The sequence below is a fragment of the Cynocephalus volans genome, chromosome 3 (assembly GCF_027409185.1).
Source record: "Cynocephalus volans isolate mCynVol1 chromosome 3, mCynVol1.pri, whole genome shotgun sequence".
Taxonomy (NCBI): Eukaryota; Metazoa; Chordata; class Mammalia; order Dermoptera; family Cynocephalidae; genus Cynocephalus; species Cynocephalus volans.
Window position 1 is genome coordinate 37,703,624 of NC_084462.1, and position 72,089 is coordinate 37,775,712.

The 72,089-nt window shown below is 39.7% G+C and overlaps 1 pseudogene; it reads left to right on the forward strand.

The window, feature by feature from the left end:
- The first annotated feature begins 504 nt into the window (after positions 1-504).
- LOC134372525 (ankyrin repeat domain-containing protein 26-like) lies at positions 505-33,970 on the forward strand (annotated as a pseudogene).
- Positions 33,971-72,089: the final 38,119 nt, after the last annotated feature.

The following is a 72,089-nucleotide window of genomic DNA, read 5'->3' on the forward strand; positions in this document are numbered from 1 at the left end:
CCTCACGAAACAGCACGGGTTATGCCGGAGTCCTCCTCTGCTCGCTCCCTCCTCCTCCCCTCTTTGTCCCCTAGCCCTTCCTCTTCCTTCTCCCTCCCCACCCACCCTCCCCGCCGCTCGCTCCACGCCTCGCGTCCCAGCGCTCGCTCGCCGCAGCCAAGGGGAAGCCGCGGCAGAAGGGAAAAAGTTGCAGTTGGGATTGCGAGGGTAGGGACTGGGGAGGAGGGAGTTGGCAAGCTGGCTGCGCGGCATGGAAAGGCGCTCTCCTTTCCACTTTTTGGCCGTCGTGCTGCCCGGTTTTGCTGCAATCCGGATCGCGGGAGGAAGTGAAATGAACGCGGCCGAGGCGATCGGGAGCGCTCCCGAGCCTGGGTGGGGGGCCCAGGCGCGCGGACGGCGACTGGGAGCCGAGAGCGCACAGAAACTCCTGAGAGGCTCCCGAGAACCCCTGAGAGGCGCCGGAAGCCGGGGACTGGGGCCGCAGACGCGCGGTCCTCGGTCTGAATGACACTGATAACCGTAATCGAGAGTCCGGGGAGCCGGACTCGGCTGGGCGGTGACTGCGGGGCATGGCAAGCTTCGTGCCCCCGCGCCCACTGCGCCGTCTTGGCGGTGGGTTTTGCGTTCGACTTTGGGCGAGCAGGGAGCCGGGAAGGAAGGAACAGGCGCGGAAAGGGCTGGCTGGAGAGCCGAGGTGGCCCTGAGCGAGCCGCGAGTGCGAGAGCAACAGCCGAGAAATTGAGAAACAAGGGGCATTTTTTGGCGAGCGCCACGCCAGCACCGTCAGAGGCCAGCTTCTTGGGCTCGGCTCTCGGGTGCACCGAGCTGTCTGCTGGGTGAGCGGGCCGGAGAGCTCCTTTCTCCGGATTGGGGGCTCAGAACCTCCCTCCTTCCCTCCCACACAAGCATACCTTCCTGGTAGGGGCGCTAAGCAGGTGCAGTCTTCCAGGCGAGCTCAGATCCTGTCAGGGAAAGGAGGAGGATGTTGCTTTGCCTCACACGGATTTGTCACCTCTCTTCCCTTGGTGACGGAGACGCAAAGGATTACTCAAAGCCCATCTCTTCTGAGCAGTGAGACAGTTAACTTCCCGGAACCCTCAAGAGAGTGACATTCCTCCTTTCGGAAATTAACACTGAACTGGTGTTCCATCTCAGTATTTATTCTTCAGGTCAGAAAGTTACAGAAAAAGAGCATAGGTGGAGTTATGGTTAAGTACAGTTTAACAACAGAGGCTGGTAACATCAGTGAGATAACAAAGTGACATTCCATAATGCAGTTTGCAAAAGGTTAAGTCGATCCACTAACAAAAGCTTGATTTTAGCAAACATTCTCTTCTTACAGCAATTTCCCAGTATCTTTACATATCAATCAGTAACCTGTCTTTGAGCCAGCAAGCTTGCTGTGTTACAATTCTTTATCTTACAACAGAGACTATATAGCCTGCAGAAAATTTCCTGTCCTTTGCAAGGTCAATATTTGAAACTGCAAGGCTTTGGAAAACCAGGCCCTGTGAACTACATGTGTTTTAGGCGTACTTCACAGCCTACGTGACATCTCTCTTTGGTTAGCAATTGGGTATAACAAACATAATAGGTCCAGAACTGAGCTACTGATATTCTTTTTCATACATGCCCCTCATGTAGTCTTTCTACTTGAGTTAATGGCAGCTCTTCCTGTTTCTCTGCAAAAACCTTGGTGTCATCCTTGTCTCATCCCTCCTTCCTACACCTCACATCTAATCTATTTGTCAGCAAACCTTCAAAACATATCCAGAAGGCAGTCACAGCTTCCATGTGCAAGCCAGCATCATCTGCTGTCTAGAGGGGCATAACAGACTTCTAACTGGTTGTCCTGTGTCTTTTTTTAATCTCTTTCCATCAATTCTTTATGTAGCAGTACTAAAATGTAAGTCAGGTGCTGTCATTTCTCTGCTCAAACTCTTCTTATTGCCTCCCATCTCACCCAGAGTACCTGCCAGAGTCTTCCTAATACCTACAGGGTAATACATGATCTGACCTCTGTTCTCTCTCTGTCTGAAGCTTCTCTTTTCCTATCCCTTTCGCTCTGTTCCAGTCACACTGAATTTGTTACTACTTTTTAAACACCCCAGGCATACCTCAGTACTGGGCAGTTCACTCTACCTGGAATGCTTTTTGCTCACATCTCCTCCTGGCTTGCCCCTTCCATTCCTTCAGTTTTTTACTTAAAAGCCTCTTTCTCAGCAAGACCTTTTGTGGCCTTTCTAAGATTCTACCGCCCCTCCCCTACAACACATGCAAATGTTCTCTCCCTGCTTCCTCTTTTCTCCCCTCACATACTGTGTATCTTACCTCCCTGTGGTATTCATTGCTATTGTGTGCTCACTTCACTCAGGAGTAGGGTTTTCCATTGTTACTGCTGTGTCCTTGGTGCCTAGAAAAAGGCCTTGCATAGAAGCAGCAGCTACTCAATAAGTGTTTATTGAGTGAATGGAGTTTACCCTGGGTGTGTTGTTTTGAACATTAGACTCGATTGTACTTAAAAAAAAAGTTTGACGTGGGTTCATTCTGACCATTCTGTACCTAGCAATTACATGCATTTTTAAGATTCCTTTGGTTCTTTCTAATAAGCTATATTCTCTATATTAATGTTTTTTCATTTTAGGTGAAAAGCCCGATATTTGGGTTACTCACTATTTATTCCTTTACTGGTATTTATGATAGTTTTAGTTCTGATAAAATGGTTCAAAGGAATTGCCAACTTAATTTACTTTTATTAAGAAAAATAAAATATAAGGATGGTAAATTAATGAACTTAAAAATTCTTGCCAAAGCATTATGAGCCTTCAGTGTCTGAAAGAAAAAGACAGAATTGGAATTTATTGCTTTTTCTAGTAAGAGACAGCTATGGTGGTCAGGCACCGGCTCTTCAGACAGAGCAGCCTGCTGATCTCCTATGGGGTTTTGGGAAGAGTGGAGTGGAAGGATTGGCAGACTTACAGATGCATAAGTGGGTTGACATTACCTGTAGCAACAGGGTTATTGGAGTGAGTGAGACTGTTGCTTGCTTGATTGGTTGGCACTGGGAGGCACGCCTATTATAGTGAGTTTGTCTCTGATTGGCTGTCTTACAGAAAGATGAGGCTGATGTTGGTAGGTTGATGAGTGAGGCCAGAGGTCATTGATCGATTGGATAGATTACCATGGCTACAGGGCAGTTCTTTCCTAAGTCTGTGGCAACTTTAAAAAGTTTTTTGTTTAAAAGTTGCCTCCCATCAACTATGTTCAAAATGAAAATTATTTTATATGCTAGACTTGTAGATGTACTTTTGAAGATTGGGTCAAGCGGAATTGTTCACTAATTGCTTGCTTGCAGGAAGATCTCCCCATTTTTAGGTGCTTCGTCTTAACTAGAAGAGTTATGTGGATGTTTGTTTTAGTTAATAATTGCTGGTTTTGTTTTTGTTTCTGGTACTTTTGGGAGCTTATGCTCAAATCCTAACATAATAATCTCCAGTGGGAAATTTCAGTCTCTTTGTAAGTTTTTGTGGGTATATGATAATGATATTTTATGATTGTGTTTATTCCATAAAAAAGTAATTACAATTTTCTGTTGGTAAATCCAGCTTTTTATATTAGGATTAGATACTCGGCTAAAATTGTACAAGAGTTACCAAATCATTTTATTTTCAAACAAAATCATAACTAATCAGAATAATGCTGCTTTTGAAAAATATATATTTGGAGATAGGTGTTCTGAAAGTAAGGTTCCCCACCCCCCAAGATACTTCCCTGATTTCTTCTTTCATGTGATATGCGCCACATACTATTTTTAAAACTTAATTTAAATTAAACATTATTTAGAAACAAAACCAAAAATGTGGCACAAATCTAATTATTTCTCCTATGTGTTGTAGTCATTGCTTTTAGGCAGATAGCTCCTGACTGTTAGTGCAGCATTCAAGTTTAGTGGAGCATTCATCTCTCAATACTTACTTCCATATATTTTACACTTTCCCTCTCAAGTTCCTAGGAAACACCTAGAGTCCATGTGTCTGCTCACATTTTATTCCCTAAGTAGAATGGTTTTCTCCTGCTTTTTGTGTGGTAAACTCCTCTTTTATATTTTACCTCTTCTGTAAAGCCATCCTTCTCCTCACATAACTTTATGTATATCAACTCACATATCACATTGTATCGTAATTATATATTTGCCTATTTTTTGAAGCAGGGACTATACATTGCCTATAGGTAGTTGGTATTTCGTGACTGTTTTGTGAATTAATAAATGAATTATGATGGCAAAGAGTTGGAATTTTACCAAAAAGTGTTTTTTATTCTTGGTCAGTAGAATTATTAGAAAACTTTGGCTTTTTTATGGATTTTTTTAAAAGTAGCAGTCCTGCCTTGCATGTGATGGAAGGAAAGAGAAATGAAAATGACAAATGGACCTCAAAAGAATCTGTGATTACACCAACATTTGAGAAGGCCGATTCCCTAACTGGTGGTCCACTACAAGTGAATGGTAACAGCTGTTTAGGTAAAATAGATTAGGATGATGGAAGGTAAATTCTATACCTTATTTATTTTTCTGTGAAGGAATGTTAACAGTGATTACTTTTTTTGGAAATAAACCAGGATATTGTAATCTGCAGGCCAAAGCAAGAGAATAGTGAGTTCTATCACTGCTGGTGAAAGGTTGATAAAGATGAGGATAAGTGACTTTAAGAAGGAGCATTTCCAATAAATGGTCACCATGGATACCTGACTTTATTGGATAAGTGTAGACAGCTCATTAGAGAATGTTTACTGTTAAAGGCAGTAGAGAAAGAGGTGATAACTGAAGAATAATGTGGGGATCGAGGGAGTTTTCTTTCTTCTTTTAATTTTAAAAGGGAAGTTTTAGAGTATGTTTGTATGTCATTAGAAATGATCTAGTACAGAAAGACATGTTTATTAAATTTGATTTTGTTTGCATTTCTAAGTATCAGAAAGCTTGATACATTTTCTTTTAAATATGTATCGTAAACTAATTGTCCTTAGATCTACTATTCATGTATAATTTTATGGGTAAGATGTTGTTCATTCAGAACTGGCTCAGAAATGGAATATTCTAATGTAATTGAGCATGCTCATAGTAACCTAAAAGTTAAACTATCATACATAGATTATTAAAATTATGAAATAATAAAGATATAAACACAGTCCATACTGAATAGAATTTAATCCTTTCTCGATGACTATATTATTACAGTGACTTTGACAGGATCATCATGAATATCTGTCATTTTGTGAGGAACTCTCAAATATCAAGTGTATTAACTTAGCCATTGTTTAGATTCTGGGGAAAATGGGCGGATTTTGTTTATATACAATAGAAAGATAAACTATTGATAATTACAGATTATTACTGTTGGATTATAAAGTTCTAAAGTATAAACTCATGTTTCTTTGTATCAACAGTGTCATTGAAATGCATGGTGTGCCCGAGAAGTTTTTGTTGAGTGCATGAATAAATAGCTGAATAGATAAATTGCTTAAGTAATGTTTCCAAATAGGTTTTAGTGGCAGTAGAAGCTTATTTTTATTGAAAATGACAATAATCAAAAAATAAAAAGTAAAAAACCTGGCATTTTTCTTTCTGTCAAATAATGCAAGTAACATTATCCTTTTGTTTTGACTGACAGAAAGCTGGATCTAAATTTAATTTTTTGTTATGATATTATGAGTAGTTTATTTTCTTTCTCCTTTGATGTTACTCTTTCTATATTTTAGTTTAATCCTCTTTGTAGAAAATAATTGTATTTTACATTACCTGTTAACTTTATAAATGGGAGAAATAAATTACAATAGCAGAGATTTTGTATAAAAATCAATATTTTTAGCTTTTTCTTGTACTATACTATTTAATTTGTGCCTGAAAGGCATTGTATGTTTTTTTAGGCCTGCAAAGAGAATGTGGAATGAAAAGAACAAGGTATGATAAAAAATCAATTATTAAAAAAATTTTTTTTGTTGAAAAAACGTTATAGAAGTTAAAGTGAGAAAATAGAGAATTTTTTGTTGTAAAGACATTACTTTGAAAAAGTGATTAAGAAACTGTAGCCATTGATAGAGGTATTTTTTTTTTTTTGTGACAAAAATCAGTTCTTTTAAAAAGTAGTTGTATTTTGCACATATAAAAAGCCAGATAATTACTACTTCCATACATTTAGTATATGCTGTAAATGTTTTGAGGACATTTTGAAGTAGTACATTTATTTTATAGGTCAACGAACAAATTCTGTAGATGACCTTGATACATTAACTCATTCATCTGAAACAGACTCAGAGCACTGTGAGTTGCCTTACTTTAATTCCAAGAAGTCTAAATTGCTAATCGAAACACTTGGAATGGATTGTAAAGGTAGGATGATTGCATAAATATAAGGCCTTGTAAATTACACTGCAGTAATCTATATACACGGTGTTTAGCAGTGCACCATAGAGCTGATGTATTATAGTGTATTACAGTGCTGTTCATCTCAGAAATATGCTCTATATTAAAATAGAATGAGAACTGTTGTATATTGTACACTCTCAGCCAAAGAGCTATGACCATTCCCACTGTCCATTTGTCAGTGTAAATGGTTCTCACACTCTTACTGGGGATTTTGCTTCTCTCCAATGCCTTTACCCAAGGTTGGGTTACCATTATCTCCCACCTGGAATACTGCAGTAACCATAGAACTGTTTTCTCAGCTACCCTACCTCCCCAAACCAGGGTCTGCTCTGCAATCATAATTATAAATTCTTTAAAATTCACAGTTTATCATGGTGCCTCCTTGCTTAAAACTGAGCTATGACTTCTCATTGCTATGTGGTTGAAGAGGCCCATCCTCCAGCTTTATCCTGCATCACATTATAACCTTTTTCTCTGTGTCCCTGCCACTGTCTTAGATATTTGTTCCTGCAGGAGAGCTTTTTGTTTTCAGTATCTTTGGAGAGGTAGATATAAGATTAAGTGCACATATATGTAGTGTACAATTTGGTAATTTTTGACATAAGTATACACATGAAAAATCACCAACATTATTAAGATAGTTAACATTCTATCACCCACAAAAGTCTCCTCATGTCCCTTATTAAGAAACTCCCACCTTGTTTTCCAGAGTATTTGTTCCATTTTCCATTCCCATCAGCAGTGTATGAGAGCTCCAATTCTTCTATCTTCGCAAACACTTAGTATTGTTAGTTTTTTTGTTTGTTTATTTTTTGGTTTTTGTTTTAATTTTAGGCTAATGGGTGTGTATTGCGCCTATCATTATGGGTTTTTTTTTTTTTTTTTTTTTTCTGACCGGTAAGGGGATCGCAACCCTTGGCATGGTGTTGTCTGCACCATGCTTAGCCAGTGAGCGCACCGGCCATCCCCTTATAGAATCTGAACCCGCGGCCTCGGCACTACCAGTGCCATACTCTCCCGAGTGAGCCATGGGGCTGGCCCTATCATTATGGTTTTAATGTGCATTACCCTAATGATTAATCATGTTGAACATCTTTTCTTGTGTTTGTCATCTGCATATCTTCTTTAATGAACTGTCTTTTTCAATCTTTGCCATTTTAAAAATTAGGCTGTTTGGTTTTTTATTTGTTGAGTTTTAAGAATTCTGTATATGTTCTGGATGCCATTCCTTTATCAGCTAGACTTTTTGCAAGGATTTTTTCCAGTTTCTGGCTTGACTTTTCAATCTCTTAAAAGTATCTTTTGAAGAGCAGAAGTTTTTAGTTTTGATGAAGTCCAATTTATCTGCTCATTCAACTATAGATTGTGCTTTTTGTGTCATGACTAAGAAGGTTTTGCCTAGCATAAGGTCACAAAGTTTTTCTCCTATGCTTTCCTCCCAAGTTTTTATAGTTTCTAGGCTTACATTTAGATCTATGACCCATTTTTAGTTCATTTTTGTATAGTGCATGAGGTATGGATTCAAGTTCATTTCTTGGATATGAATATTTAATTATTTCAGCACCATCTGTTGAAAAGTCTTTCCTTTCTCCACCATATTGCAATTGTGCCTCTATCACAAATGAGTTGGCTGTCTATGCATGTGTCTATTTCTGGACTCTCAATTGTGTTCCATTGATCACTTAGGCTTTCTTTGTTCAGTATCATGCCATTTTGATTATTACAGGTTTATAATAATTTTTGAAATCAACCCTCCAATTTTGTCCCTTTTGGTGATTCAGTTTTTCACCACTGCATATGTTAGCTGTAGGTTTATTATGCATGCTCTTTATCATCTTGAAGCAGTTTCCTTGTTTTCCCGAGATGCTGAGAGTGTTTTCCTCAGGAATGAATGTTGGATTTTGCCATATGTCTCTGTCTACTGAGATGATCATATGGTTCTTCTCATTTAGTTTGTTAATGTGGTGAATAACATTGATTTTGCATATTAAACCAATCCTGAGTTCCTGGGATAAACCCCATTCGGTCATGATATATCATTCTTTTCATACTTTGTTGTACCCAATTTGCTAAAGTTTTGTTCTGAATTTCTTTAAAGACTTTTTTTTTAAGAGCAGTTTTGGGTTCAAAGCAAAATTAAGAGGAAGGTACAGAGATTTCCAATATTGTCTATGCCCCTACATATGCATAGGCCCTGCTCCATTGTCAGCCCCCTCACCAGTGTTTCAATTGATGAACCAACATTAACACGTTCATCGCCCAAAGTCCATAGTTTTCATTAGGGTTCACTGTTGGTATTGTATATTCCATGGGTTTGGACAAAGGTATAATGACAGGTATTCCTCATTTTAGTGTCACATGTGGTATGCCCTAAAAATCCTCTGTTGCTCTATCTATTCACCCCTCTCTTCTCTCCCCAACTACTGGCAACCACTGATCTTTTTACCATTTCCACAGTTTTGCCTCTTCCGGGATATCATGAGTTGGAATCATACAGTATGTAGCCTTTTCATATTGGCTTCTTGCACTTGGTAATACGCTGCATTTAAGGTTCCTTCGTGTCTTTTCATGGTTTGATAACTCATTTCTTTTTAGTGTTGAGTAATGTTTCATTGTATGGATGTGCCACAGTTTATTTATTCATTCATTTATTGGAGGATATTCTGGTTGCTTCAAAAATTTGTTGTTCTCCATGCTCATGAGAGAGTTTTATTTATTGTAATGTTTAGTTTTGGTTCAGCCTAAAGCTAGCATTATAGAATGAGTTGGGGTGTATTCCTTCTCTTTATTATTTTGGAAGAGCTTGTGTAGAAATGTATTATTATTTCCTAAAATGTTTGATAGAACCGAGCACTGCAGCTATCTCAGCCTGGAGCTTTCTTTGTGGGAATGTTTTTAACTATAACTGTTTTCTTGTATAAGTATAGGGCTATTCAGGTTATCTCTTCCTTCTTGATTGTGCTTTAATAATTTCTGTCTTTGAAGGAATTTGTCCATTTTATTTAAGTTTTTGTGTTTATTTGCAGAAAGCTTATAATATTACTTGTTATTTTAATACCTGTAGAATTCATAGTAATATCACATTATACATTTCCAGTATTTGTAATTTGTACCTTCTCTCTTTTTCTCCTTATCAGCCTGGCTAAATAGAAGTTTATCAAGTTAATTAATTTCTTTTAAGTGTTTGGTTTCATTGATTTTCCCTATCATTTTTCTATTTTTGGTTTCATTGATTTCTTTTTTTGCTGTTGTCATAGTTCATTCAGACTGCTATAATGAAATACCATAGACTGAGTAGCTTATAATCAACAGAAATTTATTTCTCAGTTATGGATGGGGAAGCCCAAAATGAAGGCATCAGCAGATTTGTTATTTGGTGAGGTCCTGCCTCCTTGTTCATAGACGGCCTTTTCACTACGTCCCCATATGGTGGAAGGGTTGAATGAACTCTCTGGAGTCTATTTTATAAGCCCGTTTCTAAGGGTTCTCCCTCCATGGCCTAATCATTTCCCAAAGTCCCCACTTCCTAATATCATCAACTCTGTGATTAGATTTTAGCATCTGAACTTTACGGAGACACAGATGTTCAGAACCTAGTGGATGTTTATTTCCTTTCTTCTAGCCTCTCTGAATTTGACTTGCTTTCCTTTTTTCTAGTTTTTAAAGGCGAAAGTGAAGGTCATTAATTAGAGACTCCTCTAATATAGACATTCGTGCTAAAAAATGTTTATTTATGTACTTCTGTAGCTGCATTCCTCAAATCTGATATGTCATTGCCATTTTCATTCAGTTCAAAATACTTTCTAATTTCTCTTTTCATCACCTCTTTGACCCAGGGTTATTTAAATGTGTACTCCTTACTTTCCAGATATTTGAGTATTTTCCAGAGATATTTTGGGCATTGATTTCTTTCTTTTTTTAAAAAAATTTTTTGGAATCAAAGTTGATTATACATATTTTTTGGGTTCAACATTGAGATGTTGATTAAATCAATATTACTCGCATATATATTGTTGCAAATCGTAATTATTCTTTATGCCCCTTGTCCAATCTCTCCCCATCTCCCTCTCTCCCCCTCACCCCTCTAATTACCCTAGATTTCTTCTCTCCTTCTGAAAGAATAATGGTTACCCTTTTGATTTGTTGCCTAGATGATATGTCCAATGCTGAGAGGTGTGATCAGATCCCCCAATATTATCATAGAGCAGATGCTTCTTCTGTCACTCTGAAATGGACTTTGTGGAGAGAGACATCCTCTTCTTTTCTTTATCTCTGCTAGTGACTCTCCTTGTGTCAGTGCACTCCAGTGGCTGGAGGACCATCTGTGTGGTGGTTGTGGTGTCTAGCCGCTTTTGCGGCAGGCTTGGTTATTGTGGTGGCTATGGTGGGCCACCCACAGGGAGGTGATGTTTTTGGCATGCTCCTTTGTGCTGGCAGTGTGTCTGGTTGTGGGAGGGCAGTCTGGTCCCCTCCTCCATGCCTTGGGTCCCCCACTGGGCCCCAAGGAACTGGTGTGGTGTGCCTGGTTGTGGGAGGGGGGTCCAGTCCCAAGCTCTAAGCCTCAGGTTCCCGGGCAGGCCCCGAGGTACTGGTGGTGTGCCTGGGCCAGAACTAATTTTTTGCCCTTTGCTTACTTCTAAAATGGGGAAACTTCCTGTGGGAACCAGTACTTGAGCTGTGTGGTTGAGCTAAATTGCTGCTTTGCTGCGGTTTCCCTAGGGAAGGCTTTTTGTGCAGCTCAGAGTTTAATGGTTGATCTTATTGATAATTCTGGGTTTCCAGAGACCCGGTGCACCTGGGTTGAGTAGAAACACTGATCCGGGTCTGAGTTTTTTCATCAAACTACACCCCATACAATTCTATATTCCTGACCAGTCTCCTCTGAGTGGGCCTGTTCTGACCGGAGGGCGGATGGGCTATCCTTGTTGTGTCCCAGTGTTCCCCCACTGCTTGTGCTCCAAACACTTTCCATGGGGCAGGACTCACTGGCCTCTGAATTGCTCCCCTTTTTCAGCTGTTCTGGCTCCTCACTCCTGCATGGATCCACAGGAACCCTGATAGTGGTCTTGCTGTCCTGGGGGCCATCAGGGCCCTCTTCTCCCCTGCTGCCTCCAAGTAACTCCATTAGAGGGCACTGCTGTGGCTTTTGCCAGCTCCTGCTCCATGAACTCAGCAGGGACAGCCTTAAAGTGGCCATGGCCCAAAATGCTCAGAGCAGTTTTTTTCTTTCTCTCATCATGGTTTCTCTTGCCTTCATGAACTCTGTAGGTCTCTCCTCCTATTCCCCTGAGCTCCATCAGCCCCAGCTCTAATGATGTTACATGTTTATAGTTGTAATTTAGTTGATTTGTGAGAGATAGTGACACTGGGGACTGTCTATTCTGCCATCTTGACTGGAACTCTGGGCATTGATTTCTAATTTGATTGCTTTGTGGTCAGGGAACATACTTTGCATGACTTAAAACCTTTTGACTTAAAGTTTTTATTAAATTTATGGTATGGCCTAGAATGTGGTCTATTTTGGTATTGTTGTATGGATATTTGAGAAGAATGGTATTGTTCAAGTCTACTGTATTTATACTGATTTCCTGCCTACTTGTTCTACCACTTATTGAGTATGGGGTATTGAAATCTCACACTAGTGATTTTGTCTGTTTCTTTTTGCAGTTTCATGAATTTTTGCCTTAAGTATTTTGGAGCTGTTAGGTGCATAAATATTTAGGATTGTTATGACTTGTTGATTAATTGAACTTGATATCATTATAAAATGACTTGTTTATTGCTGGTAACATTTTTCTGCTATGAAACCTTCTTTGGCATTAATATAGCCACTCCTGCTCAGCCTTCTTTTGTCAAGTGTTAGCACAGCATATCTTTTTCATCCTTTCAACCACTTTGTGTCTTTACATATAAAGTACATTTCTTATAGGTAGCATATAGTTAGTTGGGTCTTGCTTTTTTTTATCCAGCCTGACAATCTGGGGTTTTTTAGAACATTTTCTTTAAATGTGATTATTGATATATTTAGGTTTGTCTGTCATCGTTCTGTTTTATTTCTTTTAGTTTCTCCTCTCCTTTGTTCCTCTTTTCTTTTTCTTTTTTTCCTGCCTTCTTTTATATTAATCAAGTAATTTTTATGATTCAGTTCTGTCTCTCTTTTGGCTTATTAGCTATAACTCTTTATTTTGCTATCTTAGTGGTTGCTTTAGGATATAGTATATGATTTTGACATCACATTCCACCTTTAAGCAATGTTATACCACATCATATATGGTGTAAGAAAATTACAACACTATATTTTCATATCTTCTTTCCAAGCTAGATCCTTCCTGTGGGATTTTAGTTTTCGTTAAGTGTAAATGTTTTTGGCCATTTTTTCTTCAGTTTTTTTTCTGTTTCTCTTCCCGCTTCTTTTTCTTTTGTGATTTCTAATCTGTATTCATTTTAATGCATCCAGTATAGTTTTCATCTCTGACAGTGTAAATTACATCTCTATAAGTGCAGTTGTTTATTTAAAAAAAATTTTTATGCCTCTACTTAACTTCTTGAGCCTTATTTTGGGATACAATTGAGTAACTTATAAGTGAGTTGATTCTTTCTGGTGTTGGTTTTGTGATTTGTTAGGTGCATCAGGACAGTGCTCAGCCTAGAGCTAATTTGTCACTACTGAGGCAAGACCTTTCTGATATTCATTGTATTCATTGGCCTGTGAATTATGTTTTTCTAGTTTGCCTTATGGGAATAGAAACTCTTCCTGGCACTGCATGGACACCAGGCATGATTATCTCCAATCTTATTAGATAATTTTTTTTTTTTTTGTCTTTTTTCGTGACCGGCACTCAGCCAGTGAGTGCACCGGCCATTCCTACATAGGATCCGAACCCGCGGCAGGAGCGTCGCCGCACTCCCAGCGCCGCACTCTCCCGAGTGTGCCATGGGCTCAGCCCTTATTAGATAATTTTTAAATCAGTCTCAGCTGGTTTTCTTGTACTATTCATTACTCTGCTAACTACCCAAGATGGGCTTTCTGGAAATCCCCAGGGTTGTTTCTCTGGACAGGTCTCCTCTCAAGTGTTCTGTCCTATGATCTCTAACTGTCTTGGTTTTATCAGACTCTCAACTTCATCACCTCAACTCAGGAAGTCTGGTAGACTCTCCCTCAGTCTTTTAGTCCTTTCTTTCTGAGTCATGGCCTGGAAAGTCACTCAAGGCAGGAAGCAGGGGCATTCATAAGGCTTACTCCATTTTTTTCATGTCTGTCAGGGATTGTTTTCTTCATTGCGTGAACTCCACTATCTCAAAAATTGTTGCTTAATGTATTTTGGAAGACAACTAAGCTAACCACTATACCACCAATGCTGTTTAATATATTTTGTCTCTTCAGTTTGGGGTTGTTTTAGGTAGGAGGTAGATCAGTGTCTGTCACTTCATCTTGGCTGGAAGCACACTGTGATGGAACTTCAGCACGCAGTGTATACTGGCTGGACTGCTCTTCTCCCCCTTTGCTTAACTGCTTCCTGCTCATCCTTCCTTTCTGAGTACAGCCGTCACTTCCTCAGGGAAATCTGCCCGGGGCCCAGTGTAGATTAAGTTCTGTTATGTGATTATAGAACTCTGTTTGTTTACAGCCTCTATAAGGAGTATAGTTGTCTTTTTATTTGCCTTTTTTCTCCACTAGACTTGAAACTAAACAGGAGCATGGGCCTTGTCTGTTTTATCTGCAGAGCTTAGTGTAATGTCTTCCACATTGCAGGCACTCAATAAATATCTTTTCAGTGTGTGAATGAGTGAATGTGAAAATGCATAGTCTTCTATGTACAAAAAGTACTCATAGATTTTATTTCTATCATGTTTTCTCCCTGGTACAGATTCTATGAGCCTATTAAAAATGCAGGATGCAGTTCTTTCATATGAAAGGGCAATAGAACTTAAAAATAATGATTGTGCACTAAGAAGAAAAGTTTTAAAAAATTGAAAATAAGGTTAGTGGACTACAAAGGGGACTATCAGAAAAAAAAAAATGAAGCCACAATTAGAGCATGAAAAAGTGCAATGGGAACAAGAACACTTCCATTTGAGGTATGAAATCCTACTTTTCAAGAAATGTTTGAACTATTTACTTTATATAATAGGAGATGTTTTGTAATTGCTGTCTTACCTTCGGAGATTTCTGAGGAGAAAAATTGTTAGTTTCATGGTGTGTGAAATCCTTAGAAATTATAAGTTCTTAACTGTGGATATTTCTACTAATAATTAAATGAATATTCTTTCAAATTATAATTGTAACGGCCATATGGAAGTCCATCTTATGCAAATCTCTTTATTTAACAAATTGAACTTTGGATTTTTTTATATTACAATTAATGCTGGAAGGAACATCTCAGATATAAATCATTTCATACATATTTACTTTGCCTAAATTTTTTTTTTTTTTTTTTGTCGATATACATTGTGGCTGATTATTGCTCCCCATCACCAAAACCTCCCTCCCTTCTCCCTCCCCCCCCCAACAATGTCCTTTCTGTTTGCTTGTCGTATCAACTTCAAATAATTGTGGTTGTTATATCTTCTTCCCCTCCCCCGGTTTTTTTTTTGTGTGTGTGTGTGTGTGTGAGAATTTATATATTAATTTTTAGCTCCCACCAATAAGTGAGAACATGTGGTATTTCTCTTTCTGTGCCTGACTTGTTTCACTTAATATAATTCTCTCAAGGTCCATCCATGTTGTTGCAAATGGCAGTATTTCATTCGTTTTTATAGCTGAGTAGTATTCCATTGTGTAGATGTACCACATTTTCCATATCCACTCATCTGATGATGGACATTTGGGCTGGTTCCAACTCTTTACTTTGCCTAAATTTTAAAATACAGATTTATTTGGTTAAAGAACAGGAAATTTTTAAAACGTCTTTGATCAAGACTTCTAAATTATTCTCCAGAAAATTTATGTTAATTTACAATTCCATCAACACAGTATTAAATGGCCATTTTTATCAACCTAGATAATGTGTTAGGAAATTTGTATAGTTTTATTCTTAACGTGCATAGAATAGAAAGTAAAATGGAAAGTGATTACTGATTATTTTATTCAACATCTCTCTCTCATACATTGATAAAATTAACTCAGAGTTCTATGTTGAAAGCACATATTACTGTCTATTGTTCAATTCAATATTAGATTCTGGCCTGTTTCAAAAAGGATTTTAAAATTATTTGTGAAATATGTAATAATCAACAAGATAAGTTGATAGTGTTCCAAAAAAGAAACATAAAAAGTGTGGTATAACAGACTCATCAGCCTAGTCTTGGATTAAAACGATCTGCACATATATGTTGTGGGAAAGACATCTAAGAGTCTATCTTACACTGTAAATGATTTTTAGGAATACCTGTAATATTTCAAGAAGATGAAGTTTTATTTCTAATGAATTTATAAACTTGCTTATAAACTTCTTTTTAATTAGTTAACTCAATTATCTGTTCTGAGGAGTAATTATGACTAATTATGTGTGAGAAAAAGTTAATTTTCAACTTGTAACTTCACTGAATGATTTCTTTTTTTTTTTTTAAATTTTATTTTGTCGATATACATTGTGGCTGATTATTGCTCCCCATCACCAAAACCTCCCTCCCTTCTCCCTGAATGATTTCAGGGAGAAATCACTGAATGATTTCAAAAATAATTTTTCATAATATTTCCCAGAGTTACTAATAACAGAAACTTAACAATTGACAGCATGTTCTTCCATCGCCCCCTTTTAAGTATATCTGTCCTTTGGAAGATATTAAAGCAAGACATTAAATATATGAGAACTAGAAAGGAAAAATATTCAAGAACCTAGAAATTTTATAAGGATAATAAACCAACATATGAAGAGCCAGATCACAAAATGAACTCATTTTAAGACAAATTGTAAGATAAGTATGTTTAACTGCAGATTTGCCATAAAACAAGAAAAAGAAAAGAGAAAAGACGCTGACATGTCATGTGACAAACTTAGTGAGCAGTTTCCAAGAATGGAAAAGCGGCACAGTGAAGACACCGCAGTGACACGACGACTCGAAGTGAATCGGAGGACACGAGATGTGGAACTGAGGGCTGCCAGAGACAATCTGAATCAGGTAAATTAATCTGTGATAAAAATTTTTATTTTTAATTTTATTTCCTCAATATTGTAACATCTGTTTATTTTGATATATATTATTTAGGCTTAAAGTAAACCAAAAATATTGTCTTATTCTAAAAATGGCCTGTGACTATTTATTGTAAATTATTTATTGAAAAATTATTTATTATTATAAATCTTGGCATTTAATAGATGCTCAGTATATATTTTCTGAATGAAGTAATGAAAAGTTGAGTTCAATCACTAACATAAATGCTAATTTAGGCATTTTTATGTTAAAATACAGGCTAAATAACTTTGAAAGTATAATGAAACTAGTTAAAAGTTTTGTAAGGTAACTTGATTTCACAATACTCTGTCTGCTTTTTTTTTGAGCTCTGACAAATTTAGGTGTCATTTATGCCATTAAAATTTGAGTAACCTGGGCCGAGCCCGTAGCGCACTCGGGAGAGTGCAGCGCTGGGAATGTGTTGACGCTCCAGCCGCGGGTTCGGATCCTATATAGGAATGGCCCGTGCACTCACTGGCTGAGTGCGGGTCACGAAAAAGACAAAAAAAAAAAACCCCCAAAAAACAAACAAAAAAAAATTTGAGTAACCTGTGTGAGGTAAAAGTCCTTCTGCTTTTAATAGGCTATTTCCTTTCAACAGTTTTTTTGAAGAAGGTCCTGCTCTTAATTAAGCTTTTAGAATTTCCCCCCCATAGTATGAGACAAAAAACTCAATGAAGTGTACCGCCAGCTTGTAGAAGAGTGAAATGACATCCAGACGCAACTTTCTCAAGAACAGAATGCCAGAGTCTCACAAGATGGGATTCTGACCAGGTACCTGTGCAAAAAACAAGAGGAGCTAGAAATGGCTCAAAAGAAAATGAATGATGAGGTATTTTCTTCAGTAGTTTTCAGATATGTGTGTGCATGCATTTATATGTGTATGTATTTAAAACCAATTACATGCATCATGGAAAGTATAGAGAATTTTTAAATCATACGTGCATATATGTATTCTGAGGGTGGGGTTGGGGGTGGCATTTTTGGCTCATTGGATAAAGTAGTGTTCTGAAGTCAGCTCCACTTGTCTGCCACAGTCAGGTAGTGACATTCACAGTGGCCTTATCCAAAGGAGAGGCTCTTAATAATTTCCATAGAAATTGATAATCCTTTCATACCTAAAAACCCTTGCTACTAACAAGAGATGTTCTAATTTTGGGCAGCCATTTCGCCCCCTTTATATATTAATGGAGAGGTTAGTTTATTACTTCTGCCCGTAGGGAAAGAGGAAAAGTACAGTCAGTGCAGAGACCATATTTCAGATGTCATTCTCCTCACTTTTGAGAAAAGTAACAGTTTGCTCCAAGTGGTATCCTATTTCAGCACAAAGAGCTTTTGGAAACAATGATATGCCATTACATATACTTAGTGATAAATTATTGATAATTCTTTGGTTCCTAGCAAGACAGTTCAATGTATTTTCCCCTATTTCACATTGATTGCTATTTCAAACATTATGAAGAGAAAATGAAAATTATTGCATCAGCAAATAATCTTCTGGTTTTCTAAGAAGAGCTCTATAAATGTTGCCTTATTTACCATTAGTGTTTTGAAATCTAAGGCGTCTTCTGTATTTATTTATTTACACTGTGGAAGTAACTGCAGCTTGGTGGAAGCACTACAGGTAGAGCCAGATGACCTGGGATAAACCCTGTGGCTCGTTTACATTGTTAACTCTCCTTCTCAGAATTGTGATAACTAAATGAGTTCATTGATGTATGTAGAAGTGCTTAGTACAATGCCTAGATTTATCACTTATCAATAAGTGTGATTCTAATGACTACTGTATGAGGGTATTTCAAAATGTCATGGAAAAAGAACATTTAAAGATAATATGTATCTTTCCATGAACTTTTTGAAGTACCCACATGTATATATTTGCATTTGTGTGTGTGTGTGTGTGTTCATGTGTGTATCTGACTAGATATCAGAGTGTAAACCCCAATTTTTAATGTGGTCAAATAAATTAATCTTTTATGTCTTTGGGTTTGTTATAATTCAGAAAAAGGCTTTTTAATTCTGAGATTCTATAAAATTCTCTCATGGTTTCTTTTTTACTTCCATGGCTTCGTTATCTCTAATTAAAGTTTTGAACTTTTGGGATTTTATGCTTCTATAAATAAGTGTTGAGGTTTGGATCCAACTTTTCTTCCAGTTGGCTATCCACTTACTGCAACACTTTCATCCTATAAACATACAGGTTGTTTTTTAATTTCAAGGAATAATCACAATATGTCATTTTATTTGATGCTAGCTGAAAGTCTCCTTTGTTTTACGCAGGTTTCTGATGTCATCAAAAAAAGATCTGTTGCATAAAAATCGCATGTTGCAGGATGATATTGCCATGCTAAGACTGGAAATAGACACAATAAAAAATCAGTATCAGGAGAAGGCAAAGAAATATTCCAAGGACATTGAAATTGTAGAAGAAAAGAATGATGACCTACAAAAGACAATAAAATGGAATGAGGAAACATTTGCAAAAACAATATTCCTAGTATAGCGAACAGCTTAATGTTCTGACAGCTGAGAATACAATGCTAAATTCTAAACTGGAGGATGAAAAACAAAACAAGGAAAGACTGGAAACAGAAGTTGAATCATACTGTTCTAGACTAGCTGCTGCTATACAAGATCATGATCAAAGTCAGACATCTAAAAGGGATCTACAACTTGCTTTCCAGAGAACAAGTGATGAGTGGTTTCATTTACAGGAACAAATGAATTTTGATTTGACTATCCTAAAAGATAAGAATGAATTTCTTTCTCAACAACTTTCTAAAGCTGAAAGTAAATATAATAGCCTAGAAATTCAGCTCCATCACACAGGAGATGCTCTCAGAGAAAGACTCTGGTCTTAGAATGTGTACAAAGAGACCTAAGCCAAACACAGTGTCAAATGAAGGAAATTGAACACATATCAAAATGAACAAGGCAAAGTGAATAAATGCATTGGAAAGCAGGAATCTGTAGAAGAGAGATTATCTCAACTACAATGTGAGGATAGTTTTCTTCGACAGCAACTGGATGATGCGCACAACAAAGCTGATCATGAAGCAAAAACAGTAATTAATATCCAACAATGTCATGATATTGTAAGAACACTTCATGTTCAGAGTGAAAAACCAAGTCTTATACTAGAAGAGAGAAACAAGGAGCTAATCAATGAATGTAATCATTTAAAAGAAGAACTGCATCAGCATGAATATGAGGAAGAAAGAGAAGTATGAAGAAAGATATGTATTTTTCAGACTTCGTGAAAGTAAATTCAAAGTTAGATTTGATTATGGCTAAATGTTCAATCTAATTGAAAAGAAAAAAGAATAGATTATAAATGTATTTGCTTTTTCAGCTTAGAAACATTCCTTGTTTCCAGCATATAAAAGTTAGACCTGAGAGATGCTTTATTTTGAGTAAAGATATTGTGTCACCTATAAAATGTTGGGAGACTAAGTTACAAATTGCTAATAGATATAGACTGATATTAGTAATGAAATCTTAACCTGCTCAAAATAATTTTAATGTCTTTGTGTTGTCATATTTTCACGCCATGATGAAGCAGATAAATGAAGCAGAAATACCTCTACCTAAAATGAGTATTTTGAAATGAAGATTCAACTGAGCGGGTTACCGTGACTGTTCATTCCAGATTTCCCGGATGAACTGCAATGTAGATGCTGTATCTCTTACTACTTTTCCTTCAGTACATTTTGATATATTTTTAGTTGGTATAATTTTACTTTTACACATCAGTTTGACTTAGATCTGGAAACATTGAATAGAAAAAAGAATAGATTGTAAATGTATTTTGTATTCTTAGGACTTCTAAATTCTTTAAGGGTATCTGCTTTTCATTAAATCATAATTTGGGACCAATGTGGTGAATTTTAGCAAAACCATGTTTGATTTCATCTTCCCACTGGTATTTGTAATTTACTTTGAACATTTTTAGAAAGAATTTGCTCATTATTTTCATTTCAATTACTACCCTATCCAATCACTATCATTTGAATATAACTTTTTCCAGTACAAAGATAATTGTAGCTGTCTGTGATGTATTATTTTTGGCATTGGATCCCCATTTTCAGACTACGGAGGGGTGGTGGTATTCATGTATAGCAGGAATAGAGTGAATGTCGGGGAGAGTTATAGGAGCTGAGGTCAGGGAGGGAGGGAGGGGTCAGGGTCTTAGAAACTACTGGAATTTCACTTGTATTCTGAGATAAAAATCTATCAGAAGGGTTTGAGCAGAGGATTGAATATGTGAGGAACTCTGAAGTTGATTTGAGCCTTTAATAAAAAAAGAGGGAAATTGTTCGACCTTGTAGCATTTACTATCACCAATCCCACCCACATAGCCATTTCTTTTCAGTAGGTCATGAAGCATTGCAGGTTCATTGGGGGTGAAATGGAGAGTGGGCTGAACCTATTGTCTAAGTAACTTAACACCGATCAGGCAGGAAGACAGCACCTTCTGTGCCCTTAACTGAATTCAGAAATAAACAGGAACATGTACACATGAGGACTAGGAGGTGAACTGATGTATGTGGGGATGTTTTTCAAAGTTTATATGTTAGAGTTAAATATTATTACCACTATTCAATAATAAGGTGGTTTATGAAATGAGTAACAGAAATATCTTATCAGGTAGCTGTAAGACCAGTTCGGCACAAAATGGCTGATACCCTAAAAAAAACTATGTCAGAGGCTTTGCTGGAGGTTACATCATGTTATCACATTAATTCAGAAAATGAGACACAGGATTTAAAGACGAAATTATGTCAGTTCTGAAGTCAGGTACATAAGAAGTTTTACATGCCAACACTTAATCTATAGTTAGTTTAATAATATAAAGTGTTTTAGGATACAGTGGACAGCTCTCTTTTTATTTTCATTATCATTAACTTTGTTACAATTTTTTAAGTCTTTATAGCATCCTTATTTCTTAAAGTCTGACTTACATTACCATTTTTTTATAATGACACAGATTTTTTTTTTTTAATGACACAGATTTTTAAAAATGACATTTATCTTTAAGAAAACTGAGAATTATACATCATGCCTTACAGAAGTTGAAAAACTTTTTTCCTATTACACAGTATTTTTCAGGGATATCTTTATTGCTATGGTGAAGCAAGACAAATTAAATCAGAGTATGATGTTTAATGGAATGTTCCAGAAAATTGTCTTATTTCTCATCCTCACTTTTGTGAATGAAGAGGCTCTGTATATATTTATTTCATGGATTTCAGGAAAACTTTTACAGAAGGACCATTAACACTTTTCTCTAAAATGGAAATGTTTTAAGTTAATTTGCACACTATTTGAAAAATTAGGCATTTCTTTTATTTTTCTTTCATTTTATATATATCGTAAAATTAAAGAAATATTCACATCATGTATAGTGTGTATATCCAAAATAGAGAATTAAGACAACTTTATTGAGATGTAATTCATGTGCTATACAGTTCACCCACCTAAAGTGTGCCATTCAGTGTCTCTTAGTATATTCAGAGGTGTATAACCCACACCACAATATCACCCTGAAAGGAAACCCTGTACTCGACCACCTAGGCTTTCCTTGTGGCCTGAGCTTCCTCTGAGCATGGAGGCTGGGCTGCAAGGGCAAGCAGTCTGAGATCGAGAGCCTTTTCTACCCTAGTGTCAGAGGTCACAAGGCATCACTTTGACCACATTCTATTCATTAGAGACAAATCACTAAGGTTGGCCCATACTCTACCATTTTTATGGGGTAAATATTAAAGAGAGTATAGATGTGTTTTAAAATGAGCACACCCTACCCTGTGGCCACAATTTTTGTTTTTATATTCCTCCCACTTGAAAAATATACTCATTCCTACCCAATATCCCATGCAATGTTCATCATTAGGCTCAGGCTTGAAGTGCAAGATCATACCATCTTTATCAAGTCCACATGGGGATGAGGTACGTGGATTTTGGTTTCTATAGTATAGCCCCTTGAGTATAGTTCCTCTGAATATGGACTTAAGGACTGAAGAGACATGTTATCTACCATCCACATACCCACCATTTTGCTAAACCGCTAAAGACCCTTCTCTTCAACAGAGGGAAAATGTGAGGCCCACAGGAGACACTGGCCTATAGCAATTCTGAAACCCACCCTGATGCATTCTGCCACTTGGTCTTGAACATAGGATTGATTCTCTATGGCTTTTGGCCAGACACTCTGGGTGCTTTGTTCTGCCATTTTCATTGGAAGTGGCCTGTGTTTGCACCTGATTGGTTTTCTCAACCTGCTTCCTCCTCATCAACTGAAGGTCCAAAAAGCCTCTCTTCATTTCTACTGTTTTGGTCTCTTTTATTCCAAGCTAACAAGCAGTGTTTTTGCTACTTCTCTTAAAAGCTATGAGCCTCCTGTAAATTTTATGGGAGTTCATGCCAGTAGAAAAGCCACTGTCACAAATCTTTTTGAGATAAACTCTTCAAGTCGGACTTCCTGTGAGGCAGTAATAAGATAATAATGCCTTTAAGATTCTCACCCCCTCAAGATCCTTCAGGGAATTTGAGGCACCCACCACCAGCTTTCAGAGGTCATAACAAAGTGTTTTACAGTCATGGTCTTGGCTTCAGCTATAGACCATGTTTTCCTGGCAGCACAATGGAGTTGATCTCCCAGCAGACACTTATTTTAACATTATTTGACAATTTGACATGTGGAGAGGCTGCACATGACAGATATTTGAACCCAGTAAGTCCTGGTTTCTTCACATTTAAGAGTCTTTATTTAGCCTCTCTCACATCAGCTTTACTTTGGCCTCTTTGTAGTAAGAGTCGCTTTCCTCCAGGCCTCGGTATCATTTTCTTCACTGGCATTGAAACCCTTCTCATCAGCCTCTTCCAGGGCCATCAGGCTTCCACCAACAGACCTTTTGAAGCCCTTTTGGTTTTCATTCTTACTCTTCTCTAGGTCCTTTTAGCTTCCACCAACTCCTGGTCCAAAGGCCTCTTACATGTTTCACTTGTGTTTTGGGGGGCGGGGCTTAGTTTGGTTTTTTAATGGCAGTGTGCCATTTTTAATATTAGTATCTGTGCCAGTTATTTATTGCTGGACAATATACTACCTCCAAATTCAGTGTCTCCAAACAGCATTTATATTATTTAGAAACCTGCAGTTTGGCTAAGCTTAGTGGGGTCATCTTATTTCTTGTCCACTTGGCATCAGCTGGGGTGACTTCAGAAGCTGGGAACTAGAACCTTCTAATGGCTTCTTTGTTCACAGTTGTTTTTCGGCAGTTCAAGGTCACTTTTGGCTGGGATTTAGCTATGGGCAGTTAGCTGGAATACCTGCCTGAGGGTTCACCTTGTGGCCTGGGCTTCCTTACAGTATGGTGGCTGGATACTAAGGTGAGCTTCCATAGAGAAGGATAGTCATGTGGACACTGTCACATTTTCTAACTTTGCCATAAAAGTCCCACAGCAGTTCACCATATTCTATTCACTAGAAACCAGTTACTAAGATCACACTAAGCACATATTCAGGAGAGGGAATTTCATGGTAGAAATGTCAAAGATTTTATAGACATGATTCAAAGCCACAATGCCACTGACCTTTTCTTAATCATTACATTTAAAGGAACATAGTTCTTGCTAACTCAGTACGACTGAAATTCCAGAAAGTTGTTTAGTGTGCTCCCTTATTTTGTGGCAAGTAGCAAAGGATTACAGTATGGTGCTAATTGAGTTAAAGCATTTTTGTTCAAAAAAATGTGTGGATCGTGTCCCAAAATATTATATTAAGAGATATATGTGCTATTTAACCCTCAGAAATATTATGTAATCCTTTGAATACCACTCAAATCAGCATAAAACACTTGGAGTTCAGAAAACAGCTTATGGCATTGGAACTTATATTTACAAGTTTTATTAATTAGAGTCATTTTCAGTCTCATACTGGGAATCATTTTTTGACTCAGGCCTAAGTAACTCAATATAACGGCCCTAAAACTTCTTTAGTAATTATGGAGAGTAAAAATGGGGAATAGGGATAAAAGACTTTCTACTAAGAGGTGATTTAGAATCATTTTAAGGAGGAAATACATGAAATAGTCACAGAAAAATAAAAGTGTATGATTAAGTGCAAATGGGTGGAAAACACCATGAGAGTAAGGAATGTGTTTGCCCAGCTTCTGATGGTTCTAACTTGGTTCTTGATTTTCTGAGTAATTTAAGGTCCACATTCTAGGAATCTATTTACAGTATAGAGAACGTTTCATTGCAACTGAGTTTATTTCAAAATTTGTTATTGGTTTTGAGTTAGACTATTCTCAGCCTACTTCCTTTATTACCAAACCATATTATTTCATTCCTGCAGGTTGATGATCTTACAACACAACTGGAAGCTACATCCTCAAAATGTCTACATCTGGATGAAAAGAATCAAGTTCTTCAACAGGAGTTACTATCTCTGAAAACAATACCAAAGAAATGTGAAGAACTAGAGAAGGAGAAAAAGAAGTTGGAACAAGTAGTAGTGATCCTCAAAAGCCATATGGAAATGAACATGGTAGAACATGGTCAAGTAGAGCAGTATAAAAGGGAGATTGAAGAAAGAGCAAGACAGGATATAGTAGAAAAATTAGAAGTCAGTCTGTTTTTACAGGTTAGTTTAATTATCTGTAATGTGCCTTAATTCATTTCACTGCAGATTATATTTTGGATATATACATTGTATGTGTTTGCTCTACTTCCCTTATAGCTGTTTGTCTTATAGATTTCTAGGAGGGTGATTTCTGTTTTTCCCTGTAAATAGTTCAGTTTCCATCATTATTACTAAATTGATCTTGATTATTAAGACCCGTTGGCCTAAAACTGACTTTTAGGAGGAATAGAAAACATTGTGATTTATAAATTATATCATACTCTTGACTTATTCTCAAGTTACATTGTTCAATTTTTAAAATCATAAATTGATTCTATTATTCTTTGAATTATCAGGTTACATGAATTCTTACACAAGGATAACTCAACTTCTTTTGTAATTCAGATTTAATTAAGTTGAGATTGATGATAAATATTTTAAACTTTTGCTTCTTTTTCACATATTTAAAATTGCTCTCTGAATCACTGATTCAAATATAAAGGAAACAACTATACAATATTTATTCAGGTTATAATTATTTTAAAAATGTATCTTATTCACTTTAGGAACAAGCAGCATCTCAAGAATACTTAGAAATGTTAACAGAGGGTCATATGCTTCAATAAGACATCAGATGGAACTCAGAATTAAAGATCTGGAATTTGAACTCTTCAAAATGAAAAATTCTGGAGATGATTCTCATGAAACAGAATTGGGAAAATATAAGCAACTCTATCTAGAATAATGAAAAGCCAGAAAATCATTGTCAAATAAATTAAGCAAGTAAGTCAAAACATAAAGTCAAAGACAATAAACTAAGCTCATTAATTTGCCTCTAAAACATAATTTTTACTGAGACAGGTTCATGAAATTACTAGAAAGTGAAAGGCAATATAATTTTGGAAAATGATGTTAATAAATTCCTTTAAAAATGTTAGTTTGGGCTTCCTGGTAAGCTCAGTTGGTTAGAGCACAGCCTCATAACACCAAGGTCAAGGGTTCAGATCCCCATACTAGCCAGCCACCAAAAAAAGAAAATAATAATAATGATTTGGAAAATTACAACTTAAATCTAAAGGGTCCGGTACTACTTACCCTCAGCACTTTCTGACACTTGAGAAATTAACTTTTGTAGATTGTGTTCTTCAGTGTTACCACTAGAGGGCACTTTAAGACAAAACTATTCTTTACTGACTTTCCAGTCTTCATAAAGGCATGCTTGTGAAATAGGGAAAGATGAACAGAGATGATGGGCAGTAGAACTCACGAAGTGCCTAAAACTAACACGTTGGTCAGCCTGATGTGCTGTGTGGAAGGCAGAAAAGGCAGGTCCCACCTCTATGCCTTGGTACCAATGTTAGGAGCTAATTGCCTTTGCAGTTGTGTCAGTTCATTGTGATGGCCAACTCAGCTAGCTCATCCTCCCCTAGAACTTGTTCCTCTGAACAAGTTCCTCCTTCCTCAGTGCCAAATGCTTCATTGCTCACACGTAATGTTTGAAATGTACAAGGGTGGTGAAAGCAAATGCTTGAAAATGTCTTCAAGGGACGGTTTTTTAAAATCTCTGAACTGGTTTACTATGAATACAAGTATTTCTAGCTTTTTTATTTTTATGTTTTAATCGTATATAGTTAAGGAGTACAACATGATGAGTACAACATGATGTTTTGGTATATTTATACATAGTGAAATTGTTATTATAGTCAAGCAAATTAATATATCCATCACCTCAAACAGTTACCCTTAGAAACAAGTATTTCTAATGGCATCCTTAATAATCTGCTAAGTAGAGCAGTTACCTGGTTAACCATACATCCTTGACAGCCCTTTCTCTCCCTTCCCAACTTTGTGTAAGTTATTTGTTCAGAATCCCTATAGAAATATACATACTTTAGAATGATTTTAAACATATATTTGTATACAGTAGTTATGCATTTTCAGTGTTAATACATTGTTGAATTGGAAGTTCCATTTACTATTACAGCAACTTTTTAAAGAGTGCATATCATTTAAGAATCACTTATGGAAAAATGAAATACTAAGCACTTGTGTATTCTAATCTTCACAGGGCTAATGAGAGGCTAGCAGTGGTCAGTACTCACTTCTAATGGAAAAAGAGCAGCACAGTTCTTTAGTCAGCACTCCTACTGTTACTACGAGACCTGTCCTCGAGTCCCCTGGTGTTGGAATTACTAATAATCATTTAGTACTCAACAGAAATCATTTTCTAAGAGAAAACTTAGTGATTCCTAACTCAACCCTATGGCCTTCAAATAACAGCTTGGAGAACTCCTTGGCCACAGTGGATCTCTTTTCCTTTGGCTTTCAGATTTCTGATATAATTCTTGTTTTTATAATTCTTGGTGAAGTGCTGAGAGGTGTTTAATTGACTTAGGTATATTAAGTAAAGGCCATAATGATCTGTGTTAAGAAAGACAGAAGTTTTACCTTTTTAAAAAAAAGTCACAAGCTCATTTTTAAGAGATACCCATTTGTTAACTTTATTCAATAAATATAACTAAGCTGGCATATTTTATATTTCTTAAAAAGCTGCATTTAAAAAAAAGTCACAAGCTCATTTTTAAGAGATACCCATTTGTTAACTTTATTCAATAAATATAACTAAGCTGGCATATTTTATATTTCTTAAAAAGCTGCATTTAATTACATTTTAGAAATTGAATATTATCTCCTAATAACTAAAGGTGTACTTTGAGATGCTTTGGCTTACTTTCTAATTGATTTTAGTTTGACTATGGTTCATAACCCTTTTAAAGTTTTCCTGCACCACCCCAAGTTTCCACCCCTAACCATAAGTGAGTGATTGGCATCCAAACACTTACCCGCACGTGGGTATGTATGACTTAAAGGAATCCAGGAGAAATCCTTTTTATAAATTAAATAAACCTGTAACACTAACAAGGTTCATTTCTGTTTTTAAGTTAAAATTTTTGTGATTTTCTTTCATAAGAGTATATCCTTAATTCCTATTTTACTTATAGCATTTTTATTTTAACTGATATAAAATGTGTCTATTTGGGGGCAATTAGACATTTTTAAAATAGTTTCATCAAGCAAATATTCAAATTTTTAAAATGCTGTCCTCTTATGCCTACGTTGCCATCATTGAACGATTGATGGCTAAGGTGGCGATGATTGCAAGAGTCTTTAAATAGCAACTAGGTTTTGTTGTTAGTACAGTATTCACTTTACTTAGTGCACTTTGGCTATAGTTTTGATAGTGTTTTAATGATCTTCTTTATTCAGAGAATAAAGGTGTTTAAATACACATATGGCTCTTCGATCAACAAGCTGTTCCCCAGTTCTTTTCTCTGTGACAAAATTCATGTGTTTAATATTTACTAATTAAGTGTAATTTCCTTCATACATGAACCTATTTACAATTTGATATTGAATTGCAATTGTTTCAGTCGGCAAACATTTGATTTTCTTATATTTGAGTGCATATTTCTTTTTATGTCATTTTAGTGCTCCTTAAAATAGAAAATACCATATTTTAATTTTGAAACATCAGTAGTTACTGAAAATATATTAACTGTCAAAGAGTGTGTGTGTGGTGTATGTATTTATCAAATTGGTCTCAAAAAGAGGATGTAGCATTATTTTCCAACCTATATTCTCAAGTATAATTTAACAGTAGCCTGTCAATAAATTATTGGTGAATGAGTGAACATATGTTTGTATATGTTGCGTTTTGCTATTTCACTGTATTTCCCTTTCTAAAATTCTCTTTTCAGCTCTTCTGCTCTTTAAAGTGGGGATTGTTTTGAAGAATGTACAGTGAGAAGATAAAGTCAAAGAAGAAACATTTCTACAAGTGCTGTACAGTCATCTTTCTTGTTGGAGCTGTGATAGGGTAAGCAGCAAATGACACTCCTTTATTCCCTTCTGAGTTCAGAAGACGGGAGTGAGACAGATGGACATCAACATACTAGCTTTATTCCTAACACATCACACACAATAGGAGGATGTGGTTTAGATCTGCAACCACATTGGGCTTCCATACTTGAGCCCAAGTCAGGCACTAGCCCACACAACTGTTAAGTAGAGAAAACAAATGCTTAACAGCCATTTCAGGAGCAGGCTGCTTACTGCCGAGATGACAGAAGCCCCAAATTCATGTTACTGTGGGCAGACAGGTCTTTTCAAGGAAGAGGTAATGTTATGGGAAAATTCCAGGTCCTGCTGGCTAGAACTGGATTCTCAGTGTCTCAGACAAAAAATTGGATGAGACACACCGGAAATGAAAATTAAAAGCAGTTTTATTTAGCAAAGGAAGAGTACACTCTGGACAAAATGGAGTGGGCTCGAACAAGAGAGGAGAGTGCTCCAGAGCCCCAAGGGTTACATTCCTGGGGTTTTAACTCCTCTCAGCTGGATTCATGCCATTTGGTCATTGGCTGAGCCTGGAATGTAATCTCTGTCGTATTGGTTAAAGAGATTGGTGCCCTAGCTGGTGGGAACTCATTGGTCTAACCGAATGGCACCCAAGGTGGGGGGCTCCCTGTCTGGAATTGTCTTTGTCTCCTGTGGTCGCTTCTGCACATATGCATGCCTGCTCAGAGAATCGATTGGTCCTATTTGCAAATAACCAGTTTTTCCTTCTCCCACTCTTGTCTCTATCTAGCTTCCTACCTCAGTAAGGAGCCAAAGTAGGTGCACTCAATGTGCTTCACCCAAATTCACCCACTGGGTAAGCCTCTCTTCCCATCATGAGGAAGGTAGAGAGTGTAATCCTCACATGGAAACCTGAGGCCAGGAAAATGAGGGTTCTCTTACCAACCATATCTGCCTGGATTTATGTGGACCAACTAGTGATGAGAAGTTGGACAGAAGTATGCTAGGTGGTAGAGAGAAATCTGTTTTATGCTTTTAATTATGTCACAGATAACATACTGTCTAGCTCTTAATCCTGTTTGTGACGCCATTTGTAAAGCTAGGTAATCACACTAGTTGTTGGGTTCTTTTACCTGCTGGTAATTCTGCACCGATTGGGTCGATTGTTGCACTAGGTCTGGGTCTGGAGCTCCCAGACCTCTCAAGCCCATTCACAGACAGGGTCACAAACCCTTCACATGCCAGGCTGGGTCACCACACCCCACACATGCCAGGCTGGGTCACCAGACCCCTTCCCGCAGATCTAGGTAACCAGCCAAAAGGTCCTTGGAGCCATAGGTTGGAAAGCATGGCTGCTTGGGACAGATGCCTGAAGCTGACGCCTGCCCACCTGCTTCACTAAAACTCCTCTCTACCTCTCTCCCTCTTTCTCTCTCTCTAAAGAACGCAAGAATAGCAACAAAACTAAAAAGATACACTGGCGTACATTCGCATTAACTACACACACACACACACACACACACACACACACAAACACACACACAATTTGCTTACAAAGGATGCTGAACTACACCCAATTGGAATAGCAACAAAACTAAAAAGATACACTGGCGTACATGTGCATTAACTCCACACACACACACACACACACACACACACACACACACACAATTTGCTTACAAAGGATGCTGAACTACACCCAATTGGACCTGAGGCAAGGGCCCTGACCAAACTATTCTATTTTCCCAACACACACAATGTGGATAATTCATTTGTTGACTGCTTTTGATAAACCGACTTTTATTTGGAAAAAATGAATAATTCTATTAAAGAATTTAATCAATTTCACTTGCTTAGTTCAACAGAAGATTTATTCTTTCAAGTTCTCTGTTCTGTGGTTTAAAAACTTTGTGCTTTATAGATTAAGTATATTGATGGCTACTAACAGAAGATATATGCATTTTGTCTAAATTTTATTTAAAAACCTATATATTTTTCCTGAATATGCAGGAAGTAACTGGCATAGAATTCCAGACTCAGCAAGAAGACTGAGAGCCCATTCCTGGCCTGTAGCAAATAGGCTATGTGACCTCAGACAAACTATTATCTCTCAACTTGTGTGGCCTCTTATGTAAAATTAGGGTCTTTGACTAAGTCAGTGACTTTCATATCTTTTCAACAATATTTTATTGAAGAAAGGGACATTTCTTTCATTAAAAAGGGAAATTTGCCGGGAACCATATTATATAGAACAGACAGAAGTAGAGCCGACTGGCTAAAGGAGGGATGAGGGTCTGAAGCTGTGACTTTCTTATCTCTTCATCCTGCAGCATTCTTTGTGGACCCTTAGATTTCTCTGGTAGTTGTTTGAAAACCACACCACAGAATCCTTCTAATTAGCTAAAATTCAGGGTACATTTTTCTCCTATGTATAATTTTCTCACCTTCTTATGTTTTTGAAAAATGCATGAGTATAAATGAAGTTGCAGATGTGCTCTTGTTGTCAACATTGGACTTCAAGCTCCTCCACCACCTAAAACACAGTCCCCCCCTGGAAATAAACAGAAAGGCCACAGAGAAAGGAGCCATGTTTTTATTCAAAATAGCTTATATGTGTTTTACTCCAGGTGGAGCTAATATGGCTTCTGAATTAGTGTTATGCAGACAAAGAACATTAGCATTTTATTATGCTTTTAAAATTTTCTCTGGCAATATTAAGTATCTCCTAAGCTATTGCTCTACATGCTTCAAAAGCCATTGATGACACCTTTTCCAGCACAATGTGTCACCAAGACATTTTTCTCTCCATTTTCCTTTCATAATCTATGCCAGGCACTGTATTAAGTCATTCAATTGGGGACAGCAATTCTGAATTTCTATTAAGGGAAATATGAGGAAAATGTGTGATTTAATGGGAAAGTAATAAAATGAAAGGGGCTTTTTAAGATCATTTACTATTTCACAATTTTCATTTGTGAATATGGTCTAAAGCAGCCAAACCTCCCCAGCCTCAACCAGCCAGGACAAAACTGGAGCCTGCAACACTAGAGACTCTTATAAGCTTTTGGATGCCCCTTTCCAGAGCAGCTCCCTCCCAGTGCTCTGGGTTTGTCCATTTTCCCTCTGAGCTCTCACATCTTACCTGGTATCTCTTCCCCAAAGGTGGTTGCCCTCAGCTTTTATTTATGTTGTAAAGTATTTGAGGGCCAGTGAAAGGCCGGAAGAGAATTTGTGTAGAGGGAGGCCACTCCAGGGTTGGCCGAGAGACAAGTCCTTCTACCATGTAGTCTTTAAGCTTTAGGAGAAAAAAATGACTAGCTTATAGCTCTAGTTGAATTTCTTACACAAAAAGTATTCTCTATCTAGAGAATGAAGATTTCTTTACTACAAAGGTAAGCAATCGTTTGAAAGGGTATTTCAATTTTATCTCAGTAAAAATGATGTATTATGAAAGTATTTGTGAATGGAGTATAAAGAAGTAAAAAAAATCTATTTCACCTAGGAAGTAAATATTTAGGAGAAGAGCTTTTGGGGGATAAGATAATAACATTACTTTGTAGCAGCTTTCAAGTCATGTACAAATGTGATTTACATTTTACATAGTGTTCATAAATGGAAATATAAAATCATTTGAATAAAGGCTTCTCCCTTCCTCTTGTACTTAGTTATTAATTCCACAAGACATGTCTAGTAAAGCTTTTGTTCTGTTATTTTATAAGGCCTGCCTATGATGCTATTGTCACAGAAATGTTATGGAAAACAGTTTCTCCAAATATTGGGAAACCTGCTATTGAAAAAAATTTGTCTTCACATTTAAAATTCATAAAGCCTTTGAATATCACATTATCATGATCACCAAAAAGTATTTATGATGTTCAGCATACTATTTTAAACCCTGATTTGGCCTTTTAGGTAGAGAACACCTTTTATATGAAAGATTTACATAAGAGCACTCTGGATGGGGACACTTGTGGTATACTTTTAAATATTACCACACATTTTAGGATTAAGTAGATAACTATAATTAGTCAAATGTTTCAAAGAAATCAGTCCTAATTTCTGAAAAGAAATCAAAGTTGCAATGAAAGAGCTATCTATTGTTTCCTTGTCTTTTTCCAGAGAGTCATGAATCAAAGGAATTTTTAGAACTGTCTCTAACCTATATTTATCCTTTTCTCAAGCAAATTTTCTGATATTTTTGTGTTCATATGAATAAAGAAATGTTTAACCATAGTACAGATAGCTTACTACTCTTACTTAATCTTTTACCCATAAAATTTTCATGACATTATCATGCCAGTACCACTTTCTTCATTTACATATTTAAGATTGTGGGCTGAAAAATTAAGAGCATAAAACATACATTAAAATTTTAATTTTCTAAAAGTGGAGAATGAGAAGTTGATTTTAAGGAAAAATACATTAATGTGAAAAACAGATTAAATTTTTTTAAAGGGTAGTGTTTTGCTAAGAAATACAAAGTAATGTATTCAGTGTAAAATATGACTTGCATTGTTTAACCTTTGTACTAATGAAATAAAACATCATCCTTCTGAAATGATGTATGTTCAATATCATGTTGATATTAATATCAATCATATTTTTCATCAGATTAACCTAAACTGTTACATATACATTCTCTATTATCTAAACTTAAAATAAGTAGCAATTTTGTTTTATGTCATTATTTTTCTATTTAAGCAGTCCTCAAGTTGAGTCTAGACTCTAAAAGTGTTGTTTAAAGATGAAACTTGGTATGTGATGTCATTCCCATGATAATGTGTCTTGTTTAATTTAAACATTTAAAAAAATATTTGATTCAGATGCAGCAAGAGTTGGATAAAAATATAACTGATGAACTAGAAGAATGTATGTTGCCAAAATTCATGAGTTAAATGTGGATTAATTACTTGGATTCTGAAATAAACTGTAAATAGCAAATGGTTTCCCTTTCCATTGTTTGATTAATAGATAGTACATTAAGGTTTTTTGTTTTTTTTTTTGGCTTGCACACATCTAATGAAAAATAGAAAAACAAATACTCATAGTGAAGAATACACTTAATCCTCATTTATTCATCATGTTCTATAGTTTCCAAAAATCTCAAAGTCTGTGTATCTTTTTTTCATTTTCATCCTCATCCTAGCTATATTTTAAGGGCTAACATTTTAATATCTCTTGCTTACATCCTTTATTCCCTTTTCTTTTTCTCCTTTCAATATACTTGCTTGGCACAACAAAAGCTACACAAGAGAATAATTATTTCTTCCGTTTACCTTCACTTAGGTGCTGCTGAAGAAAATCACACAGTGCCAGAGGTTCTGCTGATCCTCTTTGTTGGGAAAAATGCCAAAATAATTTTCTCATACGCCTGTTTTGTTCTATAAGTAATATCTTATCCTTGAAACTATATTTTGCTTGCTCCACTAGTCTGACTATTAATCACTACTTGTATTTTGTAACAAGAGCTCATGTACCTGCACAGACTGCTAGCCTTGTAAATGCTGAGAAAAGAAAAAAAATGTAACAACCCAAGAAGAGTCCACTTATAAAAACTTTGTGAGACCTGAGCTCAGGGTCCAGATTTTTCAGGCAATAGTCTGTCTGGGCCCACTGGCATAATAAACTCCTGGCTCTCCAACCCTCTTGAGTGTCTGATACTTCCTTGCCGAGTCCATTTCCACAACATCTTGGGCTAATTTGCATCCCTTTTACTCACAGTAGTGACTTCAAATCTCTTTCTGTAAATCTCTCACCCTGGTTGTTCCCTCTGACTACATATCAGATGGTCTTATTTCTCACAGCAAACCTCTTGAAAGATTTGCCTATTTCCTCACTGACAACTTCTCTCTGCCCGTTTTTCCGAGTCTACTTCCTCTTTCCTAAATCAAGTGACACTTTTCAGTTCTTGTCTAACTTCTCATTCCTCCTGGCATTCAATACCTCCTTGTTGGGACACTCTTTCCTTTTGGCCAGGTAGGGCTTTTTATATTCGTTTTTATTAATTTTATTCTAAAAGCAGGTGTTCTAGTCAGAGATAGATTTCTTATTAAATAACTCACAGTAAATAATAAATGTGTTGTCCTCCTTGTCCAGTCTTACTGATGGATTTTGGACATGGCCGGTGCCACTGTGCACACAGTAAGCACCAGCATGAAATAGCCGCTGGCCTCATCTTCCCCTCCAGCAACAAGCCCCTCTCCCCTTCCCTTTATGAGAAGCCTCCTGACTTAGAAACAACTTTCCGGCTTCTGCATCGGCGCAGCTCTCCACCCAGTCACATCAACCTAATAGTCCCTCCCCCCATACATTCCATGCCTAAAAGCTAATATAAACTCTCACAAACCCATTGTTGCAGTTGTCCCCCATTTTCAGGGCAGCCCCGGGCTGTCCTCCATTTTGAGTACAGCCTGGCAGATTTCTTTCTTTAATAAAGCTTGAACGGTACCCAGCATCTTGGCTCACTTTCTTTCACTTACCCCTGGGGTGACATGTTGAGAGGCAGGTTAGTTGTCCTACACCAATATCCTAGGTGGGAGGAAAATGATTTTCTCCTGCTGCTTATGAAGGGGCAGGAGGCAGTGGACATGCTGTCTCTGGAAGGATCTCTGACCTTTGGAAAGTAAATAAAATTCCTCTAGGAGCTAGACCTGAGCCCTCACCAAGTTTCTAGGCCACTTTCCTCCTTGAAATGTAAATACATAAGGAGTACATAACACACTGGGCTGTAAACTGAGCCTCCAGAAGAATTGAGAAGTTATTATTTTAGACCAGAGCAATTAATTAGATAAACAGATGTAAATCTCAATCTCATACCACCTGAAGAATCTTAGAGAACTAGGTTTTTTACAGATCTGAGAAGTCCCAGGAAGTTGAATTTCCCCACAGTTCAAACCCTTGTTCCTGAATAAATTTTAGCCCCGGGGGAATTTTCCTATGTGTATGCCACACATTGGGCCACTTGAACCAGCTGAACTAAAAACCAGCACAGGCAGTGACCAGATCTTTCTGGCTCATGTTAGGCAACATTTAATCAGAGCTATGATCAGCAGGATACTGAGCAATAGGATGCAATAAACCTGTAGCATTGATCTTAGCCATACACCCCAAGATCTCACACTGCTATCTAAATGAACCCCATAAGCCATTAGGCTCTATCTTGGAAAGCCAGGTGGCTTTTTCAAAAGTTTGTGTATTAACTTTTTCTACCTGGCCCAGGGCACATACTCAGGTACAGCAGGATATATTAACAACTTGCACAGACTTTGTCTTGGCCTGCATGGAGGAGATCTATGGCAAATTTATCCATACACCACTAGCCCATGAGCTGAAGCTCATCCAAATGCCTTGCAGGCTGAGGCAGGGTCATTGTTCACTTCAGCAGAAGTCAGAGGCATTTTTTACACCACCTTTCTGATGGAATAACTCCCATTGTAGGCAAAACCCCTGCAGAGTCCATGTGTGAGGGGGTGCTATATGCAAATAAAGGTGTGTTTCCTCCAACACTTGGATGTTTCTGTAACTACCCTAGGTATAAATCACAGGGTTTTTACTAGAGAGTCGAGTTACTGCCTGCCTTTCCTACATGCAGCATTAGAATCCCAAAGGGCACACAGCACTTCTACAAATGGAATTTCCAGTTGTTAGAAACTGCAAGCTGGACATAGACTAGTCAGACAGTGCAGTGGACAGGGCCCCCAACATGGCCTTCTACACCCAGCCAACAGTTCCATCCAAATAACTGAGGTCAGTCCAGTCCTTGTTTTAGAGGAACTGCCTCAGAGTGTAAAGTTTTCCTCCTCAGGTGCCTATGAGAAAGCAAAATATTTGGCCCCCAAATATATTTCTTTGACATATTTCAAGATGGCTAAATCAGAAAGAATGGAAAAATAAGATTAAGTAGAAAGCTGGGTGTGTGTGTGTGTGTGTGTGTGTGTGTGTGTGTGTGTGTGTGTGTGTGTGTGTAAAGAAATTTACATATGTAAATGCAAACAGCCAGGCTTCGTCTGAGGGACCTCTCCTTTGACTACTATCTGTTCTTTCTGAGGGCAGCTGTGAGATTGCCTGAAGTATTTTCATCTGCATACAAGATATCTCTACTTAACTTTAACTTCTGACCTCCTTCTTCCACCTGTGATGACTCCTCCCCACAGAACTTCAGAGAATCCTGGTGTCAGGCCACTGTTCTGGGGCTTGTACTTCTCCATACCTTCTTTCTTGTCTGAACACTGGTATGTAAGCTACTGTACCCCCATTGGAAATTGAGACATTACTCTCTTGTGACTCCTCTGTGCTTTTCCCCTTCCCACCACGTTAAATAATAAAATTTATTATACCTTTTCTTCATATTGATCTAAATTTGTCAGTGATTTATATTAATGAAACATCATGGGAAAAGTTTTCCTTTGGCCCCTACATACAATGGCTTTTGCTTTGTCTCCTTTGTTACAGAATCTGTGTCCCATTACAGGAACTATAACTTCACATTTTTTTCCCAATCATCCTCTACTCTCACTTAGACCATTCTTCCAGAAAGGTAGGGTGCAAGAGAAGCAGAAGTCTTTTCACAAAAGAACATTGATATACACCTTCAACAAAGATAGGTCTGAAGCCCCTAAGCTCTCTTTCAGAACAGCTGACCTGGAGTTTCTGTTAGGAGAGACACATTATGCCCAGGATAATGGTCAAGGCAAAATCATACATTTTCAAAGCTGTTCAAAATAGTTGTAGGCTATCCCCATCCCGTTTGTGCTGATCATGACTTAATAAAAAGCCAAGAGAGAAATTGACCCTGTCTGGGGACAGGTACATTGACTAATCAAACTGCCTTATTAAGGTGTGTGTGCTGGGATAGGGGAAAAGAAACTAGAGTCAAAGGACCAGTTGTTGAGAAACTTCTGTCATAAAGGACACAAAACGTCAGCATACAAATAGTTCAAAAGGCCGACACAAGTGAGATCTCTGCCAAGACGGGGTGGGAAAATCCAATCTCATTCAATCTGCCCTGAGTGGTTGGGGTTCTCACTCTTCCTTTCTGCAGCACAAGAAATGAGTTGCCCTTTTCTCTCACAGAGCTGACACCGCGGGGCAGACAAGCAGCATTCCAAACCCAAGTTGATCCCCCTCAAAATGGGTGCACCCATTTCCGAAAAAGCCATTAGCAAGTTTAAAGGCTGCCTTCCAAAAGATGTACATCTGGTTGTTAGGTTGGTGAGATATACAGACTAAAGGACTCTGAGCCAAATGTTATCACATAAGGGAGTTTATTTCCAGTGAACCTGGAGGGGAAGCTGAAAGATCAGTTTTCCACCCCCATACAGACTAATAGAGCCTTTGTAGGATTTGAATTTGGGAAGAGGGGGTTAGGAGAAAGAGCTTAAATTCTGAGAAGGGGTTAGGCAGCTATTCTAAGCACTAACAGGTTCATGGTTTTTCTGTTTTTCATAAGGTTCTGTTTTGTACCAGATGTTCTTATCAGAACACACCATCCTTGAGGGAAAGGGAGGAGGTAGGGGGACAGGACAAGGGAGCAGTCAACATGGCTGTGCTTATGCTAAGCTGACTGTGAGGTCTAATACTGGTCACATATCAAAAACTCCAAAAACTACTTCAATCTGGAGTCTGTTTTCCCTTAGCCAAAATTCTTAGCAAAAATTGATCAGGGTGAGGCAGGAGTAGGGACAGAGCTGACAGGAGAGACTCCACTTTGTTGTCTGCACCAAGAGCCCAGCAGTAGTCTATGTGTTGGAAATGCAGCAGAGACCCCAGGGGCAACAGACCACATCCTGTTCCAGGAATCATCAGGGAGGGCATCAGTTAAAGAAAAGTCCTAAAGATGCTGGTATGTCCTTTCTCACAACCATGTCACTACCCAAGACTGCTTAATCCCCTTGTGTAAGCATCCTTCTACAGGCCTCAGAGAACAATGAGGCTCTGGCAGAGGAGGAACCATCAGCCCCCACCTGCTGAGGCTGAAAATAGAATGCCTTGTGACCAAGGCCCCAATTGTGAGGCCAGAGACTCACCCCCTCACCCACACTCCTTACCCTCTGCCTTTAAAAATCCCTAATGCTGAACACTCAGGGAGCAACACTCCTCTTTTGTGTTGGCTCCCTTGTGCATGTGCTATCTCTCAATAAACCCCACTTGCTCAACCATATGTGTGGCTGTAAGGTAAATACTGGACATAGCCTTATTTCCCCCCTCCTCATGCATACCAGATTTCCCCTTGCCCCCTCAGAAACTACCCCTGGCCAAGGTAGTTTACCCAAGGAAAGGCTCATGTCCTTTAAGACAAATGGAAGACAGTAGGAAGCAGGAGCCCTGAGTCAATGAGTTAGCTTGAAAATGGAGTTAGCACACTGGTGTTAACTACTCTGGTGCCAGGAGGCATTAACTTATCTACTCAGTCAGATCTCCTGTGAGCCCTGAGCTGGGTGAAGAGACATCTACACATAAGCATGTGAATGATTTGCACTTCTCCTTTGATGTGTTCACTATATAGCTGTTGTGAGTATCTCATGGCAGTGCAGGTGAGTTCTTTGGAACAGACAAACACTACGCAAGTGCCCTTTCAGATTTGGGGCTCCCATGTTACACGGGTGCAGTGTTAATTTCTATGACTCTGAGTCCCAAGGACCTGGTTTATCTGGTCTGGTAATAAGGGGGGTTTGTTATGTCTCCCATACTCATAGTCTAACTGCAAACCTTGGTAAGGTCAGTCTTTTTAACTTTAAATATTCAAATAGCTGTAAGCACTTTTAATTAGCATTTCTGTCATGACTACTGATGTTGAAATGAAAGAAGTGTTTTCCAAGCTAGCCGCAGTAACGCCATTCCGCAAGGCCAAGAAATTCATAAAGGGGTGTGCGAGGTAGACTGATTTAGCTTATGCCATTTTTACTGTTTGAAAAGTGTTCTTGTTTAAAAGCCCCCCCAACACCTGTGGTGAAAATTGAAGGTTAAAAATTGTGCTGTACTTAGAAAAATTTTAAGTTCTGCCTGCCTTTGCTGTTTCCCACCTATGCTGTCTCTGACTGATAACACCAAGAGCTGTATCTGGATGTATCTAGACAACCTAAGGAAGAAACCGCCCTGTGAAAGTTTTTGCTGTCCCTAAGTGATTAACTCGCTTCTTTCAGCTTCTGTTATCAGCTTGCACTAGGCCTCCCAGAGCAGTTTCCAGGGCGCCCTTCAGCTGTTTCAAGAACTCCCACATGACCCGCGCTTTTTCCCTGGCTTTGTTTAAACCGACCAATTACCTTGCTTCTCGCTTCTGTACCCGCGCTTTTTGCTATAAAACAAGCTCAAAAACTCTACTCGGCGCGCCAGTCCACCGAGAGACTGAGCCGCCCGGGTACCCGTGTATTCAATAAAACCTCTTGCTAATTGCATCCGAAGCCGTGGTCTCGTTGTTCCTTGGGAGGGTCTCTCCTGACTGAGTGATTGCCCAAATCAGGCGTCTCTCATTTGGGGGCTCGTCCGGGATCAGACCCCCACCCAGGGACCACCGACCCACCAACGGGAGGTAAGCTGGCCAGCGATCGCTCCGTGTCTCGTTTCTGTGTCTGACTCCGTAACTCTGACTGTCCCTCTGAGTGCGCGCATTTTGGTTTCAGTTTGTTCCGGGCTGATCGCTCTGGGAGCGACGTGTGAGTAGCGAACAGACGTGTTCGGGGGCTCACCGCCCGGTAATCCTGGGAGACGTCCCAGGATCAGGGGAGGACCAGGGACGCCTGGTGGACCCCTCAGGAGAGGATCATTATGTTCTGATCCCACTGCCGCGTCTAGAGAGGCGCGCTCTGCCATCTGACTCCTTCTTTTGTCTCTACGCTACTCGATCTCGCCGCCGTTTCTGGTTTCTTTTTGTTTTGTTCCTGATAGGCCTCTGTGTCGTGGTCCCTCTCTTCGAAATGGGACAAAATAACTCTACCCCTCTCTCCCTCACTCTAGATCACTGGAGGGACGTGAGAGCAAGGGCTCACAATCTGTCCGTGGAAATCAGAAAGGGAAAATGGCGGACCTTTTGTTCCTCCGAGTGGCCCACGTTCGGTGTCGGGTGGCCGCCGGAAGGAACTTTTAATGTTTCTGTTATTTCCGCAGTTAAAAGGATTGTCTTTCAGGAAATCGGGGGACACCCGGACCAAGTTCCATATATCGTGGTGTGGCAAGACCTCGCCCAGAGTCCCCCACCATGGATGCCGCCCTCCGTCAAGGTCGCTGTCGTCTCCAGTCCAGAGAGGCCATCCGCTCCTCCCCGACCCCCCATCTACCCGGCAACAGACGACTTGCTCCTTCTCTCTGAGCCCCCGCCCTATCCGGCAGCCCTGCCACCTCCTCTGGCCCCTCAGGCGGTCGGACCGGCGCCGGGCCAGGCGCCCGATATTTCCGATCCTGAGGGACCAGCCGCGGGGACCAGGAGTCGCCGTGCCCGCAGTCCGGCAGACGACTCGGGTCCTGACTCCACTGTGATTTTACCCCTCCGAGCCATAGGACCCCCAGCCGAGCCCAACGGCCTAGTCCCTCTGCAATATTGGCCTTTCTCTTCAGCAGATCTTTATAATTGGAAATCTAATCATCCTTCTTTTTCTGAAAATCCAGCAGGACTCACGGGGCTCCTTGAGTCTCTTATGTTTTCTCATCAGCCCACCTGGGACGATTGCCAACAGCTCCTACAGATTCTCTTCACCACGGAGGAACGAGAAAGGATTCTCCTTGAGGCCCGCAAGAATGTCCTGGGGGACAACGGGGCCCCTACTCAACTCGACAACCTCATTAATGAGGCCTTCCCCCTCAATCGACCTCAGTGGGACTACAACACAGCCGCAGGTAGGGAGCGTCTCCTGGTCTACCGCCGGACTCTAGTGGCAGGTCTCAAAGGGGCAGCTCGGCGCCCCACCAATTTGGCTAAGGTAAGAGAGGTCTTACAAGGACCGGCAGAACCCCCTTCGGTTTTCTTAGAACGCCTAATGGAGGCCTATAGGAGATACACTCCGTTTGAGCCCTCTTCTGAGGGGCAGCAGGCTGCAGTTGCCATGGCCTTCATCGGACAGTCAGCCCCAGATATTAAAAAAAAGTTACAGAGGCTAGAGGGGCTCCAAGATTATTCCTTGCAAGATTTAGTGAGGGAGGCAGAAAAAGTGTACCACAAAAGGGAGACAGAAGAAGAAAGACAAGAAAGAGAAAAAAAAGAGGCAGAAGAGAGAGAAAGGCGGCGCGATAAGCGCCAAGAAAAAAACTTGACTAAGATTTTGGCCGCAGTGATAAGTGAAAAAGGTTCTAGAGATAGGCAGACAGGGAATTTGAGCAACCAGGCAAAAAAGACACCTAGGGATAAAAGATCTCCTCTGGACAGAGACCAGTGCGCATACTGTAAAGAAAAGGGTCACTGGGCAAGAGAATGTCCCCGAAAGAAAAACGTCAGAGAAGCCAAAGTTCTGTCCCTAGATGACTAGGGGAGTCAAGGTTCGGACCCCCTCCCCGAACCCAGGATAACGCTGACTGTGGAGGGGACTCCCATTGAGTTCCTGGTCGATACCGGGGCTGAACATTCAGTTTTGACCCAACCCCTGGGAAGGGTAGGGTCCAGACGGACAGTCGTACAAGGAGCAACAGGGAGCAAAGTCTACCCCTGGACCACAAAGAGACTTTTAAAGGCTGGACATAAACAGGTGACCCACTCCTTTTTGGTCATACCCGAGTGCCCCGCCCCTTTGTTGGGTAGGGACCTCTTAACCAAACTAAAGGCCCAGATCCAGTTTTCTGCTGAGGGCCCACAAGTAACATGGGAAGACCGCCCTACACTGTGCCTGACCCTGAACCTAGAAGAAGAATACCGGCTACATGAAAAGCCAGGTCCCTCCTCTATCGACCCATCCTGGCTCCAACTTTTTCCCACTGTATGGGCAGAGAGGGCAGGCATGGGACTGGCCAATCAAGTCCCACCAGTGGTAGTGGAACTAAGATCAGGTGCCTCACCGGTGGCTGTTCGACAATATCCAATGAGCAAGGAAGCCCGGGAAGGTATCAGACCCCACATCCAGAGGTTTTTAGACCTAGGGGTCTTGGTGCCCTGTCAATCGCCCTGGAATACCCCTCTACTACCTGTAAAAAAGCCAGGGACCAATGACTATCGGCCAGTCCAAGACCTGAGAGAAATTAATAAAAGGGTACAGGATATTCATCCCACCGTCCCAAACCCTTACAGCCTTCTGAGTTCCCTTCCGCCCAGCCACACTTGGTATTCAGTCTTAGATCTCAAGGATGCCTTTTTCTGCCTCAAGCTACACCCCAGCAGCCAGCCGCTATTCGCGTTCGAGTGGAAAGACCCAGAAAAAGGTAACACAGGTCAGTTGACCTGGACACGGCTGCCCCAAGGGTTCAAGAACTCTCCCACTCTCTTCGACGAGGCCCTCCACCGAGATTTGGCCCCCTTTAGGGCCCTCAACCCTCAGGTAGTGCTACTCCAATATGTAGACGACCTCTTGGTGGCAGCCCCCACATATAGAGACTGCAAAGAAGGGACACAGAAGCTCCTACAGGAATTGAGTAAATTAGGGTACCGGGTATCGGCTAAAAAGGCCCAGCTCTGCCAAAGAGAGGTCACCTATCTGGGGTACCTACTCAGGGGGGGAAAAAGATGGCTGACCCCGGCCCGAAAGGCTACTGTTATGAAGATCCCCGCTCCCACGACCCCCAGACAGGTCCGTGAATTTCTGGGCACTGCAGGATTCTGCAGGCTCTGGATCCCTGGGTTTGCTTCCATAGCTGCACCCCTGTATCCCTTAACAAAGGAAAGCATCCCTTTTACCTGGACTGAGGAACATCAGAAAGCTTTTGACCACATAAAAAAAGCCTTGCTGTCAGCCCCCGCTTTGGCCCTCCCAGACCTCACCAAACCATTTACTCTATACGTAGATGAGAGGGCCGGTGTGGCCCGGGGAGTGCTTACTCAGACTTTAGGACCCTGGCGGCGGCCAGTAGCTTACCTATCAAAAAAATTGGATCCGGTGGCTAGCGGGTGGCCAACCTGCCTGAAAGCGGTTGCAGCCGTGGCACTCCTTCTCAAGGACGCTGATAAGTTAACCTTGGGACAGAATGTGACTGTGATTGCTTCCCATAGCCTCGAAAGCATTGTGCGGCAGCCCCCCGACCGGTGGATGACCAATGCCAGGATGACTCATTACCAGAGCCTGCTGCTAAATGAAAGGATATCGTTTGCACCCCCTGCCGTCCTGAACCCAGCTACCCTCCTACCAGTCGAGTCGGAAGCCACCCCAGTACACAGGTGCTCAGAGATCCTCGCCGAAGAAACTGGAACTCGACGAGACCTGAAGGACCAGCCATTGCCCGGGGTGCCAGCCTGGTATACGGACGGTAGCAGTTTCATCGCGGAGGGTAAACGGAGAGCAGGGGCCGCCATCGTAGATGGCAAGCGGACGGTGTGGACAAGCAGCCTGCCAGAAGGTACGTCAGCCCAGAAGGCCGAACTAGTGGCTTTGACGCAGGCATTACGCCTGGCCGAAGGAAAAAACATCAACATCTACACCGACAGCAGGTATGCTTTTGCCACTGCTCACATTCATGGGGCAATATATAAACAGAGGGGGTTGCTCACTTCTGCGGGAAAAGACATTAAAAACAAGGAAGAAATTTTGGCCCTGCTAGAGGCCATTCACCTCCCTAAGCGGGTCGCCATTATCCACTGCCCCGGCCACCAGAGGGGAAATGACCCTGTGGCCACCGGGAACCGGAGGGCCGACGAGGCTGCAAAACAAGCCGCCCTGTCGACCAGAGTGCTGGCAGAAACTACAAAACCTCAAGAGCTAATCGAACCCGCCCAGGTTAAGGCCGAGCCAAGAGAGCTCACCCCTGACCGGGGGAAAGAATTTATTCAGCGGTTGCATCAGTTGACACACTTAGGACCAGAAAAGCTTCTCCAATTAGTAAACCGCACCAGCCTCCTCATCCCGAACCTCCAGTCTGTAGTTCGCGAGGTCACCAGTCGGTGTCAGGCTTGTGTCATGACTAATGCGGTCCCAACCTACCGAGAGATCGGAAAGAGACAACGAGGAGATCGACCCGGCGTGTACTGGGAGGTAGACTTCACAGAGGTAAAGCCTGGCCGGTATGGAAACAGGTATCTGCTGGTATTCATAGACACTTTTTCCGGATGGGTAGAAGCTTTTCCTACCAAAACTGAAACGGCCCTGACCGTCTGCAAAAAGATATTAGAGGAAATTCTACCCCGCTTCGGGATCCCTAAGGTACTCGGGTCAGACAATGGCCCAGCCTTTGTTGCTCAGATAAGTCAGGGACTGGCCACTCAACTGGGGATAAATTGGAAGTTACACTGTGCGTATAGACCCCAGAGCTCAGGTCAGGTAGAAAGAATGAACAGGACAATCAAAGAGACCTTAACCAAATTAGCCTTAGAGACCGGTGGAAAAGACTGGGTGGCCCTCCTTCCCTTAGCGCTGCTCAGAGCCAGAAATACCCCTGGCCAGTTTGGTCTAACCCCTTATGAAATTCTCTATGGGGGACCGCCCCCCATACTCGAGTCTGGAGGGACATTGAGTCCCGATGATAATTTTCTCCCTGTCTTATTTACTCATTTAAAGGCTTTAGAAGTTGTGAAGACCCAGATCTGGGACCAGATCAAGGAGGTGTACAAGCCCGGTACCGTGACAATCCCCCACCCGTTCCAGGTCGGAGACCGAGTGCTTGTCAGACGCCACCGACCCAGCAGCCTTGAGCCTCGGTGGAAAGGCCCGTACCTGGTGTTGCTGACCACTCCGACCGCAGTAAAAGTCGACGGTATTGCTGCCTGGGTCCATGCTTCTCACCTCAAGCCTGCACCACCCTCGGCACCAGATGAGTCTTGGGAGCTGGAAAAGACTGATCATCCTCTTAAGCTGCGTTTTCGGCGGCGGCAGAACGAGTTGGAGTGAAAACCCTCACCAGCCTGTGACCCTCACCTGGCAGGTACTGTCCCAAACTGGGAACGTTGTCTGGAAGACAGAGAAAGTCCAGCCCCCTTGGACTTGGTGGCCCATTCTTACACCTGATGTATGTGCCCTGGCGGCCGGTCTTGAGTCCTGGGATATCCCAGAAACCGATGTATCAACCTCTAAGAGAGTCAGACCCCCTGACTCAAACTATGAGAGCGCTTATAGACAGATCACCTGGGGAGCCATAGGATGCAGCTACCCTAAGGCTAGGACCAGAATGGCAAGTTCCACCTTCTACGTGTGTCCCCGGGATGGCCGGTCCCGTTCAGAAGCTAGAAGGTGTGGAGGGCTAGAATCCCTGTATTGTAAAGAATGGAGTTGTGAAACCACGGGGACTGTTTATTGGCAACCTACGTCCTCCTGGGACCTCATAACTGTAAAATGGAATGGCACAGAGCGATCATGGGGTGCCCTACTGGCAACCTGTGAAAAAACCGGCTGGTGTAACCCCCTTAAAATAAATTTCACAGAACAAGGACGGCAATCCAAAGAGTGGATATTAGGAAAAACCTGGGGATTGGGATTCTATGTGTCTGGATATCCAGGCGTACAGTTGACCATTCGGTTAGAGATCACCAGCAAGCCAGCTGAGACAGTGGGCCCCAACTCCGTCCTTGCGAAACAAGGACCCCCTAACAAAAACCCCCCTTCCCCAACGAGGGAAGCGCCGCCCATCTCTCAACCCTCGGCGGCTCCTAGCCAAGTCCCCACGGTACTGGAGGAAAGTGTTGTCCTGAACACTCTGTCTCCAACCACGGGCGACAGACTCTTTGGCCTTGTGAGGGGGGCCTTCCTAGCCTTAAATGCTACCGACCCAGACGCCACGAAGTCTTGCTGGCTCTGTTTGGCCTTGGGTCCCCCTTATTATGAAGGAGTTGCCTCCTTAGGAGGGGCCTTCACTTATACCTCCAACTATACCCAGTGCCGCTGGGAGGGCCAAGGAAAGCTTACCCTCACTGAGGTCTCAGGACACGGGTCGTGCATAGGAAAGGTGCCCTCTACCCATCAGCATCTTTGCAATCAGACCCTACCCATCAACTCCTCCACGAACCATCAGTACCTGCTCCCCACCAACCATAGCTGGTGGGCCTGCAGCACCGGCCTCACCCCCTGCCTCTCCACCTCAGTTTTTAATCAGTCTAAAGATTTCTGTATCCTGATCCAGCTGGTCCCTCGCATCTATTACCATTCTGAAGAAACTTTGTTGCAGGCCTATGACGATCCTCACCCCAGGGTTAAAAGAGAGCCTGTCTCACTTACCCTAGCTGTTCTTCTGGGGTTGGGGGTCGCAGCAGGTATAGGTACTGGCGCATCCGCCCTAGTTAAAGGGCCCATAGACCTCCAACAAGGCCTAACCAGCCTCCAGACCGCCATGGATACTGACCTCCGGGTCCTCCAGGACTCAATCAGCAAGCTGGAGGACTCGCTGACTTCCCTATCGGAGGTAGTACTCCAAAATAGAAGAGGCCTTGACCTACTGTTTCTAAAAGAAGGAGGCCTCTGCGCGGCCCTAAAAGAAGAGTGCTGTTTTTATGTAGACCACTCAGGTGTGGTGCGAGACTCCATGAGAAAACTCAAAGAGAGACTAGATAAAAGACAGATGGAGCGCCAGAAAAACCAAAACTGGTATGAAGGGTGGTTCAATAGCTCCCCTTGGTTCACTACCCTCCTATCAACCATCGCCGGGCCCCTATTGCTCCTCCTTCTGTTGTTCACCCTCGGGCCCTGCATCATCAATAGGTTAGTCCAGTTCATCAATGACAGGGTAAGTGCAGTAAAAATTCTGGTCCTTAGACAAAAGTATCAGACCCTAGACAACGAAGACAACCTCTAAATTCGCTCTAAGATTAGAGCTTCCCACAAGAGAAATGGGGGAATGAAAGAAGTGTTTTCCAAGCTAGCCGCAGTAACGCCATTCCGCAAGGCCAAGAAATTCATAAAGGGGTGTGCGAGGTAGACTGATTTAGCTTATGCCATTTTTACTGTTTGAAAAGTGTTCTTGTTTAAAAGCCCCCCCAACACCTGTGGTGAAAATTGAAGGTTAAAAATTGTGCTGTACTTAGAAAAATTTTAAGTTCTGCCTGCCTTTGCTGTTTCCCACCTATGCTGTCTCTGACTGATAACACCAAGAGCTGTATCTGGATGTATCTAGACAACCTAAGGAAGAAACCGCCCTGTGAAAGTTTTTGCTGTCCCTAAGTGATTAACTCGCTTCTTTCAGCTTCTGTTATCAGCTTGCACTAGGCCTCCCAGAGCAGTTTCCAGGGCGCCCTTCAGCTGTTTCAAGAACTCCCACATGACCCGCGCTTTTTCCCTGGCTTTGTTTAAACCGACCAATTACCTTGCTTCTCGCTTCTGTACCCGCGCTTTTTGCTATAAAACAAGCTCAAAAACTCTACTCGGCGCGCCAGTCCACCGAGAGACTGAGCCGCCCGGGTACCCGTGTATTCAATAAAACCTCTTGCTAATTGCATCCGAAGCCGTGGTCTCGTTGTTCCTTGGGAGGGTCTCTCCTGACTGAGTGATTGCCCAAATCAGGCGTCTCTCAGAAAATCTTTCCCTTGCCATCTGGATTTAGGCTTCAGTGAACCCACTTCAGTTCTTTTACCTTTAAAAAAAAAATTGGTTGTATGTTTTCTTATTATTGAGTTTTTTTTAATTGTATATATTTATGGGGCACAACATGATGTTTTGATATGTATACAATGTGGAATGATTAAATCAAGCCAATTAACATATCCATTACCTCACATACTATTTTTTGGTGGTAAGGACAATTAAATTACTTTCTTAGTAATTTTCAAGTATGCAGTACATTATTATTAACTATATCCGCCATGGTGTACAGTTGATCTTCATAACCTGTTCATAGAAGGATTTAAAGCAGAGTAATGATGCAAAAATTTTAAGGTAATGGGATTACCCTGGTTACTATTTGAACATATAGGGGGAAGCCAAAATTAATGAGGGAAGCTTGATTATGAAGTCATTCAAGTAACCAAAGGCATATTAAATAATGGCTGGGTTGGTGACCAAAAAGTAGAAAGTAGAAATAATCCAACTATCTACTTGTTGACACTGACTAAATCTCATTAGCTGAACAAATAGAATAATGACAACAAGAAAATCAAAACGAGGAAGAAAAAGAAAAAGATAATTGTCCCTACTAGCCCCATTTTATATTTATTAATTGAGATGTAATTAATGTAAAATAAAATGCACAGATATTAGATGTACAGTTCAATGTGTTTTGATTGATTTATAAACCCAGGTAACTACCACCCTAATTAAGAAATAAAACATTTCCTACACCCCAATACATTTGTTTTGTACTGCTTTCTATTCAATATTTTACCACAAGGGCACCCATTAAACTTTGCTACTACAGATTAGTCTTTTCTGCTCTAGGAATTCATATAAATAGAATCACACAGTCTGTAGCCTTTTGTTTCTTTTTTTTTCTTTCATTTAACACAATGTTTTTGAAATCCATTCATTTCATTGTGTATACCTTTAGTTCTTTATTGCTGAAAAATATTCTCTTGTATGGGAATCATTACACATCATTACAATATGTGCCCTTTTATGTCTGGTTTCTCTCTGTACTTTGTAGAGATGAAGAGCCAGTAGAATTGGAATTGAAGCCAGGAGAATGAACTCAGGATTCCAACATAGGATAGTATGTGTGAGGGTCTTGGCACCAGCCCCAATGGATTATTTTGTGGTGAGAGTGCCCTGTGGGGACTTTAAAATTGGGACATAAGCTGGGTTGGAATGAGGGTGCCAGATGATCTGTATTAACTAGAGCTTCAGGATGGGCACCATTAGGGCATCTGGGTGGTGTGTACATGTCTCTATGGGAAGGCCTAGTCTTCACTCCACCATCAGGTAATTGCTGTTTTTGAGATTTTTGTTTTCACCAAATAGGCTTGCATTTTGCTTTCTTGAGTTTTGCTCTGTGGTTCTTGAACTAAACCTGTGCTACCCTTGGATGTATGTACATTTCTGAGGCCATTTCTTTCTGAAGGCTGGGGTTTGGATATAACTTCTTAAGGAAGAAGAGGTTTAAACCTTCCAGTTTTTTCTCAGTGAACATAGTTCATCTTTTTTTTTAAAGCTTCTGGTGCTTCTCTTTTTCCTTCCTTCCTTCCTTCCTTTCTTCTTTTCCTCCTTACCTCCTTCCTTTCTCCCCCCCATTTAAAAAAATTGCAGTGGCTGAAACCTGTACAATGTTGAACAGAAATGGTAAGAGCTGACATAACCGTTTTGCTCTTGGTCTTAGAAGAAGGCACATTCAGTCTGTCATCATGACAAAGGATGTTAGCTGTAGGTTAGTTTCAAAGATGCCTTTTAACATGTTGAGGAAACTTTCTTGTATTCCTAGTTTGCTGAGATTTTATTTTTTCATTAGGAATGGATGTTAAAATTTTGTCAAATGCCCAACCAACAGAGTGGGAAAAAATATTTGCAAAATATACATCTGACAAAGGATTAATATCCAGAATATATAAGGAACTCAAACAACTTTACAAGAAAAAAACAAGCAACCCAATTAAAAAATGGGCAAAAGAGCTAAGTAGGCATTTCTCTAAGGAAGATATACAAATGGCCAACAGACATATGAAAAAATGCTCAACATCACTCAGCATCCGGGAAATGCAAATCAAAACCACACTGAGATACCATCTAACCCCAGTTAGGATGGCTAAAATCCAAAAGACTCTGAACGATAAATGCTGGCGAGGTTGCGGAGAAAAAGGAACTCTCATACATTGTTGGTGGGACTGCAAAATGGTGCAGCCTCTATGGAAAATGGTATGGAGGTTCCTCAAACAATTGCAGATAGATCTACCATACGACCCAGCTATCCCACTGTTGGGAATATACCCAGAGGAATGGAAATCATCAAGTTGAAGGTATACCTGTTCCCCAATGTTCATCGCAGCACTCTTTACAATAGCCAAGAGTTGGAACCAGCCCAAATGTCCATCATCAGATGAGTGGATACGGAAAATGTGGTACATCTACACAATGGAATACTACTCAGCTATAAAAACGAATGAAATACTGCCATTTGCAACAACATGGATGGACCTTGAGAGAATTATATTAAGTGAAACAAGTCAGGCACAGAAAGAGAAATACCACATGTTCTCACTTATTGGTGGGAGCTAAAAATTAATATATAAATTCTCACACACACACACACACACACACACACACACAAAACCGGGGGAGGGGAAGAAGATATAACAACCACAATTATTTGAAGTTGATACGACAAGCAAACAGAAAGGACATTGTTGGGGGGGGGGGGGAGAAGGGAGGGAGGTTTTGGTGATGGGGAGCAATAATCAGCCACAAAGTATATCGACAAAATAAAATTTTAAAAAAAAATTTGTCAAATGCCTTTTCTGCACCTACTAGATAATCATATGGTTTTTCATTTTTAGTTTGTTAACAGGATGATGACATTGTTTGGTTGGGATGGTTAATTAACATTTAATTTATTGAGATACATTTCTTTTCATTCCTTTCTTTTTAAGCTATATTATGACTTTCAATTTGCTTTATTTTATTCATTTTAAATAAATTTTAAAATGTAGTTCTTTCTTGAATTTTTGAATTGAACTATAAATTTTGCATTTTATTTAAAATTCTCTAAATTTTGTCAATCCTTCTTGAAAATTCTGTCATTGGTTAACATTTTAACCATTTTTAAATATACAATTCAGTTGCATTAAGTACATTTCACAATGTTCTGTAGCCATCTCTAGAACTTTTTCACTATCCCAAAGAGAAACTCTGTACCCATTAAATAATAACTCCCCATCATCCCTTTCCCAGCCTCTAGTAACCTCTATTCTACCTTCTGTCTCTATGAATTTGCTCATCCTAGATAGCTCATATAAGTGGAATCATATGATATGTCCATTTGCATCTGGCTTATTTCACTTAGCATGTTTTCAAGGTTCATTCACATTGTAGCATGTATCAGTACTTTATTTCTTCTTATTGTCTAGTAATATTCCATTGTTGAGATATATCCCATTTTATTTATTAGTTGATGGACATTTGTGTTGTTTCCAGTTTTTGAGTATTATGAATAATGCCACTATATACATTCATGTAGAAGTGGACATATGTTTCTCTTGGGTACATACCTAGGAGCAGAATTCCTGGGTCATATGGTAACCGCTTAATCTTTTGAGGAGCTGTCAAGATGTTTTCCCAAAGCAGCTACACAATTTTACACTCTCACCAGCAGTGTATGAGGCTTCCAATTTCTCCACATCCTTGCCAATAATTATTTTCCACTTTTTTGATTATAGGCATCCTACTGGAGTGAAGTGGTACTTCATTGTAGTTTTTTTTTTTTTTTTGTCTTTTTCGTGACCGGCACTCAGCCAGTGAGTGCACTGGCCATTCCTATATAGGATGCGAACCCGCGGCGGGAGCGTCGCCGTGCTCCCAGCGCTGCACTCTCCTGAGTGCGCCATGGGCTCGGCCCTTTTTTATTCTTTTTTTTTTTTATTGTAGTTTTGATTTGCATTTTCTTAAAGACTAATGATGTTGAGCATATTTTCATGTGGCTAATGGCCATTTGTCTATTTTCTTTGGTAAAATAACTACTCAAAATTTTTTTACCATGCTGTAATTGATAGTTTGTCCTTTTCTTGCCAAGTTGTAAGAGTTCCTTATATGAGTAATTCTGAAAAAATATATTTTTTGTTACTGCCTTACCATAAATTTTGTTCTAAATCTTAACGTTCTTTATTATTTCTGTATTTTAAACTTTTGTTTTATTACCCTCTTTGCCTTTCTCCAAGAATTTACCCATAGCAACATCCTATTTATTTATTTCCATAGGATAATAATGAAACAAGATAATTTTCATGATTTGCTTCCTTGCTCCCTCCTCCACGAAAAGATATTTGTATTACCCCGACAGTTTTTCACCCTGTTCTTAACCACCGTGTTTCTATAACATACATCCATTCCTGGGACAATGGATTTGGAAGATTTAACTTTATCTTGCTGAGAGTACTTCCTTTATATTGTTCAGGAATTGCTTTTATAAAATTTTACACGGTTGGGGAAACCAGGCAAAACCAGGCATGTTGCTGCTTTGCTCAGGAGTACTGGCTCATGTGCCTTATAAAGGATTTAGTAAACCTTCAGCAGATGGCTGAGGATACTAACAGCTGACATCTTACTAATCATCAGGGTTACTTATAAATAAAAGAAAAAAATTATAACTTACACATTAAAATCTTCTACTACAAAGGTAGTAAATATTTGGCTAAAATCATAAGGTTTGTCCCAGATGACAAAACTATAATCTATTCCCCACTTTTCTCATTCAATTTCCCATTAAAAAACATTCATTCTCATTGTTATTTTTTATTTCACAAATATCTATTTTCCCTTTATGCCATGCTCCCAGGTGTCACTCTGACAAATACCTCAAATGACCATACACAGAATTGTGGAAGTTGTTTTGGACACTCATCTCATGAATGAGGAAACTCAGATAATGTGAGCAGATGGGTATGGAAATAGTAAGGAAGAAAGAGAAATTTCCATGCTGAGATTCTCCCCGTTATTTTATATAAAATCACAAATAAACATCAGTTCTTTAACCCCCAAAATAAAAATACTCAAGAAAAGTAATGAGAGGAATCATCTTTCCAAAAGTCAATTATTTAGATGCAACCTTCATCATCTACTATGTGAATTAAAAGTCAATAAGAGAAACTTCCTTTCCCTCTTATCACATTCCTATATACCCATAGATAAGAACTTCTGTCTTCTCACAAGTATTGAGTAGAAACACTGCCCACTCTTCACCTTGAGCTGGCTTATTCCCAGAACCAGAAGGAGAGGAGTGACTTATTTGGTGGATGGAAAGAGTCATACTTTCATTGCTCCATGTTTACCTGTCACTAACATTAATATGTCATTGATCAATGAGTATGCATTTTCTCTCTCTCCCCTCTGGACTATGCACAGAAGAAGCAGAAGGCAGGTGAAGACTCTCCATGCACTGGCCACATAAGTGTATCTTCTGTGTATCAACCTTCCCTATGTTCAGGTTCCAAAGTCAAAAGTAGGAGAAAATATTAAAAAAGTCTTATTTGGTCAAAGCATCAAGACCTACTTTCCAAATCAGCTTTACCAGGAATAACATCTCTGGATATTAACCTGACCTTTGGTTTTATTTCTAATTTGGATTAGAACTGAAAGGAGAGAGGTGTGTTATCAACCTACACCCCTGAAGTCCCAAGACCCATAAGTCCATTTTAATGAAATGTAGTTGAGAAGGAGATGTAAAATATTTATCCCTGTCCAGTGGTAATTATTGCATTCCCAACTCTACTGCTGACCAGATGCAAAGTCTTTGTTCATGTGGCTGGGGCACACATGTCCAGGGGTACAGAGCATTGCATTTCCATCCTGGCATGGATCCCAAGGATGCCAGAAGGCAATCAGGCAAAGGATGGAATCAGGCAATGGTTTGCAGATCCTGGAGGTAGGAAGGTGGACATAACTTTTGGTAGGTGCTTGTATACAGGAAGTGCCAGAATGTAGAAACCAGTAATGCCAGATGCAAAAACTCAAAACAACAGGTCACAGCAAATTCTATAAAACTCTATAAGTCCAACCATTTTTTTTTTTTTTTTGGTGGCTGGCTGGTATGGGGATCTAAACCCTTCACTTTGGTATTATAACACTTTGCTGCAAACAGCTGAGCTAGCCAGCCAGCCAAGCCCAACATTTTAAATGCTTGCTTACCTTAGCAAAGCCATTCTAGGTTTAATTGCTCAGAATAGTTTGTAGCAATGACAAGAAGGCAGTGTAATAAGGAAAGGATGGTTACTAAAATAATTATAGGTCTTATTAGATTTACCTACTTTAATATAATAACTTTCAGGCTGAATACAGTACATAGAAAGGTTGAATTATATAAAGATAGCAGAATGTCAGAAAATTCTTATAAAAATAAAGCTGCTATGCATATATTCATAGCAGACAATATAAAAGTAAAGGCCCAAGTCATTAATGATACTAGAAAGGGACAGTACACAAAGGCAAAAAAAAAATAAAAAGCCATCAGAGCCATCAAGATATACAAAACATCAAACAACAAAGCTTCAAAATATAAAAAGAAAAAGAAAACTGCAAGTATAATTTAATAAGCCCATTCTTATAAAGGACGATAGTTCAAATGAATCATACACTGGTAGATCAAATACACTATACTTTATAAAGAGGTAAACTTCAGAAATAGAAGTACACTTGTCTAGAAGAATATAAAACAAGCATAAAGGCTAGCTTAGCAAGCATTTCTCTGACTACCCTCTTTTCCCATGGTTATTTGATACTTTGAACATTGAGTACAGGGTGTCACCTCTCCCAGTGGGACGGAGATGCAAAGGATTACTCAAAGCCCATTTCTCCAGACCAGTGAGAGGCCCAGAAGGGGTTAATTCCCAGGAAATTCCTTCAAGAGATCAGGATTCCTAAGAAATAACCAAAAACAAGGTTTTCTCTCAGTTTTTACTCTCCTGGCAATAAAGTTACAGAAAAGGAACACAGGTGTTTACAAAAAGAACAATGAGATATTCATCATGGCAACAATCATTAGGTTTAGCTGCACCAAGTATGACTGCCCTAATAGCAAGCACTTTTGCTGTGTTACAATTTTTTAAAATCTACAACAGAGATTTTAGTCCTGGGAAAGTTTTCTGTTTTCCCCAAGCTTAGCATTTCTATGTGCAATTCTAAAAATTAGGCAATTCCTTTAACTACAGGATGGGATGACATTATCTACATCGGGGGCTGTTTTCCAGACAACCTGGAATTAAAATCTTTTTATAAGGCATGTACTATCCAGACCCTGAGAAACCATGGAAGACATCAATAAGGCTATGCTGACTCCACCCCAAAGCCAATCAAAAACCTGTGGACCCTAAGATAATGTTAAGGATGAAAACAGAAATCAGACAGAGCCTTGGCACCACAGATGACATCAGAAGGCAGCGGACTCATGCTTGGAGATTTTGCACCTTACATGTAGCCCCCTCCTGCTCCTGCTTTTTACTTCCCACATCTTACCCCATAAAAACCCTCCGTTAACTTGAGAATGTGAGATGGTCTTGGGAACATTAGTCTGCTATCTCTCAGGATTGCAGGCTTCTTGAATAAAGCTACCTTTCCTTTACACACATACACACACACACACAAGATGTAAAGTATATTAACTCAAATAAGTTTAATCTAACTCATATATGTAGCGATCTGCCATGGAGATTTCTTCATGGAGAATTCTGATCTTTTCAACACAGGATATTTGCCAAAAGTGGCCATATACTAGTTTACAGAGGAAATTTCACTAAATTTCAAATCATTGACATCCTGCAGATCATAATGTAATTAATAAAAAATTACAGTATAAAAATAGTCTTAAAAATATATGTGTGGACAATAAGATATTCTAGGAAATAATGAAATAAAGATAAGATTGCAATAGAAATTATAGAGTATTTAGAAATAAATAATACAAAATTAAACTTTATTTACTCGTTCATTTATTTTCTCAACAAATATTTATGGTATATTATAAACCAAGCACACGGCATACAGACAAGTTGGACAAAGACTATGCTGTCATGGATTTTATATTCTCCGATACTTGGAACTCAGCAGATAAATGGTAGAGAAATAAGCAACATTACTAACAGGCTGGGAGTATGAGTTCAGTGGTTATGATTACGGCTTCTTTTTTAGAAACTAGGCTGTAGTATGGGTAGTATTGTGGCCAGAGGAGAAGATTGAAGGAATGAGAACAAGGGTGGAGCCCATGTCGGGGAAGCAAAGATGGGGTGTGTGGCAATGCCTCTACATTGAGTCCTAAGGAGACCAAAGGCTTGAGTTCCACTGAAAGTGCAGCCCAGCTCACTGGGTGAGCAGAAATGGCTGGCTTGTGATACAAAGCATGTGTTTGCTCTGTGTGTTCTCTTTGATGTATGTTCCTCAGAGGCTAGTTCAGCATTGTGTTAGGTCAACTGTTTGGAGTTTCTTTTCACTGGGAGACATGACTAGCTCTGAGGTCTTCTGTCCTCAGCTCTCCTTTAAAACACATCACCAGACCTGTGAGTCATGCTCAGCCCCAAAGTCATCTTTATTCCAGAGGCTCTCACTCAAGGCATGGCCCTTCTCAGTCATTGTTGGGACATGATGGAAGAGCAGAATGAATAGGAACCCCAAGATAGTCCTGGCTAAGTCAATAGCTTTGCAACATCTGGTTTAACATGCTCAAGGCCTAGAAATGGCCAGTTTATGGAACGAACATGAGGATAGATTTGGCCATGTTTCAAACATCCAAGGTATGAGAAACTCGTTTGTGGGATGCTCTGAACCACTATCATATCTCAGACCACAGTTTGAGCCACTCGTCTGAACTACCCTCACACAGGAATCTTGCACATGTTTATCAATTCAACACACTGCTAAATGTATCTTTTCTGTTCTAGGAAACTGGTGAGTCAAAGAATGTAACATTCATAGGTCATGTCATCATGCACCATATAGTCAAGTAGGGGAACCAGTTGTCCAATCTTCTTTCCACTGCTAGAAAAAAAAAGGGCTTCAGAGTCTCTGCAGTGATCTATGAATACAAGATGTTAATAATTCTAAGACTGCTTGGCTGAAGTCAATGTCAATGGTAATTATCAATCTTAAAGGCCTCCTTCTCCACTCCCAGTTGAATCACCTAACTGGGAATATCTCAACTGCTTTCTCTGTGCTCATTAAATGGTGTAAAAGATCATTTAGGGTCTGTGCTCCCTGGGGCCTGCAGATACAGAGAGCACATGCAAGCCTCCAGAGCACTTCAGCATGTTTGTTGGCCAAGCTGAAGTGCTGGTGACTCTCTTAACTATGTGATGTCAAGCAAAACTTATGCTCAGAGATTTTTAACGTGTTATTTTGCTCATTCCCTAAAGAGACTGTAAATGTATAACAAATCAGTGGAGTTGCTTAAGATTTGCAGTACTTATCCTTCTTGCTGTTGACATTATTATTTAAAAAGACTTACATCAGCCTTCTTATTCCTTGTTCTCTTATGAATATCTTTTACATTTTCCCATCGAACAATTTCAGTGGATTTAGGGAGATGTCACTTATTCGGTGGAAATTCTAATAGTTATCTGGATGGTGCAGATTCCATGATGTGTTAAAATTCTCCTTAACCTGCAACATCTCTACCTGGTTTTGGCATCAGCTGTATGGGTGGCATAGAATGAATATATACATCGAGGTCTCTCTCTTGTCACTCTCTCTCTCCTTTTCTTATAACATATACACATCATTGTAGGGTAAATGCTGGACATAGACCTATTCCCCATCCCCCCTGGGAACTACCCCTGGCCAATGTAGTTACCCAAGGAAAGGCACATCTCCTTTAAGACAAATGTCCCCTTTAAGACAATAGAAGACTGGAGGAAGCAGAAACCCTGAGTAAATGAAATAGCATGTAAATGAATTAGCACATCAGTGTTAAAGCACTCTGGCACCAGGAGAGAAGCAATTTGATTAACTTATCTACAGCCAGATCTCCAAGCATCAAAATGATTTACACCTCTACCTTGATCTGTTCACTACATAACTGTTGTATGTACCTGATGGCAGCATGGATTTCCAGCTGGCCAGCTGCCACCAGCAACTCCTATAAGTCTAGTAAATTGATGTCTCTATCTATTAAACTGGGTGAGTTTTTTGGAATAGGCAAACACTATGCAAGTGCCCTCTCAGATTTGGGGCTCCCAGGATACAATCACACATCCAGATGAACATAAGCATGGGTGTATTCTTTGGGATAGATGGTTACACCATAAACTGTACAAGCCTCTTTTTGCACCAGGTCACAAAGGAAACAATTGGGAAGTGTCAGAGAAAGGGTGTTTCCTTTCTGTGTCTTAGAGTCTAGGCAGGAATGAGATGACATTCTCAAACAGTACTTAAAGAAAATATGATAAAATGCTTTTAACAAATGTATGGGCAGAATTTGAGGAAATACAGCAAAGAAGAGAGTGGTGTCCTGGGGCTAGTAGCCCAGCCTGAAGAGGCTACAGGAGGGAGTAGTTACCTGGAACCCAGCGAGGGTGGTTATTTAGAGAAGGCTACCTGCCAGCGCTTGTGCCTTTCAGGAACAGGAATAGCCAGCTGCAGTGACAATGCAGTGAGGGAATCAGCTCCAGCTGCCAAACTTGCTCAGACTGACTCCCCTTTGCTACACCTGACTGGGAGCCAGAGGGCAGGGGAGGTCCTGGTACTCAAGAGAGACAAGAAAAGGGTCTGCAGTGACAGCACTCATGTCCAGCATGTTTTAATCTGCTTGGGGTGATGTTCTATAATATTTTTAGTAACTGACTTTATCACTCTTGTATGACTCCAAAAATAAGATGTTGGACTAAGGCATTCCCATGAGAAAGCACTCAGGGCTGCCCTCACCTGCAGAAGCGAGTTTACAAGGAGAATTCCTGCCTCTCTCTGCTGTGCTCAGGAGGTAAGGTCTGTTAGTAACAAGACATCTCAAAAGTATGAAACTGCTAATAGCCAACTGACAGCATCGATCTCTTGGCCAAGCACCAGGAATGTCCAAATTTGGGATAGAAATGGATGTTTCCAACATAGTGTTCTCTCATCTCTAGCTGAATTACTTAGCACAAAGGCACTGTATCTGGCCACACACACACACACACACACACACTCAGGTTCTCATCACTTATGTTATTTCCATGGTGTTTAGGACCCAGGGCATTGGACACTCTACAATGATTAGAAAAACACTGAGCATATGTTGAAACTCTGCCTACCTTTGTAGAGAACTACGGTTCCTTGCAAGTAACTGCCCCTGCATTTGAGGATCAGTCCAAAGCCTGATAAAATACCCTAAATTTAACTTCTGTTTTTGTAACTAAGAAATATGCAATCCCTACCAAGAAATTCTCATTAGGTTGGCAATGTTTCAAGGAATTATATATACATAAGGGTTTTATTTGATTGTTTGTTGCTTTTATTTTCTGCAAACGAACGCTTTTGTTTTTAAGACATTGAGATCTCACTTTGGATCAAAACGGCAAAAGCCAGTGAAGACATACGTTGTGGGAGCACCCAGTCCTGGAGCACAATGAAAAGATAAAGAATCTTTGTCTTGGGGACACTATCCAGCTAAGACGGTTTTGCCATGGTCCTGGCAGAGAATAGGAGAAGATGAAGACCTGAGAAGGATCCTTCTGGCTGAGTCTGGATGAGCAATTCTCAAAGTAGGTTCTCCTCCCCCAAGTGATGTCAATAGATGTTACTAAGAAAAGGGAGCCATGTACAGACAGGTTTGAGAGATGCCAGGTTCCATGAAGTTAAAATAGATTACTTTATTAAGAACTTTGTGTACCCAAAGTCATTTAAAGGCTCATATGGAGCCTTTCTCTCTCTCTCTCTCTCTCCTTAATTAAACACCTAGAAAGGAACAATGTTCCCTGGGATATATTTTGAAAATCAATAATTTGATTTTTTTTTTTTGACCGGTAAGAGGATCGCAACCCTCAGCATGGTGTTATCTGCACCACGCTCAGCCAGTGAGTGCACCGGCCATCCCAATATAGGATTCGAACTCGCGGCCTCAGCACTAGCAGCGTGACTCTCTCCTGAGTGAGCCACAGGAACGGCCCAATAATTTTATTTTTTCAGGACCCTGATACTAATAGCCTGACCCAAACCCTTCCACTTTCCTGCCTAGGCCTGTGGTCATTGCATCAGATATTGCCCTGTTGGATCCTCATAAACCAATGATCCATCCAGACACAAGGAGTGAGTTAAGGACCCTGCATAGTACTGTCAATATTAGAAAAAATAGAAAATTTAGAGTGAGCTTTAAATTTCATTATGTATGAGGATCTGAGGGTGGGTTTTTAAAAAATGTGATGAAAATGTTGTTAAAAAATTCTTTTCTAAAGCCTTGGAGCCTTTCACCCCTGGAAAGCCCTCATGGAAATTATCTGATGAAAGGCCTGAAAGACAGACTCTCCTTCTTTTAGCACATCAATTGGCTGCTAGGAATGAACAAAGAACTTCAAAAGTCTGGTTCCCTTAAGGGCAGCAGATGATAAAAACATGGAATGTTTGTTAATCCTGTGCTAGAAACCCCGCTGCCTCTTGAAATATGCTTGCTTGCTTTTATGTATTTCCCTAAAGCCACTTCTCAGGGTCCTGGACGAGGTGGGAGAATGAAAACTGTTAACAAAGGCTCTTTCATCCACCCTGAGTTAGTCTGTTCCTGCTGCTGTAACAAAAATACCTTAGAATGGGGAATTTGTAAACAGCAGAGATGTATTTCTCACTGATCTGATCTGGAGCCTGGAAAGTCCATTATCAAGGCAGCTGCAGACCTGGTGTCTGCTGGAGAACCTCTGCTTCACAATGAGGACTTGTTGCTGTGTCCTCCCATGGTGAAAGGGCAGAAGAGAAAAGGAAAAAAAGGACAAGTTCTCCCCTTCAAGCCCTTTTATAAGAGCACTAATTCCATGCACAAATGTAGAGCCCTCATGGTCTGTTAACTCCCAAAGGCCTCATCCCTAATCTTATCACCTCAGGGGCTAAATTGGAGAAACACATATATTCAAACTACCACATACTCCCTGGTAGTGAAGAGAGCCAGATCAAGGGCTCTGGACCACTGGACAGTTGAAGACCCTTACCTTCTGGCAAGGACTGTAACCAAAGACATGCAATATTTGCATTTTATTTAGCAATGCATTTGTAAAAATAAAGGGACAATATTTTAAAACATATAACTTTGGTGGTTTCTGTCTCTTAGTATCCAGATTTATGTTTTTTTACAATGAAAATAATCAGAGTAAGGTACAGAGAGGGGATATGCCAAATTTTTGCAGATCCTAAGAAAGAAGTGAATCTCTGAAAAGTATGTAAAAAAAAATAAATCAGTGGTTATTTGGATTTAGAGATTCCATCACTCATCCATAATTTATATGTCACTTACCATGTGCCAGGATCTGTTAGGTGCAAAGGAAAAGAATTAGACAAAGGATTGGCCCTCATCTAGTCCTAGCAGGGAAAAAAATGTAAATATAAAATCAAAATGTATTAAGTGCTGGTATACAGAAAATGGCATGAGAATACAGACGAAGGAGCAAGAAACTCAGCATGGATAAGATTTCCTAAAGATTCATATCTTTAGATACACCTTGGAGGGCCTCTAACAGTTTCTTGGTCTAAGAAGGTAAAAGGAACATTCTACAGAGAGGGAAAGGCAGGCGTGACTCAGTTTGCATTCTCCCAGGAGCAGATCCAGAGACAAGGGTGTGCAGTAGTTTATCTGGGTGTGCAGGGAGGAAAGGTAGGTAAATGGGAAGGGGCTGAAGAAAAAGAAAGCAGCTGGAGAAAGTAGAGATGGTCCCAACTTATGATGATTCAACCTAAGATTTTTTGACCTTATGATGGTGCAAAAAAGATACTCATGGAGTAGAAATTGTACTTTGAGTACCCATATGACCATTCTGTTCTTCACTTTCAGTACTATATTCAATAAATTATATGAGATACTCAACACTTTATTATAAAATAGGCTTTGTGTTAGATGATTTTGTCCAACTGTAAGCTAATGTAAATGTTCTGAACACCTTCAATGTAGGCTAAGCTAAGCTATGATGTTCACTAGGTTAGGTGTATTAAATGCATTTTTGACTCATGATATTTTCAGGTCACAATGGGTTTATTGTGATATAACCCAATCATAGATCCAGGAGCATCTATATATTGTAAAGCCAGCTGCCAAAGAGACCAACTAGAACTTAATTCTACAGGGAAACTGGGAAATGGTGAAGAACATACACACAGAGGTGAGGGAATATGGGTATCTATAGAGTCATGGGCTGCAGTCATGGGTATTCATATAGTCATGGGCCGCAGGCTGCCAGGGTGTGCTCACAGAACCTGGCCTTCAACTAGAGAGGCAGAATAGCCTGTGGCTTGGCTTTGAAGAATTTCTATAGGCCCAAATGTACAGATACTGGCAGTCAGAAGTCATCGGGACATTCTGAATAATGAGGCCTAAAAGATATAGGCAGGGCAAGGACAGGTTCTGCTGCAAAGTGTGAGCCACTGAAATGCAAACAGGGCAAGCGTGTAGATGAGCATTCTCTGGGGAGGGCAGGGGTGTTCAGAGCAGCCTGAGATTAAGCTGGGAATGCTGACTGAAGGGTACTCATCATGTTTTGCATTTTCTGTGTTGTATCATGCTTTGACATTTGAGGACCCCCTGGCTGGGGAGAGACTCCCCATGCCAGGGATAGCCAGTATTCAGAAGTAGCAAAGACTTTCCTGGGACTGCACCTTTTACATGCAGGCCAACCAACCCAGAGTCAATGCTCTAGACCACCTCCTCCAGCTGACGCTTACACTCAGGAGCTGATATTCCTCTACCCTGATCATTGTGGGGCTGGGTTCCAAACAACTAGACATCCCCTATGCCCCAGAGCCTGGTGAAATTACTCAAACTAGGAAATCCTTAGCTTCTTACCCTGCCTTACCCATTTCTTCCTGTGAAAACCACATCAAGGCTGTTTCCCATGTTGTCCTCTCTGTTCCCTCTGCCTCCTGACCAGCCCTAGTGCTTCTGCGTGTTGGCTGGTGTGTTGTGGCATGCCCGGGCGTGCCTTTTGTTTCTAGGGAATTGTGAGAGAAAACTTTTTCTTTGTATAAGTCACTTCTATGTCTGTGCTTTATCATACCTGGCTAAAACAAATCCCAGGTACATTTTAACACAGAAAGCAAAGTGTGAAGAGCCATGGGTCCATGTCATGGGATGTCGAATGTCCTCTCTGGGTTCCTGGAGGTTTCACTCATGTGTGCAAGTGAGCACACACACATGCACATTAATTACCATCCTAGCTAAGCTAAAAGGTGATCTTGCTCAGCTGGACATAATCTGCAATGACAATTTTCTTGGATATCTTTCCTCTCTAACAGCCAAAGGATTCCATTTCTTTTCTGGTATTCAAGCTCCTTTGATGTTGCTAAGCACAGCCTGTTTCCTCCAACCAACTACCTCTATGCTGGAAATGAAGATATGGGGACACGGGGTTAGGGCTGGTACTCACCTTGGATTAATCCTGGTTCTGTACACTGCAGATGAGGTTCACACAGAGACAGTGGCTTCCGTAGACGAACTTTTTGCCTGCGCCAAAATTGGTCAGCAAAAAACAGGTCAACTACATGGTCATATAAACGTAACAGCTGTCCTGAGAGAAAGTCAGTGGGAAGAAGGGGACAACCAGGGCTGAAACACTGTTAGTGAGCAGTTGTAACCATCCAGTGAAAGGTGACTCAGACTGAAATAGGAGGGGCAGGCTTGGAAAGTGGGGCTGGGGAAACAGAAGCCAAAGAGCTTAGAAAGTGGCCTGGATGCAAAAGTGTAATTAATGGGGATGTGGGAAATGAGAATGAGAAAGAAGAGCAAGGAATGGTGATCATAAAGTCTAGCTTAAGTAGGTAGTGCTGGTGTTACCCAAACTAGGGACTACAGAGAAAAAGGCAAGTGTAAAGAAATGAAAAGATGAATTAAGTTTGGACTTCGGTGTCTGTTCTGTTACACAGTAGAGTGACTATAGTTAACAATAATGTATTGTATTGTTAAGTTTGGCCAAAAGGTTTCTTCAGACATAGTGAATTGTAACCTAAGTTGATGTGTAAACAGACTAAACCGCTCTTGTAACCTAACTTGATGTGCAAGCAAACTGTACCCTACTCTTGTAACGAGTAACAGAGTCAGCCAACTCCAGGCAGCCCACTGTCCTCTACCTCACTCCCTTTCTGTCTATAAATTTTAACTGACCATCTGGCTACAGGAGAGTTGCTCTGAATCTGTCCTGAGTCTGGGTCTGCCCAATACGCAAATCATTCTTTCCTCACATTAAACTGCTAAATTTAATTTGTCTAAAGTTTTTTTTTTAATAGTATATTTCAAAATAGCTCTAAGAGGATTTTGAATGTTCTCACCACAAAGAAATAATAAATATTTGAGGTGCTGGATATGTTAATTACTCTGATTTGGTCATTCTACAATGTATACAAATTGAAACACCACACTGTACCCCATAAGAATGTACAATTATTGTGTCAACTTAAAATAAAACAAAATTAAAAAAATAAAATAACAGCACACAAGTGGTTATCTTTAGTAAGCAATTTGAATTAGGAAATACTCATAAAGATCCAGACTTTGGCTAAAGATTAAATTTGGAAATATCCCATGGTAGCTTAAGTCCTGGTATGTACAAAGTCACAGAGTCTGACATGAGAAATGAAAAAGAAAAAGCCAAAGGCATTCATATTGACATCTGTTGTCACACATAACTCTCTGTAATAGCTCTGTGTCTACATATGGACACACATGTTAACTGGAGAAAAAGAACAATATTGAGTTTCAGGCCACTCACTGCTACTCCATATCATGGAAATGTTTGTCATGTTGATTGGGAATGAAGTTATTCTTAGTTCGAGGGAAACAGGCCTGAAGAGCACTATTCTAAAATTTGTTCTCTATGTTGCTAATCAACAGTTTTGTTTCGGCAGCATTCATTCCCTTGAAATATAGATCCCAATGAGAGTGTTCAATATTTCTTGACTTTAATCCAGAGAGAGCAGGTATGTTCATCAGTCATACCGTTAGCTCTCAGGGCTGTGACTTGACCACAGAGGCATTTAATGGGGCCAGCTGGGAAGAGGACCAGCTACTGAATCATAGTTATTTGGAATATGTGGATTCTGATAGGCTTGGTTCTTGTGTTTATTTATTTATTTATTTATTTGCCACAGAACAAGTCTTAATACATTTAAAAAGACTAAGATCATAGAAACAATGTTCTCTGACCACAATAACTGAAGGAAGATTATAAAATTTACAAATGTGTGGAAATTAAACAACACTCCTCTAAATAAACAAGTAAAAAGAAAAATCACAGGAAAAGTAGAGAGTACTTTGAGATAAAAATCAAAGCACAATGTAGCAAAATTTATAGGATGCAGGCCTAATGCAGTGCTTAGAGGAAAATTTATATTTGTAAAGACCTATATAAAAAATAAGAAAAATCTCAAATCAGTAATGTAAACTTCTACCTTAAGAAAAAAGAAAAAAAGAACAGCAAACCAAGCCAAAAGCAACCATAAGTAGGATATAACAAAGATTACAACAGAAATATATGAAACAGGGAATTAGAAAACAATAGAGAAAATCAACAAAACTAAAAGTTGATTCTTTTAAAAGATCAACAAAATTTGCAAACCTTTATTTAGATTGACCAAGAAATAAAAGACCAAAATGACTAAAATCAGAAATAGAGCAGGTATATTATTATATTGTCATTATGGTTTTATGTGGTTGTAAGCTTTAGTTTCTCTTTCTTTCTCATTTGCATTTTTGTTCTACCAGTGAGTTTTGATCTTTCCTGTGTATTTGTGGTAGTAATTTTTTTTTTTTTTGGATTCTCGATGAATGACTTCCTTGAGGATTTCTTGTAGGGCTAGTCATGTGGTGGTGAAATCCCACAGTTTTTGTGTGTCTGGATATAGTATTCTGGCTGGCAGTTTTTTTTTTCTTTTAGTATTTTGAATATATCATCCCATTTCCTTTTGGCCTGTAGAGTTTCTGTTGAGAATTCTGTTGGTAGACTGATACAGACTCCCTCACAGCTGACTTGACATTTTTCTCTTGCTTCTTTTAAGATTCGTTGTCTTTGAGCTTTGCCAGTTTGACTATAATGTGTCTTGGAGAGGATATTTTTGGGTTGAATCTGGGTATCTTTGAGCCTTCCAGTTCTGAAGGTCTGTGTCTCTCCCTATACCTAGGAAGTTTTCTGTTATTATATCAGTGAATACATTTTTCATGCCTTGTCCTTTCTCCTTCCCTCTGGAACACCCATGATTCAAATGTTTGTCTGCTAGCTCTCTTAGATTTTCTTCATTTTATAAAATTTATCTTTCCTTTTTTTATCCACATGAGTTATTTTCTAAAAGACTATCTTCAAGATAGGAAATTCTTTCATCTGCTTGTTTTAGCCTGCTGCTTAAGCTATCAGTTGTGTTATTTTGTTAAGTGAAGCTTTCAGTTCCATGAGTTCTGTAAAGGTACTAATCACTTCGCAAATTTTCTCTTTCATATCTTGGATTTCTTTTTCTCATTTCTTTATTTTGTCTAACTGAGTCTTCTCATATCTCAGTGAGTTTCCTTAAGATTGTTGCTCAGGGTTTTTTTTTCAGTCATTTCAAGGAGTTCCTGCTCTATATAGAGTCTGATATTTGAGGATTACTGTATTCTTTTGGTGGTATCATATTTTCTTGGGTTTTTGTATTTGTAGTATCTCTATGGTGATGTCTGGCCATCTGGTAGAGCAGTTGCTTCTTCTGTTATGCTGGAGTGAGCTTTGAGGAGAGAGACATCCTCTTCTTTTTCCAATCTCTGCTGTTGACTCTCCTGTGTCAATGCAGTCAAGTGTCTGGTGGGCCACCTGCAGGGTGGCTGTGGCTACTGCTGTGGTGTCAAGCCACTTTTGCAGCAGCTGTGACTGTGGCAGAAACTGTAATGGGCCACCCCTGCAGAAGTGGTGTTTTGGCATGCTCCTTCAATGCTTCTGTCCAGGGGATGCTGCCCTTGGCTCCTGCCTAGGATCCAGGCATGCTCTGCTTCTTGCCTGCTTTCAGCTGGAAAGGGCCGCAGAATTCAGAACTGATTTGTGAAGTTGCCACATAATATTATTTAAAATGCTCAATTTTCAAGAAAAAGTTATGATATGGGGAAAGAAACAAATATGACTTATACACAGGAGGATAAAGATGTTGATTAAAAGGTCCCTGAGGAAGACCAGACATTGAAATTACTAGACAAAAACATCAAATAAGCTATTTGAAATGTGTTGCAATAACTAAAGGAAAATATGTCTGAAGAACTGAGAAAAAGTATGAAAACAATGTCTCACTTAATATATAACATTAATAAAGATAAATTATTTAAAAGAGTGAAATGGAAATTCTAGAGTTAAAAGTACAATACTGAAATAAAAAGTTCACTAGAGGAGCTCAAAAGTGGATTTTAGTAGCCAGAAGAAAGAATTAGGGAACTCAATGATATGTTAATTGAGATTATCCATTATGTATGAAAGAAACAGGAATGAACATAAATGGACACGGCTTCAGAGACCTGTGTTTGGCATACCCTTATGTATACCAACATACAGATGATGGGAGTCATAAGCAGTGGAGATAGAGAAAGAAGCAGAAAAAATATTGGGAGAAATAATGGCTGCAAACTCCCCAAATTTTATGAACTACATTAATCTACACATCCAAGCAGTTCAATGAACTCCAAGTAGACTAACTTGATGAGATTCACACCTACAAATATGACCATCAAACTAACAAAAGCCAAAGACAGAAGCTTAAAAGCAGCTAGGAAGAAATGACTAATCATGTACAAAGGAGTCTAAATAAGAAAACAGCTGATTTCTTATTATAAACCATGGAGGCCAGAAGGCAGTGGATGACATATTCAAAGTGCTGAAAGAAAGAAAAAAAATTGCCCATGAAGAATTCTACATTCAGCAATCTTTTAAAAAAGTTATGGAGAAATTAAAGCATTCTGAGATAAAAACAAACAAATAATACCTAAGATGATTTCTTACTAGCTGACCTTCTCTACAAGAAATACTAAAGGTATGGAAGAAAATTAGACAGTAACTAAACTCCACAATAAAAAATTAAAAGCACTGGCAAAGGTAACTACACAGCTAATTTTTTTTAAAAAGCATAAATTTAATTTTCATTTTTGACTAATTTTTTTTCTACCTGATTTAAAAAACCACTGCATAAAGCAATAATTATAAATCTTGGTTGATGGGCACACAGTGTATAAAGCTGTAATTTATAACAATAAAGGCATAAGGGTGTGGGCAGAGATATATAGGAGCAAAGTTTTTGTATACCTTTGACATTAAATTGTTATTAATACTAGATTGTTATAAATTAAGATGTTCCTCAGAAGGGGAGCAGGGAACAAAGAACACAAAGGCTCTGTACTACGTGGTCTGTGCTGATGTCTCAGTTGTATTCATCTCCTGTTGCACTATAAAAAATTATCACAAACTTAGCAGCTTAAAACAACCATGGAGGTCAGAAGTCCAAAATTAGTCTCAATGGACTAAAATCAAGGTATTAGCAGTCTGCATTCCTCTGGAGGATCTAGGGGAAAATTCATTTCTTTGCTTTTTCCAGTTTCTAGAGGCCATCTACACTCCTTATGACTTCACATCATTCTGATCTCTGCTTCCATTCTTACATCTCCTTCTCTGACTCTGACTCTCCGGCCCCCTTCTTATAGGAATCCTTGCGATTTCATTTAGGGTCCACCAAGTAATCCAGGATGATCTCTCCATTTCAAGACCCTTAACTTAATCACATCTGCAAAGTCCCTTTTATTATCTAAGGTAATTTTATTAGTCCATTTGAGCTTTTATAACAAAATACCATAAACTGGGTGGATTATAGACAGCAGAAATTTATTTATCACAGTTCTGGAGGCTGGGAAGTCCAAGATAAAGGCACCTGGTGAGGGTCTACTTCCTAGTTTGTAAGCATTGCTTTTTCACTTGGCAGGAGCAAGGCAGCTCTCTGGGGCCTCCTTTATAATTGCACTCCTGATTTAGGTCCCAAAGGCCCCACCTTCTAATACCATCACACTGACAATTAGGTTTTCAACCTATAAATTTTGAAGGAACACAAACATTCAGATTACAGCAGTAACATATTCATAGGCTCCAGAGAAGAGAATGTGGATGTCTTTGGGAGCCATTATTCAGCTGGGCACACCAGGCACAAGTGGCTTTTACATCTCCCTGTACAATACTAAAGGTCAACAAGGATACAGAACTACCCAGGCAGGGTGTGGTGTGCTCACACCAACAGTCTTCAAGCTCCCTAGGGACTTCATACAATCACAGATGCCCTGGCTGCACCCACTCCAGACTTCCAGAATCAGGATTTCTGGGTTTGCAGTCTAGGCCTGTTACTTTTTTAAAGTTCTTCCACATGATTCTTATGTTGTAAACCTCCCTTACTGGAGCCATTGGCAGTCTTGACAGTCCATGGCACCCCACAGTGTAGTTTCCTGAGAAGTTTCTAGAATTTCTGGACACTTGGAAACATTCAGAAGCCAGCCCTGCACCTGCTTACCCAGGTATATGTCTTTGACAGCACTCTTCAGGTGATTCTGATGTGCATGAGAGTGGACCTCACTGTCCTGCGGGGGACAGCACTGGCCTTCAGATGGTCTGAAGTGGCTCTGGCAGACCAGGCTACTTCTGTGGAGACTGACATATGTTGCCAAGGAGACAGAGCACATGTGTAAGAGCTTTGATTAGCATTGAGCTCTTAAGGAAAATACATTTTTTCAAAGCCAAACTCAAACACCTATAAGAGAGCAGTCCAAAGGCCAGCATATATTTGACCCTTGCAAAAAGATATGGAGCATTCAAAGATGGAGATGTCTATAGGGCTTATCTGTTGAAAAATCACTGAGATTCTCTCTTATGTGGTTCAAAATGATAACAGCTTGTGTTGCTGTCATTGCTGCTATTAAAGGAAAAGTAACATGAAGGGGAATATACTCATCGCAACAACGGTGCAAATTTAAGGTGTGATATTAGATACTTTTTTTTTCAAGAATTCTGTATATTTTTCAGAAAGTTGTAAAATTTTAAAAATTAGAGATGGAAGGAACTCATTAAAGCTATGTGGTGGCTTCTCAAACTTCTCTTATTTCATGTGAAAATGGAAACATGATTCCTTGTCCCAAGTATTCATACTGAGTTGTCATGGAGATTAAAGAGGAACACACAAATTAACCAAGCAAAGTATTACAAGCAAAGGGGAAAAAAAAACCCAAAAAAGCCTGTAATTAAAAAAAATATATATAATTTATTATAGATAAATAGAAAAAACTATGATTTAAACCTTATCTGCTATTTCCATATTTTTGAGTTTGTTATATGAAATGTGCAACTATTATCATTAAAAGCTGACTCAGTTCTCATTTTCTATCTTTGGCTGCATTGCTTTGAATTTGTATAGACATTCATGTTTTAAGGTTCATGCAGAGTTTAGGAAGATCCGCTGTCTTCCTACCTGGCTCTAGCATCCTACCTGGGGATGTTAGTGTCTCTGGGAATACAAGAGATTTACTTTATTTTTCAGAGAATTTCTCAGAGGAAAAGTGTTTCCCTGTTGCATAGACCCCTTTCCCCTCCCTGTACTGGGCAGCAAGCAAGTTAAATGAAATCGGGGAAATGGTGTAAAATTCAACAACATTTATCAAGTACTAATATATGTAATATAAAATAAACACACTATGCAGGAATCAAAAGCATCTTGGTGCAAATAGAATCAAAATGTTTATGTAAATTATCAGTGCAGGATGATATGTTGGACCAAGAGAAAATGGAAAACAAAGTCTCCAAGAAAAATCATGACCATATGCAAAGCTGGATGGTTATTAGAAGGCCTGTCCATTCGCTGACAACATAAGAGATTTGTACGTACACTTCCTATTAAGCTTTTGAAAAGTTTTCAACTACTTCAATGTTGTAGGAATAAATAACCAGTATAAAATAAATAAAAATACATTTCAGGGCACCCATTTTTTCCTTTCACCCTGGGCTTCATTATGGCTCAGCGCCACATGGTCTTGTCACCAATCCTTTGATGGGCAGGTCCAAATGTTTTGTATCCTTGTTTCACAATCATGTAGGTGTTTCCCTTTTCTCTAAATCTGTATTGGACTCTAACACCAGGAACAATCTGGAGGTCAGTATCCTATGAATTGACAACAAGAGGCTATAATCAGAACTGTCAACCACTCAAAAAATGAATTTTTTTT